At 37.2% G+C, this 72,089-nt stretch overlaps 1 protein-coding gene and 1 long non-coding RNA gene across 2 annotated transcripts; both read left to right on the top strand.

Annotated features, from left to right (window-relative positions):
* The first annotated feature begins 36,359 nt into the window (after nt 1–36,359).
* On the top strand, nt 36,360–43,054 carry LOC145767396 (uncharacterized). The gene is made up of 4 exons (XR_014288780.1): nt 36,360–36,493; nt 41,131–41,315; nt 42,238–42,366; nt 42,875–43,054. It is a non-coding gene; the product is annotated as an uncharacterized LOC145767396 (long non-coding RNA).
* Nucleotides 43,055–65,443: 22,389 nt separating this feature from the next.
* Nucleotides 65,444–66,302, top strand: LOC145766631 (uncharacterized protein F54H12.2-like). Its single transcript, XM_082578344.1, has 2 exons — nt 65,444–65,906; nt 66,061–66,302. The coding sequence occupies exons 1-2, from the start codon at nt 65,444–65,446 to the stop codon at nt 66,300–66,302; spliced, it is 705 nt and encodes a 234-aa protein (XP_082434470.1).
* The last annotated feature ends 5,787 nt before the right edge of the window (nt 66,303–72,089 follow it).

The raw sequence follows: 72,089 nt of genomic DNA, 5'->3' as shown, positions 1-72,089 counted from the left end.
CAAATATCTTGGCATATTTCTTGATGACAAACTGAGTTGGAATTATCACATTGAAGATCTATCTGGGAGATTGGCAAAAATATCTGGAATATTTTATAAAATTAGAAACTACACAAACAAACAAAGCATGTTAACACTGTACTATGCTCTTGCACGATCAATAATACAATATGGCATTTTATGTTGGGGTTCAAGCACACAAAAACTGCTCAAGAAAATTTCGACAATGCAAAATCGAATCATTCGCACAATAACCTTTAGCAACAGAAGAGCAAAACTTTCACTACTGTACCAAGATCTCGACATACTTCCCATCACTAACTTGCATCAATTAGAAATTTCTAAATTTGTCTTTAAATTTAAAAATATGCTATTGCCAAGCTATTTTGAACCTTACTTTAAGGAAATTACTGAAGTACATTGCCATGGCACTAGAGCTTCTCAAAAAAATAACTTTCACTTACGTAGTGTCAGCTCAAGAAAAGGCCAAGGCAGTTTGAAATTCTTAGGCCCAAAAATATGGAATGATTTACCTTTTGAAGTAGTAGGGGCTACGAGTGTAAAAACTTTCACAAAAAAATGTAAAATTTATTATATGAAAAAACTTTGTCTGTGACTGTTTTTATTGCCACAACATTGACGAGTGTTATCGCAAATTTTTCGGATTGAACATTGTTGATACTACGTAGACCTAGGTCTACTACTCACGAACTAGTGCTAAGTACTATTTATTAACGGCTGTCATCTTATTAACTGTATTCAAGTCGGCCTATAAACTGACTGATTTTGTTAAGGTTTAAAGTTATATACTATGATTAGGCCTACTTTTAGTGTTTCTGTTTCGTCTTTTATGCTAGCAGTTAGAAGTTGTTGTTTATGCATAGTTTTTTGTTTGTTTTTTTTCTCATAACTTACTACTTTTGTAGGGCATGATATTTTTTGATATTTGAATAAAATCACAGCAATTCACTTGACTGTCGCAGCAGTAAACAACTTTTTGTTTTCATTTTTTACGGAACTTAAGCTTATCCTATTTTAACGCATATCTTGGTTTCAACGTAATGCCGATGTTTGACATTTGTCACATTAAAAACACGGGAAGCAGCTGACTCGATGACTAATATAGTCTTTCGCTGCTTCCTGTCTGTTGTAGATTCTAGTTAGGGTGCTATTTTATTTGCATTGTCTATATTTTGTACCGTATACTTTTCTCGCAACAGACAAAATAAAAGGTTTCTCTCTCTCTCTCTCTCTCTCTGACAGCTAAAAATATCAGTGATAAGATCTCTTGCATTATGTCACAAATGATCTACAAGAAGCATCAATGACAAAGTGTCTACTAAGACAACAAAGTCTAAAAAATGTCTAAGAGTTTCTTTGTTGGTTGGCTAAAATTAATTCATGTCTTTTGGCAATATATTTGACTTCATCATCATCATCATAATCCATCGTCGACTTGTGAATAGATTTCACATGAGCAATTATGCATACCGGTAAGTGCACTTATGCAGTGGAATCACCGTAACTAGAAAACTAGACCTGATAGACAAAAACTTACTGCATTTTCGAAATCAGCGACTACAAATTTAGCTAAAAACAGTTGAAATATCTTCGACACCACAAATTTTACTTTTTGGCTAGTGTTATGAAAACTTTAAACGTATTTTCTGTCGCACATGGTACAACAGCCTCCCAGTAGCCTACCACATACTGCAAAGTGTATGTATTGCTATACTGACCATATTTGGCTTCATGTATATATGCATGTGAGTAACTTTTTTCACTTTTAAAAAACATTAAAACCAAGCTGATGGAAGTTTAAAACTTGCAACATAGTTAATATTTATTAACTACCGTATGCTTGCAAGAAACACAAGTCGCATTAACAGTAAAACACACGTTACTTTAAAGAAAGTACAGGCATTTATTTTTAAAAGCAATGTTAGTTATTGTAAAAAATATTATATGGCTCTCACAAAAATATCTTTATAAGTATGTCACTTTCACATTTTCTTAGCTTAGAAAGTGACTATGGTAACACTTCCCTACACTCAAACGTGCCACCAAGCGATCATTTTTTAAACACAAGTTTAATTTAATTTCTAGCGATGAAAACAAAACGTGTAGACCAGGCCTAATTTGATAGAACACTGCAGGCATGGACTCCATTAGAGGGGACTGGGGGGGTGATTACCCACTGTTGTAGTATTTGCAATAATATGCTGGAAGCACTGCTTGTTGCAATCAACGCGAGGAATGTCCGATTCTCCCGAAGCTACATTCTTGCGCTGACTGCAACGTGTTTATGTTAAGTTTAATCAGTTAGACTTAAGCACTGGTAGAGAGTACACGTTTAGTTCTTTTTCCTCAGTTTTCACAAATAAAAGATATCAAACATGGCGCTGCGAACAGGATAAAGATCCTTTTAAAAAAATAAAGTGAAATGGCTTACACGTTTAGAAAAAGAGGCGTATCTAGGCTAGACCTGGAAGTTGACAGAGGCGCTTCCTTCAACGCTTGGGAAGAAGAATGGAACGCTTATGTAGCAGTGTCTGGGTTAGCCGCCAAAGATAATTTTACAGTTTACAATGTAGCCTACTAAGACTTTCGTTCTCAAGAGAAACCGCCAACGTCGTTACCCAGTAAACATTTTTCCTTGGCCCAACGTTGGCTGACGGTTGTTCGGGTTGGCTGAGGGTAGTGTAGTTTTGCTAACTTTGCCAACTTTTGAAATATTTTAATTGAAGATACCTTCGAAGAATTGTTTAAGTTTGCTTCATCGTATTCTTTTTACAATTGTAATGGGACAATGAAAATGCAAAAAAACTTAGAATTAGGAAGTCGGTTTTTCCAATGTTGGTGTGCAGTTGTACAGAACGTTGGGCCAACGTCATTATTTGCGGGCGAACTACGGTAACCCCTCAATTTTTTTACGTTATTGCTGTCGCGGTACTCCCCTCCATGGAACCCAAATAATAATGTGTTTTGTGCATCACTGGGGAGACAGCTCGTAGTAGCACGTGATTGGTCCTCTTTTCCACAGTTCTGGAATGTGACGTTAGATTTAGTGATAGCGCAGTGTTTGTTTCTTCGTTATGAGAGATGCGCTCCTCTCTTGTAAGAAGCCATTTTTATTTCTGAAACTTGAAAAAGAAAGCTAGTTCGTTTTGGACGTCTGCTTAACGGTCGCTTATTACAGTCAAGCACTGGATATATGTTTAAATGCATAATCGATTTATTTCGGATCTTGTATCAAAGTAATGATTATATATTGGAGATACAACCCTCAACCTTTGGATGTACAGTAACGTGGAATAAACTACTGGACGCAGTGAACAGTGAATACGGTAATAAGTAGGCTACACAGTTATTGTTATACAGTTACACGGTCGCGTCGCCGAAGCGACTTCCATCACAGTTGCTTCGTAGACCGTGTAGCGCTTAGCAAAGGGCTAAGCTGGTGACCCCAACCCATCCATAAGCGGAAAGGCGACATTGGTGACCCCGACGTGATTGGATTTGGAACGTTGCAACAATTTTTTTATGTGACTTAACTTGGCCTAATTCAACCAACATGGAGTTTATTGTTATTGTAGTGTCACTTTTGGCTATTGTGACGTCATTTTTAACTACCTTACTGTATTTCGTAGTGCGTAGCATTAATACTAAGGCAAATAATAACGCCACAGAGGCTTTTCACACTGCTGCACAAAATATTATGAACTTGTCGGCAAACGTACCAGTATCAAAAAAACTTAAATTACCTGTGTTTACTCGTAGCAATGTGCAATTATGGTTATCATTGTGTGAATCTGCGTTCATGCAGCACCCTGACATGAGCTCACGTGATAAGTTCGATTGCATCGTACAAAAATTTGATCCTAAGCAATTGGCTGATATGACAGAAATTTTGGATAATTGTGTACATTGTGATTTACCGTATGAAAATTTTAAAACTTTGATCACTGCCGAGAATATGAAGTCTTCTACGGAGAGACTTCACGAGTTCTTACATGGTAACAAAGATCGAGGCCTTAAGCCGACCGAGCTCTTAAAGCGTTTACGTCAGTTAGTTGCTATAAACGGTCGTGTTCCTGAGAATTTTTTTCCTCTCCTTCGCATAGTTTTTCTTGACCGTCTTCCTCCTGGAGTGCGACAACTTTTAACCATCTGTAAGGGTGACGATCTTCAAACGCTCGCCGAACGAGCAGATGACATCATTGCTGCGGGAGAGCCATCTAATTCTGCTCCCACGCAAGATACCAATAAACACCCAGAAATTAACTTCCACTTGGAGAACCGCATTTCTTCACTCGCGGACCGCCTGGATGAGCTCCAAACCTCCATTACTGCTTCTTCTGACTCTCGTTCATGTACAACCTCGATGTCTACACTGAGCTCGCCTGCGAATGTTAGGCGCTCGGAGCCGAGTACCTCTACTCCGAAAATTACGGACTCCACCGACTTCAAACCCAAACCGAGGTCCAATGACTCAAGACGTGTTTTATGCTATTACCACCTCACATATGGTAATAAGGCACATCGCTGTGAAAAACCTTGCTCTTGGGTCCCAAGAGGCAAGTCAAAAAACGAATAACGCCGAGGGATGGACGAGTGGGCAGCCTCGGCTCCGCAGGACCTACGACACATTCCGCTCTTTTCATGATTCTTGACACTCTTACTGACATTAACTTTTGTGTTGATACACGATCGACCTTTTCGTTGTTGCCGCGTTGTTATACCGACGTTTCCGAACCGCAATCCAGTCTACGCGCAGCTAATCACACTGCGGTTAACATTTTTGGCGAAAGACCATTGACTTTGTCGCTTGGTTTTGACCGCACATTTGAGTGGACGTTCCGCGTTGCAGACGTAGATTTTCCCATTCTTGGACTGGATTTCTTACGCCATTTTTGTTTAACACCTGACGTTGTTAACGGCCGTCTCCTACAGACGACCCCAGCCGATCCCTGTGTATCGAGTACTGACTTTGCTCCTGATGCGGATTTGTCTACTCCACCTACTGATGCTTCTGAAGTTCAACTCTATTCTGATGCCTGTTCACCTTCTGCGAGCACGGCACAGATTCCTGCTGAACTAGCTTTCCTAGAGGAAGAGTTTCCTTCTGTTTTTGAGCTGGAGAACTTCAACCGTCCAGTTCGCCACACAACGGAACACTATATTCCTACCAATGGTCCACCTGTGTGCCAACGGGCACGACGACTATCTCCAGAAAAGCTGGAGGGTCTCCGCAAGGAACTGCAGACGGTCCTTGACTTGGACATTATAGAACCGGCGAACTCTCCATACGGTACACCAGTACACCTTGTACCCAAGCCAAATGGGCGGTACAGAATCACGGGTGATTTTTGCTTGCTCAACAAACAAACCACGAAAGACTCCTACCGCATACCCTATCTTCACGACTTTGTAGACCACCTCTCTGGATCCACTATCTTTTCCAGCCTGGATCTCGTGAAGAGCTACCACCAGATACCCATAGCAAAACAGGATCGTCACAAGACGACCCTTGTGACTCCAATGGGGAGTTACAACTTCAAACGTACAGCTATGGGTCTCTCGGGTGCCGCACAGACGTTTCAGCGCTTCATGGATGAAGTGCTGCGGGGTCTTCCCTATGTCTATTGTTACATTGACGACGTCCTCGTCCATTTTCGAGACTTAGAGGAGCACAAACGCCACCTATCTCAGGTGTTCAAACGTCTTGACCACTACGGTCTCATCCTCAACAAGGAAAAATGTTCCTTTGCGGTACCCGAACTGAAGTTCCTAGGACACCAGCTCGACTCGAGCGGCATACGGCCGCTTCCTGGCAAAGTCTCAGCTATCCTGAACTTTCCTCTACCCACCACCGTAAGACAATTACGATGTTTCCTGGATATGCTCAACTTCTACCGCATGCTCATACCACACTGTGCGGAAATCCTTCAACCTCTGTACACTCCCTTACCGCCTGGTAAGTCGTCAAAGAAACCTCTGATCTGGACTGACATCATGAAGCATGCTTTTGAGACTGCGAAACAGAGCCTCGCGAAAGTCACGTTACTCTCTCACCCCGTTCATGGTGCTCCCATCCAACTAGTCACAGACGCGTCAGATACTGCCGCTGGCGCTGTTGTTCAACAACTCATCGATGGCGAAGCCAAGCCGCTCATGTTTTTTTCTCGTTTCTTTAATACAGCTCAACAGAAGTATAGTGTCTTTGACAGGGAGCTTACAGCCATGTACCTCGCCGTCCGACATTTCTCCTACTTCCTTGAGTCACGTGATTTCACAATCTTTACAGATCACCGTCCGCTAGCTGCAGCTTTCAGCGCAACGATGGCGAAAGCCACAGCACGACAGTTACGTTACTTGGCCTACGTCAGTGAGTTCTCCACTGATGTTCGCTACTTAAAGGGTAGTGAAAACTTGGTCGCAGACTGTCTCAGTCGCGCTGCAGTCAATGCCATTTATGAAGATGGTATCAACTTCGACTTTTGTGACCTGGCCATTGCTCAACACGATGACACCTCCTTAGCTGACTTTCGTATGAGTCCTACCTCTCTTACGTTGGAAAAACGACTCCTACCTGAACACGGCATCTCCATCGAGGGGGATACCTCAACTGGACGCTTTAGAGTCCTATTGCCGACGACGTATCGCCAAACAGTTTTTGACAAACTGCACAACCTCAACCACGGAGGAATCAAATCAACACAACGCCTTATTGCTCAACGCTACGTTTGGCCGGACATGAAGGCTGACATTAAAGCTTGGGTTAAGACATGTGTCTCTTGTCAACGCGCCAAAATTCAACGGCACGTCTCGGCGCCTCTAACTCATTTTCCTACTCCTGACAAACGTTTTGCGAATGTCCATGTTGATATCGTTGGAGAACTACCTGAGTCCAGCGGATATTCGTATCTCCTCACCGTTATTGACCGCCACACGCGTTGGGTCGAAGCCCTACCGTTGACCAGCATTACTGCACGTGCATGTGCTGATGCCTTTCTCTGGGGTTGGGTATCACGCTTTGGCGCCCCTGTCACCATGGTCACTGACCGTGGTCGACAATTCACCTCTCTCCTGTGGAAAGAGCTATGCCAATACCTTGGGTGTGATCATCGTACAACTACTGCTTACCACCCTGCTTGCAACGGATTAGTTGAAAGGGTGCATCGCACACTCAAAACTGCCATCAGAGCTCAATCCAACCCAAACAACTGGTTCTCCCACCTCGGATTGGCACTCCTGGGCACTCGTGCAGTGATAAAGAAAGATCTTGGTTTTTTTTCTGCTGAAGCCACACTTGGCACCACCCTTCGTTTACCAGGTGATTTTTTTTGCAGACCCCGTTGTAGGTCCTGTCAATTCCCACTACGTGCGTCAGTTACGTGATTTTGTCAACAATTTTCCTTACATACGCCCGCGTCATGGCAAACGCTCTGTTTATATGGACGCTGACCTTGACACATGCTCACACGTTTTTATACGACATGATGCAGTGAAGGGACCGTTACGTCCACCTTACGACGGGCCTTACCGTGTAATCGATCGTTGTGAGAAGTACTTTACCGTTGACATCGCTGGTCGCACTGATACAGTTACCATTGACAGATTAAAACCTGCTTATATGGACACTTCCCCTGATGAGGATTTTTCAAGTCATGCCGAAACGTCACTGCCGTTTCGAGACGATACGTTCTTAACTTCTTTGACTTCTTCTATGCAGTACGTTCGTTCCCAGGATGATCCTAGGGTTTCCGATGAGCTCCCAGTCTCATCGACCGCTTCACACTACGTGACACGTACCGGCAGAGAAGTCAGGTTACCTACTCGTTTCCGGAAGTGATGAACCCTTGCCTTTACCGTACCTTTCTGCTGTACACAGTTCCTTTTTTTTTACGTTACCTTGAGTCTAGGGATTCTGTGTTCGTGTCCCTTCGTTTCTCTGGTGAGTCTTGAACATCTTTGAGTATGAGTGCGATTCAAAATTTTTGACTTACTTTAGATACCTTCCTTATGAAGGACTCTTACTGCCTTGTATATACTTTGTAGATATTCACCTCCAACACTGCTGTAGACTGGGTGACACAACTTTGAAAGATCAGAAGAAATTTAAGGACTGATTGGACAATTACGGACATTATGTCATCGCGAGCAGGGATACTCTGCATGTCGATCGCTCACGCGATACTGCGGCCGTTCCGCGGGATTTTTATCACATCCGGATTGCTACTCGGAATGACCGTCATGCTAGAAGAACAACGATCATTCTTCTCCGCCTGCTTCATGCCGTAACAACGACCATCAGCCGATTCACCCAGAACTACCCATAATTTTGTCATTTCGTTTTGTATTCTTGTCGTGTGTTCGCATAACTTCGTACCCACTTAGAGGGGGAGCTATGTCGCGGTACTCCCCTCCATGGAACCCAAATAATAATGTATAGCTTTGGTAGAGAGGTACTTTTTAAAAACCATAGACAGACAATCGATAACAACTTAATAACATTGAATTGCATAATTCAAAATTAATACAGAAATGAAACAGATACATAATTTCAAACGTTTTCGGCAAAACTTTCTGCCCTCTTCAGGAAAATATCTTAATTCATCTAAACAAAACAAAATTATTCGTGAAATGTTAATAATAAATGACTGAAATTCAATAAAATAATAATGTGTTTTGTGCATCACTGGGGAGACAGCTCGTAGTAGCACGTGATTGGTCCTCTTTTCCACAGTTCTGGAATGTGACGTTAGATTTAGTGATAGCGCAGTGTTTGTTTCTTCGTTATGAGAGATGCGCTCCTCTCTTGTAAGAAGCCATTTTTATTTCTGAAACTTGAAAAAGAAAGCTAGTTCGTTTTGGACGTCTGCTTAACGGTCGCTTATTACAGTCAAGCACTGGATATATGTTTAAATGCATAATCGATTTATTTCGGATCTTGTATCAAAGTAATGATTATATATTGGAGATACAACCCTCAACCTTTGGATGTACAGTAACGTGGAATAAACTACTGGACGCAGTGAACAGTGAATACGGTAATAAGTAGGCTACACAGTTATTGTTATACAGTTACACGGTCGCGTCGCCGAAGCGACTTCCATCACAGTTGCTTCGTAGACCGTGTAGCGCTTAGCAAAGGGCTAAGCTGGTGACCCCAACCCATCCATAAGCGGAAAGGCGACATTGCTATAAGTAAAAAAAAAATTTGAAATGTTTTTCTAAATCATGCATCACTATGAGGATCACTAATTCTGAAAAAAAAAACACTAATTTGCAAATTTAGCTGCAGTTTTTCAAGTTTGTTAGCAGCAGCTAATTTTTTTAGTGTTCTACTATGGCTCTATATAACTATACTCTGCCTTCTTAAAATTGATCAGGGCTGTAGTTTCATCTCGCAATTTTTACGTGCTCCGTTCATTTTTGTTTTCGAAGTTTTCATTTTATTTTCGAAAAAAATTATGACAACACTGAGCTGAATAATTGGACCACAGTTTCCCGTACCATGTGTTTCAGGCAAGCACTTTAAAAAAACCCATAAACATCTTATAACAACTAGACAGCGCATCTCGATTGAAGAAATTAAAAAAAGGCATTCGCCATTGTTACTGTCTCAAATTTGCGTGAAAGCTGCGCTGTTACAGCCAAGCCATACAACAAAATCTGTCATTTTTACACTGATTCAACGTCTACAGACGTTTGTTAAGACAGAATTTTTGTTAAGCGTTTTACGAACCAATTTAGCAGCTTGTATTTGCTTGCAGGTTTTCTTACCAATGCGGTAAAACCTAATTTTTAAATAACATTTGGACACAGTTTTGACTAGTGTAAAAATATGATTATTGGTAATGGTGCATTCAAACACATGATCCGAGAGATTAGTAAATATCTTGGAATAATATTTACTCCTTTTATCATCTGAATTGTATTTTCTTCGTTTTCTACATCCATATGCACAGCACGCCATATCTAAAGCATTGACAAACGCGAGTAATTGGTGCATTGTAAAAAATGGCGGACATCTGAACGCGCTTTTTCAAAATTCGCTAAAAAGAGATGACGATGCGCATGCGCAGTCAGAAACTACAATTGTCTGTGGCGTGAATCGTAAAAAAACGCTCGAAAACCCAAATGGAGTTGGACGACATTTGCATTTGCAGTTTTGTCTTGTTCGCTTACAGAATGAATGGAAGTTTATTTGTCAAGTTTTCTTCCGTAAATGAGTTCATAGCAAAGTAGTCACTTGCCTAATGTCCTTACCATGTTTAAATGCCCCAGTTGAATGACTTTTTAGTACGGATAGCTTGAAGAAAATTAAAACTGACTACAGGAACAGTTTAAAGTGAGCAAGTTTAGTTGGTTTGCTACACACCCAAGGTATGAAGTCAGCTGACAAACTGGGATTAAGGGATCGAGCTAAATTGTTGCAGTTGGCAAGGGCTCATGAAGAGTTCAGCTACAGATGCTGAAGCACATGAACTAATCAACTAATTACTAGTCGAATTAGCTCTCATGAATAAGTCGATAGTCGTGCACAGTTTATGTCATTTTTAGCATGTGATAAGCATTGGGAAATCTTCACTGTATCCCTGTAATGTTAAACATCACTGTAATTTAACATACCGTAGGCCTACTGCTTTTTGCTGTGAGACTTTGCCCACTAATACAACAAAGTTATGTAGAATGGTTTTTGCTAGTGTTGTTGTTTAAACCGCTTAAATCTTGCTTTTTGTTTCAGAACGTGAAACTGTTCGAATGTAATAATGATTTAGGGAACTTTGATGTAATCTAGGAATTTTTAGACGTAGCTTTGGGGACTTTCAGGTTTTCATTTATAAGAGCACTGCCCAAATGAATGATCATCATGAAACTCAGGTACGGTTTATTGCATTTAACTCAGATCTATTCTTCAGGGTAAACTATTTAATACTTTTTACGGCAATTACGTGACCTGTTTATTGGTTTTGAAGTAACATTTTTAGAAGTAGCCTACTCGATTTTTTCAAAAAGTGGTATCTTCACTTTCAAGTGGCATAAAAATGACTATTATGTCAACGAGAAGTGCTTTTATCAGGATTCGAGTGTTGCTACTATCACCGCATTATGTATATGCCACAAGTTTTTTGCAGATTGTTTTATGAAGTAGATTGCGCAGCATCGGATGCAACCTAATTAGTACCATGAACAATTCGTACCGTCAGTTCGTACCTTGAAAAGATCGAGAAAAAAATTTAAAAAAAGCCGAAGTCGCTGATCACAGTTTCTGCAAACATTTTAAAATTTTTCCGCAAACAAACAAAAACTCTTAGGATCATTTAAAGAAATTTTTAAATGTTTGCGGAAACTTTGATCAACCCTAATCTCGAACCCTTTTAAAATGTTTGCGGAAACTCTAATCAAGCGTAACCCTTTTAAAACGGTACCTCTAAATACCCATTGTCAGGCATTGTCGGGTATTGTCAGGCATAGTAGGCTTTTTGGGGGGTTGTGGAGCATTTTCAGGGGTTGCCAGGTATTGTGGAGTAGGCTAACTACCGTACTTTCAGGCATTGTTGGGAATTTCCAGGCATTGTCGATCATTATCAGTGGTTGACGGGTTGTCAGGCATTGTAGAGTAGCTACTTTCAGGCATTGTCGGTAATTTCAAGGCATTGTCTAGGATTTGTCTAATGCCTGACAATGGGTATTTAGAGGTAGGCTACCCCTTTTTAAATGTTTGCGGAAACTGCGAGTGCGATCGGCGACTTCAGCAAACTCTTAGGATCATTACCAGAAATTTTAAAATGTTTGCGGAAAAATGGAAACTGCGATCAGCAACTTCGGCTTTGTTCTATTTTTTTTCACTCGATCTTTTCAGTTTGTTTGTTTGCGGAAACACCCTAAACCTTAACCTTTTTAAAATGTTTGCGGAAACTGCGTTCAGCGACTTCGGCAAACTCTTAGAATCATTACCGGAAACTTTAAAATGTTTGCATTACCGGAAATTTTAAAATGTTTGCGAAAAAACGGAAACTGCAATCAGCAATGTTCTATTTTTTTCTCTCGATTTTTTCAGTTTGTTTGTTTGCGGATACCAATGCCTAGCTAATCGATATCTAATCCTTTTAAAATGTTTGCGGAAACTACGATCAGCGACTACAGCTTTTTTAATTTTTTCTCTTGATCTTTTCAAGGTAACTGACGGTACGAATTGTTCATTAGGGTGGAGTGAAAAATAAAAAAAATTGAATTTCAAAAAGTGGTCTTGATATATGGCGCCAAATATCAAATGAAATACTTCTATCATAATTTTGGGTTCTTGCACCCTCTAGTGGCCGTGCAATTTCACCAAACGAGCTGAAAATAGCTAATTTTGCCATATCTTGATAACTGCTTATACTAGAAAGTTAGTTTTTGGCTTAAATGCTGCAGAAGTAACATGTTTCTATTTTATTTCCAAAGAACATTCTCTTAAAAATGTACAGAAAAAAAGTTACAAGCAAATTACTGATTTTTTAAAGTAAAATCAAGCACTGATGCAGTGGGTGCGATGTCAAAAGTGTATAATGATTGATCTTATGACTGTGAAACATGCCCCATCAAGTAGAACTACTTTTAAAAACTTACTCAAACAAATGAAGTCCTCTTCTAGTATAAATACACTTGATCTTAGCAATCAAAGAATCAATAAAACAGTCTAGTTTCAAAGTGGACTTCGAGTAACCCACTATTTTTATGGCTGATTCACACTGTCACAGTTCGGCTTCAATGAGGCAGAATATAGTTTTGTTTTAGAAATTCTTAAATAAACTGAATTCATTGTGTGCATATTTAATTTGTATTTCAAATGTCATATTGGAGTCAAAACGCTTAGTATGAATCAGTCCTTCACATTCTTACAGACATGCTGTTGTATGGTTTGTATCACACAACTCCATATTGAAAACACAAAAATTTCAAAGCTGGTTTCAGCATCACACAGTATTAGTCTGCACAAACATTAAAATCATGTTTGGTATTGAAAAATTTCGTCAGCTTTCGGGACTTTAGTTTTTGTCTGACAGTGATGAGGCTATCTCTACGTTTTAATCCAAATACATGAGCAGATGCTTGATATCTTTGAGGTTTAAGTTGACAACTTGGTGAAAATATTTAGCCTTGATGTTAATAACTGGAATTTGGAACAATCTGATGTTGGTATCAATGTTGCTGTTTGGAGGTTTGGGTTCATTTACATACCCACCTTCAAAGTTGTCAATTGGAATGTGGTGTTGTGCGTTTGATTTACGCATATCTGTGATCTTGTTTATTGCAAGTCTTCGGAGGTTGCACTGCAGTTGGTTGGATAATTCAGCTAAAAACAAAAACGGAAATAATTGTAACGAACACTTCATAGGTGTCATGAAAACAGGGTGGGCAAAACATATTTTGTTAAAATAAAGCCCACCCTATTTCGACACCTATGTACGCTGGTAGCCTGGTACGCACCGCGACTGTTTGATGGGACTGCTTTCTATGCTGTTTTAACGATCTCGGCTTATGCATTTCAACATCCATCTGTTCTATTGCAGTTCAAACAACTGTGTCGTATAGGAGGAAAAAGCCTATACGACACGGTTAATCGATTGATGCCTCAGGTGATGTTAAACGAAGTCGCAAGTTACGTCTCGCGGACCGGGAAGGGGAAAATAAATTAAGTGGAGAGAAAAAGTTTTCTTTTGATTCCATGCAAAACTTAAAGAACATGGTCGTAGGTAAGTGTTTGTTTAAGTTTTGTATTCACCTTTTGTTGGTATGATATCGTCTCCAGAAAGAATACTTACTGTTCATGATTAATTTTCAATGAAATAACAACCTTGGATATATCATAAGTTTTGCAGCATCTGAAGTTTACCTTTTTCGTAATCTTTTTTGTCAATTTGCTGTTTACTATCCCTGATTAATGCCTCAGTCTAGATCTAGTTGAAAAACATCTGCTGTTTACTCGTGTGCAATAAAAAAGATGAGATTAGAAAGTTGATCTGGCCGATTTCGCAGGGAAGGGTGGCCTTCTCTGCGAAAAGGTCAGGAAGGCCGACCTTCCTGGGTTCGGCGGCTATGCTTATGGTGATGTCCTCGCTTTTATTTTCATTACAGCTCTCCTGATGATCGTGCCACGCACGTGAAACAGACTGTAGACTCTGTAGAGCAACGTTCTTAACCTTTTCTGACCCGTTACCCCACTTTAAGCAATTAAACATGTTGGGCATCTTAAATCTATTATTTGTCTATTACATCCCATAACCTTGTCCATTTGCCCTGCAAGCAGTTCAAGACGTTTATGTCAGAGAAAAAGTCGCACAAATAAGCAACCTTCGACAAGAACACGTTGTTCTGCATCTGCTCGTGAAGACTTCCAAACAGCAGCATAAAATTAATTCCATTCGTACCAATTTTATTAGTCTTTGGCAATCAATTGAATGGAATAGCCAAAGCCAAACCCAACAATGATTTAAGTTTGATTAAAAATTGGTAATAATTTGCACTGTCCTGCTCATTGCCCTTTGGAAGACCTCAAACTTCCCCAGATTGAGTAACTAATTACCCACAGGTTAAGAGCCGCTGGCCACTGCTGTAGATGATTGTGTAAAAATAAAAATCGATGTAACATTATTTGTTTACAAAACTGCTTTACTTATAGATGTTGTCCAGAGCAATACGAAATCATGCACTCTACAAGAAATCGACCACAAACTGGGCGACTGGTTTAAGACGTGGGAAGACCGCGATGGGGGCCGGCTTAAACGTCTTGCTACAAAAAGTACTGCGGGTATGTTCATTTGTTCTCTCCGTCACTGACAAATCGTTACTATTCTCTCAATAAGGGCAATAAAAGCATTTTTATTTACTTAACCAGCGATTAGTTTATTGCTGGAGCAGAACTTCAAGAAATATACACACATTTTAAGACTTGACTTCGAAGATCTATCAAACGATAACAATAATAATTTGCACTGGTTAGAGAAGGCAAACCGCATTAACACGATTAACGAATGTGCATTAATGTTAGAGGTTGATAAAACATAACGGTATAGGCTACCCATTCCCCACCCCATCGTATAGGCTACGAATTACAGAATTAAAACATACTGAGGAATGTTAGGATGTATTAAAAAAATGCTTGTTATTGTAACATAACCGGGTGTTGCATACACATATCCATGGGATATGTAGCAATTAGAGTCTGTTCTTTCACGGTGCTGTAAACACGACCTAATTTGCACTGTACAGTATATTTTCCTTCATCCCTGTTTTCTTTACAAATGTTGCATATTGTTTTATAGGTACGGTACTTGCGTTTGAGGCCGCCACAGATCACGTTGTTACATCCAGGCGCAGTCTTCTGATGAGGCATGAAGTACCTCAGTCCACTATGTTTTTAGACTTTTATGCATGTCTTGTCGTAGCTGTGAATTGTGCATGGGTGGTGCATTTTACCATTCGAATAAATGTATTTTTCAACAACTTTACGTTTGTTTACATCATTGAGTTAAATTTGCTCAGTATAAGAAGATGGTCATCGTATTGGCATATGGATCATCAGGACAGTGTCAACTTGAAATTGCAGGTTAAGTTTAACCAACGTTGCTCAACTACAACGATTAGTGCAAAATATGTATGGCCAACTGCGACGAAAAGTGCAAAGTGCGTTTGGCCAGCGTAGGTACCAACGATGAACTACGTTGGCAGTAGAGTTGGGATTACGTAGGCCCAAATATTTTGAAATAAGTCGGCTCAACTGCGACGAATGGTGCAAAATACGTTGGGCCATCGTAGGGTACCGACGATGAACTACGTTGGGTGTAGAGTTGGGATAACGTTGGCCCAAAGATTTTAAAGAAGTTGTCCCAACTGCGATGAATGGTGCAAAATACGTTGGGCCATCGTAGGGTACCAACGATGAACTACGTTGGGTGCAGAGTTGGGATAACGTTGGCCCAAACATTTTAAAGAAGTTGTCCCAACTGCGATGAATGGTGCAAAATACGTTGGGCCATCGTAGGGTACCAACGATGAACTACGTTGGGTGCAAAGTTGGGATAACGTTAGTAGTTGGAGAAGCATACTAGGACCCCCGAATGTATCACCGGATGTGGTATCACCACAGGTAAGGTATAGGTAGGGTATCACCGGATGTGGTATCACCACAGGTAGGGTATCACCGGAAGTGGTATTGACAAGTGCCGTCGCCTTACGGGTATTGACATCTTGTGGGTATTGACATATTATATAGGTATATTCGGCGCGTGACGTCACTCTATGAAAGTTTATTTTATTAAATGCGATAAACGATGATAGTTTTTGAAATATGTTTTCTGCAACAAGGACATGTACTAATTTTTTGTTCACAAGTTCGGCAACAACATAAATGCCCGCACGGTAAAAGTATAATATTGGTTCGTTTAGTGTTTGATCAATTGTTGTTACTGTAGCATCAATTATATTTTACACAAGTAGGTTACTACATGAGAGTAGAATATATATTTGGTAACAAGGTTCTTTAAATATAAATTTTATTTTGTCAAAAGTAATGAAGTCGTTTGGCTTTACACAGCTGGTGTAATGAATGTTGGTTGTTCGATACGAACGTTAAATTAATGCAAAAGGATGTTGATTCACTAAACAGAGGCTTGCCTATAGTAAGCAGTAGCCTATATGTGTCAGGATATGAGTAGCTTGGTTTGCATCCTGTAGCAGAATTGTTTAAACTAGCCTAGTAAGCAGAATGCAGGCATAATGAATTCATAGCCAGTTCACATTTTCCAGTTTTTGCTTGTGTTGTTCATTGCCAGAGTGTGTCAGAGGTTAAATGTAATAAGTTGTACCGAAACATGTCAGTAAAGTTTAAGATTGAGTCGGTTATGGACTAATTAAAGCTGAAACATACCCCCAAGTTGATTTTAATTAGATGTTGAATCTGATTGTAACGTTTTACAAAGCTTAATTACATTTTTTTAAACGCTTTAGCAAGGAAACAACCTATGTTTGCGGTTATTTAATGTTACAGGATACCTTTGTGTCATCGCTTCTGTTTCATGATACTGCGCATTGAATGTTTTAATCGCGTAATCGTTTTAATCTTGTAGGCGTTCATAATTGTCTACAATACAAGTCCTAAGCACACCTAAAGCATATGCTTGAAGATCATAAAGGTTTATTAACGTTATTTATATTTCTTGCTCAACCAACATAAAATATCAACCGCACAAATATTAGCTAATGTAGTGTTGCTGATTTAAACTGCAGATCTTTTGGTTCTAGGCATATAGAGCATCACGATTTAAATACCATATGCCAACGAATGTTTGTTTTTCTTCTCGTACAATACGTAGTGAGAACTGATCGCGTGTAAGTTAGCAAACTGTCTGTATGTATATGTTTTGTATATGTTCTGTATGTGTCTGTATGTTTTGTTAATTTTTTATCGGTTTGGTTGCAGCCATGTTTTTCGTGAAGCTGTTTGCTTGCAGGAATAGAGTTTTCATTATTGATTCTGGTAAGTAGGTCTACTGGTTCGATTCCAGGTCTTTCCGAATACTGTGTTTCATTCTTATGGGCAGTAGATCTTTCGAGTTTCATAACTTGTCATTGATCGGTGGGATCTTTTGGTAATTTTATTGGTATATGAGGTTTCACTGTTGTTTCGAATGTTTAGGTTGATTGAAGATTTCATTGTACTTTGATGAGTTTTTTGATCTGTGGATCGGTTTTAGTTCATTGTACGGTAAATGGTCAAAGGGTTGGTTAAAATTATTATAATCTATGACTTGTCCAAAAAAACCTTAATAAATACTGCATTTAATCATCTTGAACAATAATAAATACTGCATTTTTTCGTCTTTTTGGTTAATCTTCGTTTCGGTTAATGTTAGTTTCGGTAAACTTTTATTTCTTTAGGTCTACGTTTTGCTAAAACAGTGGTTTCAGTTAAACCTTTATAATAACGTTTGATACATGTTACTAACCTGGAGTAATAGCTTGGTCAAAACAACGTAACTTTAGGCTTATCATGCAGGAATAAATTTTACATTTTTATTTTAGATGATGCTAATACCAGCTAAACAATCAACATTTCTTTTAAACAACGAGAACACCCAAATGAACAGCTATAGAACAAATTGTTGCAACATATACTTCTACAATCTGAGGACTGGAAAAAAATCAACAAACCTAGCGCAATCTACATCACAAATTGTTACCTTAAGACAAGCATAAAAAAATACAAACTCCAGCAGAATGAGAGCACAAATTTTGCAACACGTAATGACACCTCCTGACAAAAACACACAAACAAATCTCCAAACACAGATTTTAATGTTACAAATTTTGCAACACGTAATGACACCTGCTGATAAAAACATACAAACAAATCTCCAAACACAGATTTTAACGTTACAAATTATGCAACAGAAACTTGTGATATTTTGTTATAGTTTTTTAAGCTTGTAAAAATAAAATTGCAATTTGTTGAAAATATTTTTTAAGTTTGTAAAAGAAAACTTAAGTTTGTCACTTAACATAATTTTTCATGTGTATGTTTTCATATGTTAAACTTTCAGATCATAATTTGTTAAAACTATTTTTTTTATGTTCAGTTTGTAAGTTATGGAACTTATGAGTTTGTAGTTTGTTAAAACTATTTTTTAAATTGTAAATTATGGAACTTAAACGTTTGTTAAAACTAATTTTCAGCTGTAAATTATGGAACATAAAGTTTGCACCTCGTTAGTTAATGTTTTTTTTTAATTTATCAATCATACAAACTGAAAGTTTGTAGCTTGTTAAAAATATTTTTGGTTGTTGGTTTGTGCAATTAAAAGTTTGTGATTTGTTAAAACTATTTTTCAGTTTAATAAAAGTTGAGTTTGTGATTAATTTTTCGTGCTTATGTTATTAGAATAAAACTTTTAGTTTACGATTTGTCAAAACTACTTTCTAGTTTGTAAAACAAAACTTGACTATTTTTTTTTATTTAAAATAATTTTTCGTGTGTATCTTATTAGAATAAAACTTTATGATTTATTAAAATTATTTTATTTTTTTTAGTTTTGTAAGTTGCAGAACTAACATTTTTAAAATTTCTTATTTTTTTCGTGCTAATGTTTTAAAAAAGTTTTAGTTTACAGTTTGTTGAAATAATTTTGTTTTCAGTTTTAAATTATGGAACTTAAAAGTTTGTAGTTTGTTAAAAGTATTTTTTAGTTGTTGGTGTTTGCAATGAAAAGTTTATGATTGATTAAAATTTTTTTTTTCAGTTTTGTAAGTTGCAGAACTAACATTTTTAATTTCTTAAATTTTCTTTTTTGTGCTAATGTTTTAAAAAGTTTTAGTGTACAGTTTGTTGAAATATTTTTTTTTATTTCTCTCAAGAATAATACATCCGCTTATTTATTCTTTTCTTTTTAAGATGAAGTATTTCCAGCAACCATAAGCTTACTCCCAGCCACCTTAAGCGTATTTCCAGCAACTTAAAGCACACTTATGATTTGCATACTCTTAAGTTGTTTTTATAATCTTAATCTAAAAATCATAAAACACTTTGGATGTGTCTCATGAGACTTTTAAATGACAACACTGTTTACTTAGGGTTTCACCTCCATTCGGTTCTGAAGGTTTTATTGTTGAGCTGTTGGATCCGTGATCGATCCCACGCTTACATTTGTAAAACGGATTAGTGTCTTGTTTATACTATGGTCACAAGTATTTTTTTTCACATTTTCAACCCCTGTTATTTTTGTTAAACACACGCATGGTTTACTTTGTAGATGATAAAATTTTATACCAGTAGCACTAGTTTTATGAAGCATATTACTTTAAGTGATTTATATTTTCTACCTGCTACAACTACAATTTAATTTCACATTCAGTCTTAGCGATTTAGAGATTACTTATGTATATTCTTCCTATTCCATAAGTACAATTCATCTGTAAAGATAATAATTACCTATAACTAACTGTTTTGAAATAACAACACATTATTTTTGAATCGTGGTAAGTTGCATTGCATAAATCAGTCTTAATGCTGTTTTATTAAAAACGTCTTTGGTAGGCTTCATATGCGTTGCATTTTACAAACTCCAGAACCACTCCACAAGATTATTTAAGAAACAGAAGAAGTCACGGAGTTGCATTGTTTTGATGAAATGCTTTGACGGGTAAAAATTTTGTAGTATTGACGTAAATTTACCATTCAAGGGTTGGTAGTTTATAAGTTTATAACACAAGATTCACTTTAGTTATAACTTAAGATTCACTTTAGCTGCCTTGTTGACTTGCATAAGTAACTAATCAATGTTGTTTTATGAACTTTCATAACAGGTTGCTGTTTCGTTAGGGTTCTTCAGTTTTATAACGCTCAGTGCTTAAACTGTTTTGTAATTATATCTTACCTAATATGTAACCTCTAACAAATATACCAAACTATTTTATCACATTGAAAGATGTTTTTCTAGTAACCCATTGTTTTATACGTTCTATATGCCTCTTACTTTATGTAATGATTTTTCCACATCTACTTATAACCTAATTTCAGTGAGGTAAGGTATATTTAAGCCAACAACTGTCTATGAGTATCAATCCACAACTAAATTTTTTCACTTCAATTCATTGCTGGGTGAAAGCACACAAGCAGATCTCGGAAACAAAAGATTATTTTATACCAGTCCTAATACATTGTCTTGTATTACATCCAATCTTCAAAATTTATCTGTTACACTGATTGATTTGTATAAAAACAAACCCATAGTTCCTTAATTCCAATCAAATTCGTCTAACGAAGTGGATCTTACAACTTAATCGCTTCCCTTAATTGGATGACACCCTTTAATAAACTGCTAGCATCTCCTGTTTGAAAATCTTAGGCACCTGCTATAGCACATAATTTCATGATCACGAGTTTTCACAGTTGAATTATGACTTTAAACGTCTTTGTTTTATCATAGTCAAAACATTTTTTAAATGAAATTGCAATAAACTGTTTTATGTTGTTTAAAACAGACGTAATATAACAATTTTTAGTTTGGTCATGCGTACTGAACACTAAGTTAAGGTGTTGATCTTAAGAACCAATCAACTAAAGTCCGCGTGGAATCGAAATCCCACATCTAGTATTTCGAGTTTTGGGTTAATGTTTAGCACTTAATTCTGTTTGTTTTGTTTCTTAACCTCATGAGTGTACACACGGTTGTGGTTTTTCTTAATCACAACAAGATTCACTTTTTTCACATAAAAAACATAGAAATCTAAAAATTTGCCAATAAGTCCCTTTTGTTTGCTCAGATTCCAACATAAATAGATGAAAAATCGCTTTACCTTTGATCTATTTTACTATTTTCTGACAAACAATCAGGTTTTAGCAACACTTTTGCAACAACTTATTAGGTTTTTACGTGTTTTCTAGCTACAATCTACTTATCACGAGTTTACTTATAATAAAAACGGTAAATCAAAAATAAAGAAAGTCAAGTTAGAATAATGTAACCTTCGTGATTTGCGATAATTTTGTGCCTGCAAAATGTCAATTTTGAAACTGAATCAAAGTTAAACACATATAACGAATAACATTTTACTTGTTTGTATACAAAAATACCAAAAAAGTATTAATTGTTTCCAACCATATAACGCCATCCATTCGTTTAGAATCGACATAACCCATTTTTTTAAAACAAGTCTGAACACGATTTATATGAAATTAGCGGTTTATTTTAAATCGATTACAATATCGTTTCAAATTGATTTTGTGGCAAAAATGTTTATTTATTTACATCATGTAAAAGTACGATTTTTTTTTTGTTATTGTTTGGTAAATTTTTGTTAATATCTCCGCCTCTTGTGTAACTTTAAGTGTTTTACAAGATCTAAACAAAAATCAAGCAGTCTGATGCATTTCATGGTAACTTTTGAACAGGTCTAAACCGGTTTTGATGAAAATATGCTTGAAAACACATAATGATGCTTTATTAAATGATCCACGTTTATCACCACGAGCCAAACCAGTTGCAATAATTTTGTTTCACAACATCAAAAAACTTTGTGTTCGTAGATTTTAACAATTGTTTGGTCTGTAATCGACTTTACCGGTTTGTTTACCATCAACTTACGTTTAAACATAAGAAAATTACTTGAACGTTCTACTTGGATACATAGTACCATAGCATTTACGCGTGATGGTTACTTTTAACAACTGCAAACCAATGACGCCAATTTATTCAACAGATCCATTAAGCAAAGATTTGTTTATCATTATCCGCAACTATTTCTATTGTCTTTTCACCATTGAATCAGTTCCTCAGACTTTCTATTGTTGTATGTTGTGTAATGTTTAATTCTTAAAAATATGTTATTTGAACAATTTTCCGCTTTTATGCTTATCCTCATCTCAAACAGATTGCTTGTGAAGACCGTATATTTTAATAGTTTCCATATTTTAGTAAAGATTTCCATGTTTCATTTAACTCTTTTATCTTGCTCCTACATCTAAACTTATTGTTTGGTTCCTCTTGAACTGTCTTTTGGTCACATGTTCCTGGTGCTTCATCTTTATTACCTTATCTCACTTAGAATACACTGGTTTGTGGTTAGTCTATGTAATACTGACATATACTCCTGGTACTAATTATTACTTCCAGACAGTAGATTCATCCTCTTTATCTTCACTTAATCTTACAGTACAACGGCTTTAATCTCTTCCAAACTCCTCTTCTTTAGTCTTTCTCTGATCTTATTGGCTCAAAACGTAATAAGTTTACCAACTAGTCTTTCTGTCTTTACATATCCATGGTATTTTACCACCACTCGTGTGTTTTTCAGATATAAATCCAAAGGTAAAGCTTTAATTTTGTGTAACATTTTCAAAATAACGTCAAACGATTTTTTAAGACATGTACAAAATATCATAAAATTGTGTTTGAACCTAGAAACAAACAGAAAAAAAATGTATATCTACGTAATACTTTTCACTAAACACAGATGCAAAATTGTTAAATCACTCAGTTTTGATGATCACTGTCTGTTACACAACAACAATCTATCTTTTGCTTGAGTAAACGTTTCTTTTCTTTTAGATAAGTCACAATATCTGTACACACCTTTCCACAGTGATTGTCTACCAAAGTGGTGCTCCTTCCACAACACTTGTTCGAAATATTTGTGGTGACGTACTTGCATTTAATATGATTATGATATGCTAACTGTAAGCTATCAAACAAAATCTAAGACACTGTAAAATATATACCAAAGAGTATTTGCAGAAAAACATATTATAACTAGATTTTCCTATAAAATTATATCTCTCTATTATATTTTTAATTATATATATATATCATATTAAACCTATTAAAAATTATATAGAATATGTTAAAGTAGTTTTCTATTATAGTATATTCTAGTTTTTTTTGACAAATGCTCTTTGGTATATATTTTACAGTGTCTTAGATTTTGTTTGATAGCTTACAGTTAGCATATCATAATCATATTAAATACAAGTACGTCACCACAAATATTTCGCACAAGTGTTGTGGAAGAAGCACCACTTTGGTAGACAATCACTGTGGAAAGGTGTGTACAGATATTGTGACTTATCTAAAAGAAAAGAAACGTTTACTCAAGCAAAAGATAGATTGTTGTTGTGTAACAGACAGTGATCATCAAAACTGAGTGATTTAACAATTTTGCATCTGTGTTTAGTGAAAAGTATTACGTAGATATACATTTTTTTTCTGTTTGTTTCTAGGTTCAAACACAATTTTATGATATTTTGTACATGTCTTAAAAAATCGTTTGACGTTATTTTGAAAATGTTACACAAAATTAAAGCTTTACCTTTGGATTTATATCTGAAAAACACACGAGTGGTGGTAAAATACCATGGATATGTAAAGACAGAAAGACTAGTTGGTAAACTTATTACGTTTTGAGCCAATAAGATCAGAGAAAGACTAAAGAAGAGGAGTTTGGAAGAGATTAAAGCCGTTGTACTGTAAGATTAAGTGAAGATAAAGAGGATGAATCTACTGTCTGGAAGTAATAATTAGTACCAGGAGTATATGTCAGTATTACATAGACTAACCACAAACCAGTGTATTCTAAGTGAGATAAGGTAATAAAGATGAAGCACCAGGAACATGTGACCAAAAGACAGTTCAAGAGGAACCAAACAATAAGTTTAGATGTAGGAGCAAGATAAAAGAGTTAAATGAAACATGGAAATCTTTACTAAAATATGGAAACTATTAAAATATACGGTCTTCACAAGCAATCTGTTTGAAATGAGGATAAGCATAAAAGCGGAAAATTGTTCAAATAACATATTTTTAAGAATTAAACATTACACAACATACAACAATAGAAAGTCTGAGGAACTGATTCAATGGTGAAAAGACAATAGAAATAGTTGCGGATAATGATAAACAAATCTTTGCTTAATGGATCTGTTGAATAAATTGGCGTCATTGGTTTGCAGTTGTTAAAAGTAACCATCACGCGTAAATGCTATGGTACTATGTATCCAAGTAGAACGTTCAAGTAATTTTCTTATGTTTAAACGTAAGTTGATGGTAAACAAACCGGTAAAGTCGATTACAGACCAAACAATTGTTAAAATCTACGAACACAAAGTTTTTTTGATGTTGTGAAACAAAATTATTGCAACTGGTTTGGCTCGTGGTGATAAACGTGGATCATTTAATAAAGCATCATCATGTGTTTTCAAGCATATTTTCATCAAAACCGGTTTAGACCTGTTCAACAGTTACCATGAAATGCATCAGACTGCTTGATTTTTGTTTAGATCTTGTAAAACACTTAAAGTTACACAAGAGGCGGAGATATTAACAAAAATTTACCAAACAATAACAAAAAAAAAATCGTACTTTTACATGATGTAAATAAATAAACATTTTTGCCACAAAATCAATTTGAAACGATATTGTAATCGATTTAAAATAAACCGCTAATTTCATATAAATCGTGTTCAGACTTGTTTTAAAAAAATGGGTTATGTCGATTCTAAACGAATGGATGGCGTTATATGGTTGGAAACAATTAATACTTTTTTGGTATTTTTGTATACAAACAAGTAAAATGTTATTCGTTATATGTGTTTAACTTTGATTCAGTTTCAAAATTGACATTTTGCAGGCACAAAATTATCGCAAATCACGAAGGTTACATTATTCTAACTTGACTTTCTTTATTTTTGATTTACCGTTTTTATTATAAGTAAACTCGTGATAAGTAGATTGTAGCTAGAAAACACGTAAAAACCTAATAAGTTGTTGCAAAAGTGTTGCTAAAACCTGATTGTTTGTCAGAAAATAGTAAAATAGATCAAAGGTAAAGCGATTTTTCATCTATTTATGTTGGAATCTGAGCAAACAAAAGGGACTTATTGGCAAATTTTTAGATTTCTATGTTTTTTATGTGAAAAAAGTGAATCTTGTTGTGATTAAGAAAAACCACAACCGTGTGTACACTCATGAGGTTAAGAAACAAAACAAACAGAATTAAGTGCTAAACATTAACCCAAAACTCGAAATACTAGATGTGGGATTTCGATTCCACGCGGACTTTAGTTGATTGGTTCTTAAGATCAACACCTTAACTTAGTGTTCAGTACGCATGACCAAACTAAAAATTGTTATATTACGTCTGTTTTAAACAACATAAAACAGTTTATTGCAATTTCATTTAAAAAATGTTTTGACTATGATAAAACAAAGACGTTTAAAGTCATAATTCAACTGTGAAAACTCGTGATCATGAAATTATGTGCTATAGCAGGTGCCTAAGCTTTTCAAACAGGAGATGCTAGCAGTTTATTAAAGGGTGTCATCCAATTAAGGGAAGCGATTAAGTTGTAAGATCCACTTCGTTAGACGAATTTGATAGGAATTAAGGAACTATGGGTTTGTTTTTATACAAATCAATCAGTGTAACAGATAAATTTTGAAGATTGGATGTAATACAAGACAATGTATTAGGACTGGTATAAAATAATCTTTTGTTTCCGAGATCTGCTTGTGTGCTTTCACCCAGCAATGAATTGAAGTGAAAAAATTTAGTTGTGAATTGATACTCATAGAAAGTTGTTGGCTTAAATATACCTTACCTCACTGAAATTAGGTTATAAGTAGATGTGGAAAAATCATTACATAAAGTAAGAGGCATATAGAACGTATAAAACAATGGGTTACTAGAAAAACATCTTTCAATGTGATAAAATAGTTTGGTATATTTGTTAGAGGTTACATATTAGGTAAGATATAATTACAAAACAGTTTAAGCACTGAGCGTTATAAAACTGAAGAACCCTAACGAAACAGCAACCTGTTATGAAAGTTCATAAAACAACATTGATTAGTTACTTATGCAAGTCAACAAGGCAGCTAAAGTGAATCTTAAGTTATAACTAAAGTGAATCTTGTGTTATAAACTTATAAACTACTAACCCTTGAATGGTAAATTTACGTCAAAACTACAAAATTTTTACCCGTCAAAGCATTTCATCAAAACAATGCAACTCCGTGACTTCTTCTGTTTCTTAAATAATCTTGTGGAGTGGTTCTGGAGTTTGTAAAATGCAACGCATATGAAGCCTACCAAAGACGTTTTTAATAAAACAGCATTAAGACTGATTTATGCAATGCAACTTACCACGATTCAAAAATAATGTGTTGTTATTTCAAAACAGTTAGTTATAGGTAATTATTATCTTTACAGATGAATTGTACTTATGGAATAGGAAGAATATACATAAGTAATCTCTAAATCGCTAAGACTGAATGTGAAATTAAATTGTAGTTGTAGCAGGTAGAAAATATAAATCACTTAAAGTAATATGCTTCATAAAACTAGTGCTACTGGTATAAAATTTTATCATCTACAAAGTAAACCATGCGTGTGTTTAACAAAAATAACAGGGGTTGAAAATGTGAAAAAAAATACTTGTGACCATAGTATAAACAAGACACTAATCCGTTTTACAAATGTAAGCGTGGGATCGATCACGGATCCAACAGCTCAACAATAAAACCTTCAGAACCGAATGGAGGTGAAACCCTAAGTAAACAGTGTTGTCATTTAAAAGTCTCATGAGACACATCCAAAGTGTTTTATGATTTTTAGATTAAGATTATAAAAACAACTTAAGAGTATGCAAATCATAAGTGTGCTTTAAGTTGCTGGAAATACGCTTAAGGTGGCTGGGAGTAAGCTTATGGTTGCTGGAAATACTTCATCTTAAAAAGAAAAGAATAAATAAGCGGATGTATTATTCTTGAGAGAAATAAAAAAAAATATTTCAACAAACTGTACACTAAAACTTTTTAAAACATTAGCACAAAAAAGAAAATTTAAGAAATTAAAAATGTTAGTTCTGCAACTTACAAAACTGAAAAAAAAAATTTTAATCAATCATAAACTTTTCATTGCAAACACCAACAACTAAAAAATACTTTTAACAAACTACAAACTTTTAAGTTCCATAATTTAAAACTGAAAACAAAATTATTTCAACAAACTGTAAACTAAAACTTTTTTAAAACATTAGCACGAAAAAAATAAGAAATTAAAAATGTTAGTTCTGCAACTTACAAAACTAAAAAAAATAAAATAATTTTAATAAATCATAAAGTTTTATTCTAATAAGATACACACGAAAAATTATTTTAAATAAAAAAAAATAGTCAAGTTTTGTTTTACAAACTAGAAAGTAGTTTTGACAAATCGTAAACTAAAAGTTTTATTCTAATAACATAAGCACGAAAAATTAATCACAAACTCAACTTTTATTAAACTGAAAAATAGTTTTAACAAATCACAAACTTTTAATTGCACAAACCAACAACCAAAAATATTTTTAACAAGCTACAAACTTTCAGTTTGTATGATTGATAAATTAAAAAAAAACATTAACTAACGAGGTGCAAACTTTATGTTCCATAATTTACAACTGAAAATTAGTTTTAACAAACGTTTAAGTTCCATAATTTACAACTTAAAAAATAGTTTTAACAAACTACAAACTCATAAGTTCCATAACTTACAAACTGAACATAAAAAAAATAGTTTTAACAAATTATGATCTGAAAGTTTAACATATGAAAACATACACATGAAAAATTATGTTAAGTGACAAACTTAAGTTTTCTTTTACAAACTTAAAATATATTTTCAACAAATTGCAATTTTATTTTTACAAGCTTAAAAAACTATAACAAAATATCACAAGTTTCTGTTGCATAATTTGTAACGTTAAAATCTGTGTTTGGAGATTTGTTTGTATGTTTTTATCAGCAGGTGTCATTACGTGTTGCAAAATTTGTAACATTAAAATCTGTGTTTGGAGATTTGTTTGTGTGTTTTTGTCAGCAGGTGTCATTACGTGTTGCAAAATTTGTGCTTTCATTCTGCTGGAGTTTGTATTTTTTTATGCTTGTCTTAAGGTAACAATTTGTGATGTAGATTGCGCTAGGTTTGTTGATTTTTTTCCAGTCCTCAGATTGTAGAAGTATATGTTGCAACAATTTGTTCTATAGCTGTTCATTTGGGTGTTCTCGTTGTTTAAAAGAAATGTTGATTGTTTAGCTGGTATTAGCATCATCTAAAATAAAAATGTAAAATTTATTCCTGCATGATAAGCCTAAAGTTACGTTGTTTTGACCAAGCTATTACTCCAGGTTAGTAACATGTATCAAACGTTATTATAAAGGTTTAACTGAAACTACTGTTTTAGCAAAACGTAGACCTAAAGAAATAAAAGTTTACCGAAACTAACATTAACCGAAACGAAGATTAACCAAAAAGATGAAAAAATGCAGTATTTATTATTGTTCAAGATGATTAAATGCAGTATTTATTAAGGTTTTTTAGGACAAGTCATAGATTATAATAATTTTAACCAACCCTTTGACCATTTACCGTACAATGAACTAAAACCGATCCACAGATCAAAAAACTCATCAAAGTACAACGAAATCTTCAATCAACCTAAACATTCGAAACAACAGTGAAACCTCATATACCAATAAAATTACCAAAAGATCCCACCGATCAATGACAAGTTATGAAACTCGAAAGATCTACTGCCCATAAGAATGAAACACAGTATTCGGAAAGACCTGGAATCGAACCAGTAGACCTACTTACCAGAATCAATAATGAAAACTCTATTCCTGCAAGCAAACAGCTTCACGAAAAACATGGCTGCAACCAAACCGATAAAAAATTAACAAAACATACAGACACATACAGAACATATACAAAACATATACATACAGACAGTTTGCTAACTTACACGCGATCAGTTCTCACTACGTATTGTACGAGAAGAAAAACAAACATTCGTTGGCATATGGTATTTAAATCGTGATGCTCTATATGCCTAGAACCAAAAGATCTGCAGTTTAAATCAGCAACACTACATTAGCTAATATTTGTGCGGTTGATATTTTATGTTGGTTGAGCAAGAAATATAAATAACGTTAATAAACCTTTATGATCTTCAAGCATATGCTTTAGGTGTGCTTAGGACTTGTATTGTAGACAATTATGAACGCCTACAAGATTAAAACGATTACGCGATTAAAACATTCAATGCGCAGTATCATGAAACAGAAGCGATGACACAAAGGTATCCTGTAACATTAAATAACCGCAAACATAGGTTGTTTCCTTGCTAAAGCGTTTAAAAAAATGTAATTAAGCTTTGTAAAACGTTACAATCAGATTCAACATCTAATTAAAATCAACTTGGGGGTATGTTTCAGCTTTAATTAGTCCATAACCGACTCAATCTTAAACTTTACTGACATGTTTCGGTACAACTTATTACATTTAACCTCTGACACACTCTGGCAATGAACAACACAAGCAAAAACTGGAAAATGTGAACTGGCTATGAATTCATTATGCCTGCATTCTGCTTACTAGGCTAGTTTAAACAATTCTGCTACAGGATGCAAACCAAGCTACTCATATCCTGACACATATAGGCTACTGCTTACTATAGGCAAGCCTCTGTTTAGTGAATCAACATCCTTTTGCATTAATTTAACGTTCGTATCGAACAACCAACATTCATTACACCAGCTGTGTAAAGCCAAACGACTTCATTACTTTTGACAAAATGAAATTTATATTTAAAGAACCTTGTTACCAAATATATATTCTACTCTCATGTAGTAACCTACTTGTGTAAAATATAATTGATGCTACAGTAACAACAATTGATCAAACACTAAACGAACCAATATTATACTTTTACCGTGCGGGCATTTATGTTGTTGCCGAACTTGTGAACAAAAAATTAGTACATGTCCTTGTTGCAGAAAACATATTTCAAAAACTATCATCGTTTATCGTATTTAATAAAATAAACTTTCATAGAGTGACGTCACGCGCCGAATATACCTATATAATATGTCAATACCCACAAGATGTCAATACCCGTAAGGCGACGGCACTTGTCAATACCACTTCCGGTGATACCCTACCTATACCCTACCTGTGGTGATACCACATCCGGTGATACCCTACCTATACCCTACCTGTGGTGATACCACATCCGGTGATACATTCGGGGGTCCTAGTATGCTTCTCCAACTACTAACGTTGGCCCAAACATTTTAAAGAAGTTGTCCCAACTGCGACGAATGGTGCAAGATACGTTGGGTCAACTTCGGCCACAACGTAGTGCCAACGGAGGAGCATTATTTTACCAACTGTCACACTACGTTGGGCCGAAGTACAATGTTTGCTGGGTAGCAACTTGGGGTTGAGAGAAGACGAAGAGAAAAGCCCTAGACGTATCATAGAACCATTGAAAGCCTATGTAAAGGGGTCTGTAAACGAAACTGTAGAGCGCAGAAATTTAAAAAAACGCCTGCAGGGACCGCAAGAGTCTTTCGATGACTATTTAGTATCGTTACGTGACTTAGTGAAAACCTGTAATTACTGCAATGAAGAATGCGCAAACAAAGCCTTGAGGGATCAAATCGTGGAAGGAACTCACGCTGAACAGACCGTCGAAGAGTTATTGAGAGAGAAGCCTTTAACATTGGTCAGATGCGTAGTAATTTGTCGAGCTCGCGAATCTTCCCGTCGGCAAAGAGCAGACCTTACAGTAAATCGAGTAAACCACGCTTCGGCCTTCAAGCGGAACAAAAGAAATTTTACTCAGACGGCTAAAGGGACAACGGCGAGTAAAGAAAGCTCAACTTGTAGCATGTGTGGCCGCCCGTGGCATGAAATTTTAAAAGACTGTCCAGCTCGCATTAAATCCTGTTTTAAGTGCGGCAAACTTAATCATTTCTCGGCTCAATGTAAGAACCACAACGCCAGATCTGGTAATAAATTGCAGTTAATCAGCACTAATAGTAATAAGGCTGATAAAGCACTAACATTGATGACGTTTCAAGAAACGACGCGTTCATTACGTGGAATCGGTAACGCACCACGAGTAAATTTGGAAGTTAGGTCACCTAATGGATCGGCGAAAATCATCGTGCTGCCGGACTCAGGAGCGGATATCTCGGCCGCCGATGAAACGACCTTACGTTTGCTCGGAGAAAACGTACGGAACATGGGCCGAGCCACGGCACCAAGAACTATATAGGGGAGAGTGGGGCTAGTCGGAAAGTTTTTTTTTAAAGTGAAATTTAAAACAATTGGTGCATAACCTGACAACTTGAAACGGCTTAAATTATCATCTATGATGTCCTCTATCATACAACCAAAAATAAGTAGGCCTATTGAATCAAGTCAGCTTTTAATGAAACTTTAAAATAAACAAACATACAATTGATTTTTTAACTAACCCCATCCCTGGGGTTAGTTGAAAAACGTCAGTTTAATGCCTACTAATGAACTGGATACTCTTTTTTCAACCAACAAACATTTACATGGGGTTGTAAGCAAATATGTTTACTTGCTTTAAAATTAAAATGCAATGAATTCTACATCTAATCATCGGAAAAACATTTTTTAATAAACGCATTGTTAAAACTTGTGTTGCCGCATATATAGCACTTTCCAAGTTATTCAAATTAAAATTTTACAATGTATGTCTGCTTAAAACAAGTACATTGGAACTTATACTACTTATTATCATACCACGACGATATACTCGTATCATACTACATAGTTATGTTGTTATTAAAACATTTTCCAACTAACCCCACCCACTATTTTCCAACTAGCCCCCTTAGCATATGACAAACTATTTTCCTAAAATATTCAAGCATGATGCATTAAACTAAAATTTGTTTATGTTTTAGTGTTGTAGAACAACTACAGCTGACACACACCAAAAAATGTCTTCCTATCTTTAAAGATATCGACGCATGAGATGTTTTTAAATACGCTAAAAAATTTACTTCGAAAGTAAGAAAACACAAAATTGTCAGCCAAACAAACATACCTTGACTCAACAAATCGAAACTAACATGGATTTTGTGTTTTTATAAACTACTTCACATGTTTGCAGTAAATATTCAAAAAAGTTATGGAGAGTTAAAAAATGATCATTTTTCAACTAACCCCGCCTTCCAACTAACCCCACTTTCCCCTACACAGTCGATGGATCAACACTGAAGGAAATTGGACAGCTCAAGGTACAGCTGACGCTGGGGGAGATAACTACTGAAGACATTTTACACATTTTTCCTTCTATTCCAGGCGGCATGTTAATCTCGTAGAGAACAGCTAAAACTTTACGAATTCTTCCATCGTTTTATCCTAAGCAGATTAATAGTGTATCACGGAAAGCAACGACGAGCACCACACTGGAAGACTTGGTCGAAAAATTTCTAACCGTCTTCGATGGAAAGATCCGGGTAATGAAAGGAGAAGAATTTCGCATCGACTTAATGGATCAAGCGCAACCATTTTGTGTGAGTACCCCTAGGGTGGTGCCTTATGCTTATAGAGATAAATTAAAAGAAGAGTTAGAGCTTTTGGAATCTCAAGGCATTATAAAGGCCGTGACGGAACCTACAGTATGGTGTGCACCTATCGTGGTCGCACCAAAAAAGAATTCGGATAATATTAGATTGTGCGTTGATTTCTCCAAGTTAAATAAATTTGTGCGACGTGAACGTTATACATCTTCCTCGCCGGCTGAAGCTGTAGCCGACATTGATGCAGAACAAGCACGTTTTTTCACAACATTTGATGCTTTAAAGGGTTACTACCAGTGTCCTTTAGAAAACAATAGCCAACTGCTAACAACCTTCATCACTCCATTTGGCCGGTACAAATTTCTACGTGCCCCATTTGGTATTTGCTCAATCTCTGAACATTACAATCAAAGAATGGATGAAGCTTTCTCTGGATTAGACAACTGTCGAAAGGTAGTAGATGACGTTATTATATTTGACTCTAAAGTAACCGATCACATCAATAGAGTAAGAAAATTTCTTCAAAGATGTGCAGAGCGAGGGATCTCTCTTCATAAGGATAAGTTCAAATTTTGTCAACAACGCATTAAGTTTGCTGGATTCGAACTATCCCAGAAAGGCTATAAAATTGATAGCTCCTTGTGTAATGCACTTAGTGACTTCTCAATACCTGCTAACGTCACTAACTTACGTTCGTTTTTTGGTCTCGCTAACCAGTTGTCTAGCAACAGCAAAACTGTAAGCAAGTACTTATTCCCTTTAAGGCCCTGCTTAGCAATAAAAACGAATTTATCTGGACTCCGGAATTTACTGTAAGTTTTAAACAAGCGAGAAAAGCGTTGTCTGAAATCCCTCTGGTCACAGCGGTAAACCATAATCTCTTCGTGGGAAAATTGTAACATAAAGTTCCCGGATCCGTTTGTCTGCATGTAGTGACCGAAAAAGAAACACTCCTCGAAACGTCTATTCAAAAAGTGTATTCCTGTAAAATTAGCCCGCGGCTATCGAAAATGTGACGCAACACCGTACGCCTCTAAAACTGTCACTACAGAACAGATTACTTGGATAAAAGACGGAGAATTTGTCCAGCTAGCAAGCACCAAATAAACCAGTTAAATGTGCGACCGACTTCCAACAAACAACTTCGAGAATGAATCAGAAAAAATTGTGATAACTCAAAGGCACGTCAGCAGTAGTGTAACGCAATATTTCATGTTTAAACAGGTTTCAACTGAAACAAGTTTAAACAGGTTTAAACAGGTTTGACACAAGTCTTACGAACGATGGTGCAATTTTGGCACATGTTTTAGGAATTTCCATGACGTAATATTCAGTAGACTTGAACGGTTTTCATATGACGTTTGATTAAGTGAACAATTGTCTGGAACATAGCGGCCCCTAGTTATGACAGTCTAACATGGCATAACTAAAAAAGAATTGACGACAATTGTGAGCCAATGAATAAAAACACATGGTACACAAATTGTTTGAATCACTCACGTTTAAGTTAATACGCAAATACAAAGGGCATGCAAAGAATGAACAGCAATAAGAATAAACACGACGATACATGAAATTGGTACCATACCCAGTAAACATTTTTCCTTGGCCCAACGTAGGCTGACGGTTGTTCGGGTTGGCTGAGGGTAGTGTAGTTTTGCCAACTTTTGAAATATTTTAATTGAAGATACCTTCGAAGAATTGTTTAAGTTTGCTTCATCGTATTCCTTTTACAATTGTAATGGGACAATGAAAATGCAAAAAAACTTAGAATTAGAAAGTTGGTTTTTCCAATGTTGGTGTGCAGTTGTACAGAACGTTGGGCCAACGTCATTATTTGCGGGCGAACTACGGTAACCCCTCAATTTTTTTACGTTATTGCTATAAGTAAAAAAAAAATTTGAAATGTTTTTCTAAATCATGCATCACTATGAGGATCACTAATTCTGAAAAAAAAACACTAATTTGCAAATTTAGCTGCAGTTTTTCAAGTATGTTAGCAGCAGCTAGTTTTTTTAGTGTTCTACTATGGCTCTATATAACTATACTCTGTCTTCTTAAAATTGATCAGGGCTGTAGTTTCATCTCGCAATTTTTACGTGCTCCGTTCATTTTTGTTTTCGAAGTTTTCATTTTATTTTCGAAAAAAATTATGACAACACTGAGCTGAATAATTGGACACAGTTTCCCGTACCATGTGTTTCAGGCAAGCACTTTAAAAAAACCATAAACATCTTATAACAACTAGACAGCGCATCTCGATTGAAGAAATTAAAAAAAGGCATTCGCCATTGTTACTGTCTCAAATTTGCGTGAAAGCTGCGCTGTTACAGCCAAGCCATACAACAAAATCTGTCATTTTTACACTGATTCAACGTCTACAGACGTTTGTTAAGACAGAATTTTTGTTAAGCGTTTTACGAACCAATTTAGCTTGTATTTGCTTGCAAGTTTTCTTACCAATTACCAATAAAACCTAATTTTTAAATAACATTTGTACACAGTTTTGACTAGTGTAAAAATATGATTATTGGTAATGGTGCATTCAAACACATGATCCGAGAGATTGGTAAATATCTTGGAATAATATTTACTCCTTTTATCATCTGAATTGTATTTTCTTCGTTTTCTACATCCATATGCACAGCACACCATATCTAAAGCATTGACAAACGCGAGTAATTGGTACATTGTAAAAAATGGCGGACATCTGAACGTGCTTTTTCAAAATTCGCTAAAAAGAGATGACGATGCGCATGCGCAGTCAGAAACTACAATTGTCTGTGACGTGAATCGTAAAAAACGCGCGAAAACCCAAATGGATGGAGTTGGACGCCATTTGCATTTGCAGTTTTGTCTTGTTCGCTTGCAGAATCAATGGAAGTTTATTTGTCAAGTTTTCTTCCGTATTTGAGTTCATAGCAAAGTAGTCACTTGCCTAATGTCCCTACCATGTTTAAATGCCCCAGTTGAATGACTTTTTAGTACGGATAGCTTGAAGAACATTAAAACTGACTACAGGAACAGTTTAAAGTCAGAAAGTTTAGTTGGTTTGCTACACACCCAAGGTATGAAGTCAGCTGACAAACTGGGATTAAGGGATCGAGCTAAATTGTTGCAGTTGGCAAGGGCTCATGAAGAGTTCAGCTACAGATGCTGAAGCACATGAACTAATCAACTAATTACTAGTCGACTTAGCTCTCATGAATAAGTCGATAGTCGTGCACAGTTTATGTCATTTTTAGCATGTGATAAGCATTGGGAAATCTTCACTGTATCCCTGTAATGTTAAACATCACTGTAATTTAACATACCGTAGGCCTACTGCTTTTTGCTGTGAGACTTTGCCCACTAATACAACAAAGTTATGTAGAATGGTTTTTGCTAGTGTTGTTGTTTAAACTGCTTAACTCTTGCTTTTTGTTTCAGAACGTAAAACTGTTTGAATGTAATAATGATTTAGGGAACTTTGATGTAATCTAGGAATTTTTAGACGTAGCTTTGGGGACTTTTAGGTTTTCATTTATGAGAGCACTGCCCAAATGAATGATCATCATGAAACTCAGGTAAGGTTTATTTCAGTTGACTCTAATCTATTCTTCAGGGTAAACTATTTAATACTTTTTACGGCAATTACGTGACCTGTTTATTGGTTTTGAAGTAACATTTTTAGAAGTAGCCTACTCGATTTTTTCAAAAAGTGGTATCTTCACTTTCAAGTGGCATAAAAATGAGTCAGTGGCTATTCGACCGGCGCCAGTCTTTGAATCTGAAACACTATTTGACCGTCATTACGTCATTATACAATCACTTTTTTCTTTTTTTCTTTCAAAGCAAAAGACGAGAAGCGTGTATGTATATAGGTTCTAAATCCGACTATTGTGTTCAACTCGTTACGTGGCGCGTGCGATACGTCGCCGACTCCTAGACTAGAAGGACTGAGTTCGATACTACCCGGAAGCGTTCTTTTTTATTTTTTCTTTTTTTTAATTAATTTTGACCCGAAGTGCATTTTTGTAAATTTTTAATTTGAGTTGCATTACATTTACATACCATTACCATTTTTTTAAAAGAAGCATTGTATATGACTAACTTGTTGAGAGCAAAAATGTAATGCTTCGTTCGGCAAACACGGGGTCACATCAATCAATCATTTTATTTTTCGTCATTAACGCGTCCGGGAAGAAAAAGATACTAACTACAAAAATCGATATAAACCTACCAGCACGTTAACGAACGGGAAAAGGTGGCAAAACCTTGAAAGGTTTAAAACGTGCCTGAATGAAAAATTATGTAGTAGGCTATCTATCAGTAGTTAGCACGGCCACAAACGGAAAATTACCCAGAGAAATTCTCAAATTCCAGCAAATTAAAAAAACTCTAACTTTATTTATTACTGACATTTGAAAAGACATAAAAAATTGGGCTGTAGGCAACTCAAATTAAAAATTGACTACAAAAATGCACTTCGTGTCAAAATTTAGTTTAAAAAAAAAAATAAAAAAGGAACGCTTCCGGGTAGTATCGAACTCAGTCCTTCTAGAGTAGGAGCCGGCGACGTATCGCACGCGCCACGTACCGAGTTGAACAAAATGGTTGGATTTAGAACTTATATGCGCGCTTCTCGTCTTTTGCTTTGAAAGAGAAAAAGAAAAAAAGTGACTGTATAGTGACGTCATGACCGGTCAAATAGTTTTTCAAATTCAAAGACCGGCGCCGGTCAAATAGCCACTGCCTAAAAATGACTATTATGTCAACGAGAAGTTTTTTATCAGGATTCGAATGTTGCTACTATCACCGCATTATGTATATACCACAAGTTTTTTGCAGATTGTTTTATGAAGTAGATTGCGCAGCATCGGATGCAACCTAATTAGTACCACCATGAACAATTCGTACCGTCAGTTCGTACCTTGAAAAGATCGAAAAAAAAATTAAAAAAAGCCCAAGTCGCTGATCACAGTTTCTGCAAATATTTTAAAATTTTTCCGCAAACAAACAAAAACTCTTAGGATCATTTAAAGAAATTTTTAAATGTTTGCGGAAACTTTGATCAACCCTAATCCCGAACCCTTTTAAAATGTTTGCGGAAACTCTAATCAAGCCTAACCCTTTTAAAACGGTAGGCCTACCTCTAAATACCCATTGTCAGGCATAATAGGCTTTTTGGGGGTTTGTGGAGCATTTTCAGGGGTTGTCAGGTATTGTGGAGTAGGCTAACTACTTTCAGGCATTGTTGGGAATTTCCAGGCATTGTCGATCATTATCAGTGGTTGACGGGTTTGTTAGGCATTATAGCATTTTCAGGGGTTGTCAGGCATTGTAGAGTAGCTACTTTCAGGCATTGTCGGTAATTTCAAGGCATTGTCTAGGATTTGTCTAATGCCTGACAATCAGGGTTGTCGGTATTTTACCCGACCCAAAAAAACCCGGGTGGGTTTTTTTGAAAAAACCCACTTAAAAAAACCCAAAAAAACCAGAGCATCATATTTGTCCGATTTTTAATAGAAAATTAAAACAATGAACAAAAACACTACAAGGCACTTAAAACAAACTTTAAATTAGGACTTAAGGATGTGACTGTGAAGTAAATTTCCAAGAATAAACTGAAAACGCAGTGGATATTGTACAGTACACAAAAATCAAGTAATGCCACTTTGTGTATACTAGCCTACACTAAAACTCATTTATGCAAGAAGGCCTTATAGTTAAACTGGTGAAAGTACTACTCTATTGTAGTCTGTATATATGATGTGAAATGCAATTTAGGAGGCTATTTACCAATTACAGACTCTGGATTCTAACGCATGGCTGTTTCAGAGCATTTGCATAAATGGCCATTGGCCACGCAATCGCTCTGAAACAGCCATGCGTTAGAATTTACTATATAATTTACATTAGTCATTACTATATATAATATATATAAATGATAAAAAATATTTAAACATGATGGCATAAATGCTCCTTGCCTTCAAATCTAAAGCAAATGATGCAATAATGTGATTTCTACCACGGTAGCAGCAACTTGATATAGAAATCAGTGGATGATGCAACATCCAACTTGATCTTGAAATTAATGGATGATGCAACATTCAAGCAACAACAGCCCTAGTGCATGATTTTATTGAGTTATGCAAGCATGTACTGTGAGTGAAAGGCACTTCATTCGTAAAAAGTAGTTTTGAGGTGAAATAAGCATGAATCTACCTTTTTTTACATCTTTTTTAAAAAAACCCAATAAAACCCAAAAAAACCCGGGTTTTTCTCAACCCTGCTGACAATGGGTATTTAGAGGTACCCCTTTTTAAATGTTTGCGGAAACTGCGAGTGCGATCGGCGACTTCAGCAAGCTCTTAGGATCATTACCAGAAATTTTAAAATGTTTGCGGAAACTGTGGAAAAATGGAAACTGCGATCAGCAACTTCGGCTTTGTTCTATTTTTTTTTCACTCGATCTTTTCAGTTTGTTTGTTTGCGGAAACACCCTAAACCTTAACCCTTTTAAAATGTTTGCGGAAACTGCGTTCAGCGATTTCGGCAAACTCTTAGAATCATTACCGGAAACTTTAAAATGTTTGCATTACCGGAAATTTTAAAATGTTTGCATTACCGGAAATTTTAAAATGTTTGCGGAAAAACGGAAACTACGATCAGCAATGTTCTATTTTTTTCTCTCGATCTTTTCAGTTTGTTTGTTTGCGGATACCGGTGCCTAGCTAATCGATATCTAATCCTTTTAAAATGTTTGCGGAAACTACGATCAGCGACTACAATCAGCGACTGCTTTTTTAATTTTTTCTCTTGATCTTTTCAAGGTAACTGAGGGTACGAATTGTTCATTAGGGTGGAGTGAAAAATAAAAAAAATTGAATTTCAAAAAGTGGTCTTGATATATGGCCCCAAATATCAAATGAAATACTTCTATCATAATTTTGGGTTCTTGTACCCTCTAGTGGCCGTGCAATTTCACCAAACGAGCTGAAAATAGCTAATTTTGCCATATCTTGATAACTGCTTATACTAGAAAGTTAGTTTTTGGCTTAAATGCTGCAGAAGTAACATGTTTCTATCTTATTTCCAAAGAACTTTCTCTTAAAAATGTACAGAAAAAAGTTACAAGCAAATTACTGATTTTTTAAAGTAAAATCAAGCACTGATGCAGTGGGTGCGATGTCAAAAGTGTATAATGATTGATCTTATGACTGTGAAACATACCCCATCAAGTAGAACTACTTTTAAAAACTTACTCAAACAAATGAAGTCCTCTTCTAGTATAAATACACTTGATCTTAGCAATCAAAGAATCAATAAAACAGTCTAGTTTCAAAGTGGACTTCGAGTAACCCACTATTTTTATGGCTGATTCACACTGTCACAGTTCGGCTTCAATGAGGCAGAATATAGTTTTGTTTTAGAAATTCTTAAATAAACTGAATTCATTGTGTGCATATTTAATTTGTATTTCAAATGTCATATTGGAGTCAAAACGCTTAGTGTGAATCAGTCCTTCACATTCTTACAGACATGCTGTTGTATGGTTTGTATCACACAACTCCATATTGAAAACACAAAAATTTCAAAGCTGGTTTCAGCATCACACAGTATTAGTCTGCACAAACATTAAAATCGTGTTTGGTATTGAAGAATTTCGTCAGCTTTCGGGACTTTAGTTTTTGTCTGATAGTGATGAGGCCATCTCTACGTTTTAATCCAAATACATGAGCAGATGCTTGATATCTTTGAGGTTTAAGTTGACAACTTGGTGAAAATATTTAGCCTTGATGTTAATAACTGGAATTTGGAACAATCTGATGTTGGTATCAATGTTACTGTTTGGAGGTTTGGGTTCATTTACATACCCACCTTCAAAGTTGTCAATTGGAATGTGGTATTGTGCGTTTGATTTACGCATATCTGTGATCTTGTTGTTTATTGCAAGTCTTCAGAGGTTACACTGCAGTTGGTTGGATAATTCAGCTAAAAACAAAAACGGAAATAATTGTAACGAACACTTCATAGGTGTCATGAAAACAGGGTGGGCAAAACATATTTTGTTAAAATAAAGCCCACCCGGCCCACCCTATTTCGACACCTATGTACGCTGGTAGCCTGGTACGCACCGCGACTGTTTGATGGGACTGCTTTCTATGCTGTTTTAATGATCTCGGCTTATGCATTTCAACATCCATCTGTTCTATTGCAGTTCAAACAACTGTGTCGTATCTAGGAGGAAAAAGCCTATACGACACGGTTAATCGATTGATGCCTCAGGTGATGTTAAACGAAGTCGCAAGTTACGTCTCGCGGACCGGGAAGGGGAAAATACATTAAGTGGAGAGAAAAAGTTTTCTTTTGATTCCATGCAAAACTTAAAGAACATGGTCGTAGGTAAGTGTTTGTTTAAGTTTTGTATTCACCTCTTGTTGGTATGATATCGTCTCCAGAAAGAATACTTACTGTTCATGATTAATTTTCAATGAAATAACAACCTTGGATATATCATAAGTTTTGCAGCATCTGAAGTTTACCTTTTTCGTAATCTTTTTTGTCAATTTGCTGTTTACTATCCCTGATTAATGCCTCAGTCTAGATCTAGTTGAAAAACACCTGCTGTTTACTCGTGTGCAGTAAAAAAGATGAGATTAGAAAGTTGATCTGGCCGATTTCGCAGGGAAGGGTGGCCTTCTCTGCGAAAAGGTCAGGAAGGCCGACCTTCCTGGGTTCGGCGGCTATGCTTATGGTGATGTCCTCGCTTTTATTTTTATTACAGCTCTCCTGATGATCGTGCCACGCACGTGAAACAGACTGTAGACTCTGTAGAGCAACGTTCTTAACCTTTTCTGACCCGTTACCCCACTTTAAGCAATTAAGCATGTTGGGCATCTTAAATCTATTATTTGTCTATTAAATCCCATAACCTTGTCCATTTGCCCTGCAAGCAGTTCAAGGCGTTTATGTCAGAGAAAAAGTCGCACAAATAAGCAACCTTCGACAAGAACACGTTGTTCTGCATCTTCTCGTGAAGACTTCCAAACAGCAGCATAAAATTAATTCCATTCGTACCAATTTTATTAGTCTTTGGCAATCAATTGAATGGAATAGCCAAAGCCAAACCCAACAATGATTTAAGTTTGATTAAAAATTGGTAATAATTTGCACTGTCCTGCTCATTGCCCTCTGGAAGACCTCAAACTTCCCCAGATTGAGTAATTACCCACAGGTTAAGAGCCGCTGGCCACTGCTGTAGATGATTGTGTAAAAATAAAAATCGATGTAACATTATTTGTTTACAAAACTGCTTTACTTATAGATGTTGTCCAGAGCAATACGAAATCATGCACTCTACAAGAAATCGACCACAAACTGGGCGACTGGTTTAAGACGTGGGAAGACCGCGATGGGGGCCGGCTTAAACGTCTTGCTACAAAAAGTACTGCGGGTATGTTCATTTGTTCTCTCCGTCACTGACAAATCGTTACTATTCTCTCAATAAGGGCAATAAAAGCATTTTTATTTACTTAACCAGCGATTAGTTTATTGCTGGAGCAGAACTTCAAGAAATATACACACATTTTAAGACTTGACTTCGAAGATCTATCAAACGATAACAATAAAATTTGCACTGGTTAGAGAAGGCAAACCGCATTAACACGATTAACGAATGTGCATTAATGTTAGAGGTTGATAGAACATAACGGTATACCCATTCCCCACCCCATCGTATAGGCTACGAATTACAGAATTAAAACATACTGAGGAATGTTAGGATGTATTAAAAAAATGCTTGTTATTGTAACATAACCGGTTGTTGCATACACATATCCATGGGATATGTAGCAATTAGAGTCTGTTCTTTCACGGTGCTGTAAACACGACCTAATTTGCACTGTACAGTATATTTTCTTTCATCCCTGCTTTCTTTACAAATGTTGCATATTGTTTTATAGGTACTTGCGTTTGAGCCGCCACAGATCACGTTGTTACATCCAGGCGCAGTCTTCTGATGAGGCATGAAGTACCTCAGTCCACTGTGTTTTTAGACTTTTATGCATGTCTTGTCGTAGCTGTGAATTGTGCATGGGTGGTGCATTTTACCATTCGAATAAATGTATTTTTCAACAACTTTACGTTTGTTTACATCATTGAGTTAAATTTGCTCAGTATAAGAAGATGGTCATCGTACTGGCATATTGGATCATCAGGACAGTGTCAACTTGAAATTGCAGGTTAAGTTTAACCAACGTTGCTCAACTACAACGATTAGTGCAAAATATGTATGGCCAACTGCGACGAAAAGTGCAAAGTGCGTTTGGCCAGCGTAGGTACCAACGATGAACTACGTTGGCAGTAGAGTTGGGATTACGTAGGCCCAAAGATTTTAAAATAAGTCGGCTCAACTGCGACGAATGGTGCAAAATACGTTGGGCCATTGTAGGGTACCAACGATGAACTACGTTGGGTGCAGAGTTGGGATAACGTTGGTCCAAACATTTTAAAGAAGTTGTCCCAACTGCGATGAATGGTGCAGAATACGTTGGGCCATCGTAGGGTACCAACGATGAACTACGTTGGGTGCAGAGTTGGGATAACGTTGGTCCAAACATTTTAAAGAAGTTGTCCCAACTGCGATGAATGGTGCAAAATACGTTGGGCCATCGTAGGGTACCAACGATGAACTACGTTGGGTGCAGAGTTGGGATAACGTTGGCCCAAACATTTTAAAGAAGTTGTCCCAACTGCGACGAATGGTGCAAGATACGTTGGGTCAACTTCGGCCACAACGTAGTGCCAACGGAGGAGCATTATTTTACCAACTGTCACACTACGTTGGGCCGAAGTACAATGTTTGCTGGGTAGGTAGTAGGTACACGCAAAAAATGACGCTATGTACAATGGTTGCGATAATAACCGACTGTTCTGGGCTCAGACAAGTGTCGGCCACCGCAGACAAAACCAGGCTCAAACCCTAACACTTAGGTGTTCTTTACGGGGGCGAGGCACGAAATATCCCTCAACACATAGTCTACTTTCACTTTCCCCGTACTCTCATCATAGTTGCAGACGGCATCTTTAGCTCTACGAACCACAGGCTTCCCTTTCCTAATTTGTGGAACTACCTCATGCACCCTCCCAAGTTGATACTTCCCACGTTTACCAATGTCCTGGAGAGAACCTACCACTACAAGTTGACCAGGCTCCAAATTCTCGGCCATTTTTAGCCATTTTTTTCGGCCCTGGAGACCTGGCAAGTAAAAATCGATCCATTTACTCCAAAACTGCTGAGAAAGTGACAAATTGAACCGATAATCCCTTCTTAATTGGTCACGATCATGTGGTTGCCCAACAGCACATTATGGGTCTAAGTATGGGGTCAAAAGTGAGGCAGGGGTGATGACAGTAAAATCCCTAGGGTCGTCACTCAAAGGTACCAAAGGGCGTTCGTTTACGATCTGAACGGCACTGCCTGTGTACGTAAGCAGTTCAATAAAATTGGGCTTACGACTTGAAGAGTCCAAAATGTGAAAAAATGCAATTTTAAATTGTTTAACCATTGCCTCCCAGGCGCCACCTTGCGCCGGAGCATACGGAGGTATAAATTCCCAGTTTATCTCTCTCTGTCTCAGGGCGTTGTGAAATTCAGCTGATTCTATCAACTCGGGTAACTTCTTAGATGCTGCCTGAAAGGTACTTCCATTATCGGAATAGATAGCATTAACCTGCCCACGTAAATCTGTAAACCTTGTAAAGGCAAGTAAAAAATCACTCAGCGACAATGACGTAACCACCTCAACATGAATAGCGCGAGATGCCATACGTGTGAACAAGAGTCCCCAAGCTTTTTTGTGACTTCTACCTTCAACAAAGGTTAAAGGTCCAAGATAGTCTAAGCCGCAATTAAAAAAGATTTCCTATGCGCAGTTGTGCGAGACAAAGGTAAATCAGACATGAGCTGCCTTATAGGCCGTGCTTTCTCAATCGCACATACACCACAATCATTAAGATACCTCTTCACGGAGGCATTATCATTAGCGATCCAAAACTTCTGTCGCGTAGACAACAAAGTGTGCTGTACTCCACAGTGCGCATTTCCATTATGATGCGACAGTACAACAAGCCTAGTAAAGGGGTGCTTCGAAGGCAAAACAATCGGATGCTTTGCTTCAAGAGAGATCTCGGGAGAATTACTTAAGCGCCCTTCAATGCGGATTACACCAGCGTCATCTACACAAGGTCTGTACTTTTTAAGTGAACGTAATTCTTTCAAGCGTTCCTTCTCACGTTGCGAAGCGCCAACACTACCTCGCTTTATCACTTCCTCAAGGGCATCCGGCGATTGTTTGGTCATTAAATGTACCACATCGCCATACACGCTCTTCTGAACAAACTTCACAGCCAACTCTGAAGCACTGTTAAGATAAGATGCATCCAGTTTTGGCTTCACAAAGCTACGCTTTCTCGTTTTACAGCACAAAAATTCAACAAAAGCAACCAAATAAGCGATTCTCTTTTTCATAACATACAAAGAAGGTGCGGCCTCAATCAATCTGTGAAGACCACCCTGTCCAACGTCAAGCGACTCCTCTTCGTCACGAAGATATAGGCTATGGACAGGTACTGGAGTGGCATTTTCTACAGATGGAATTTCCTCACACTGGTAGAGAAGACTAGAACCATTTAACCACAACTCTCGAAATTCTTTCTTTGTAATAAGATTTGGCCTTGTGCCAACATCAGCTGGGTTCATATCGGTAGGGCAAAAACGCCAATCCTGGGCTCCAGACAACAATAAAATATGCTCAACTCGACGCGTATTAAACTTATTCAAACGTAAATCAGGGTTTTTAACCCACTGCAACACAGTACGAGAATCACACCAAAAATACTTAAGGCAGTCGGGCATCTTCAATGCCTCGTAGGCCTGCTTCACGAGTCTTGCTGTATTCAAAGCGGCAACAAGCTCTTTCCTAGCTATCGGCTAAGAAAACTGATTTTTTACAACAATGGTAGATTTACCCAGAACGAAAGACACACTCGGATCTCCGTTAACCAGTCTACGTAAGTAAACAACAGAAGAGAAAGCTTGATTCGAAGCATCGCTAAACCCATGCCATTGATATGAAACAATATCATCCGGACTGCACACACCAGAGTTTGCAAAATACCATCTCGGTAACGAAAAATCCTTAAGCAGGTCGAAAGAGCGAAGCCACGACTCCCACTCTTTAACAAAGCTATCAGGGACCTCGGTGTCCCAATCAAACTTGTCTATCGCCAATTGCTGAAGTATAAGGCGTGCTTTTAGAAAAAATGGCGCTCCAAAGCCTAGCGGATCAAAATTTTGTCCAAGCTGACTGAGCATACTTCGGCGCGTGTGTTTAGCTAAGGGCTTTAAGGAACATGCGATACGCATCGCGTCAGACTCGGTTTGCTACACACAACCCAATGTCTTCGCTGATGGCAAAGTCATATTTTCAGTCTGAAAGTCAATGTCACGAATCAAAGGTGAAAGCATCTCATTATCCAAATTTGACAAGACAATCATAGCCTCCTTGTTAGCACTCCACTTACCAAGTTTAAACCCACGGCTATCAAACAAAGCAATTGATTCATGAGTGATTTTCTGAGCTTCCTCTAAGCTATCAGCCGAAAATATAAAATCATCCATGTACATATTATTTGCAATATTGCAGAGAGTCAATTCACCAGCACTGCTGGGATTCTGCTCGATCATTTTCTTTATAGCCAAGCAAGCGATATACGGGCTACTCTTTATTCCCCAAGGGTGTACACAAAAACGAAATGGTACCATCTTACCATTTTCAAGGTCATCATCTTCAAACCACAATATACGAAACAAATCCCTTTGCGACTCAGGTAACTTTATTTGAAAGAAGCATTTAGTCACATCAGCCATGAGACCAAATCTACCAAGCCGAAATCTAGCCAAGACATCTACCAGAGGGTTTAACAAGTCAGGACCCGAAAACATTACATCATTAACACAAGTTCCTCGAAATTTAGACTTGCCATCGTACACAATGCGCTTTTTTAATTGTGACGTAACAAAGTATGGTAAATACCATTCAAATCCCTTAACATTTCCTGCTTCACCAGTACGCTCAATATAGCCATTTGATTTAAGATCTTTCATGGTGTCAGTAAGGAAATCACGAAGTTCAGGTTGTTTTAAAGCCTTCTTCCTTAAAGCAGCAACTCTATCTGACGCCAACACAAAATTGTTAGGTAGATCAATATCTTCCTTCAACGGAACAGGTATCTCAAATCGAACATCTTTCAATTCAATATTCGGTTCAACAAGTTCTCTAGCCAAAATGTCATTGCGAGACAATTCACAGGTTTCATTTTGCAACGTCAAATCCTGAATGACTTTATTCAGGTCTGCTATTTCCATATCGCGAGACTCAATTTTACGCTGAAAGCCAGAGATGACATCCGACTCTGAAGACGTCTGCACTCTGCACACGTTAGCAACGCTTTCATCTAAGGGTGACTTACCACCACAAGCCAACCAACCGAGAGGAGTGAGTAAAGCATGCGGTTCACTACGATTTTCACCAACACGCTCTTCTTTTGCACCTATCAAATAAGCGTTGTCGTTGCCAATCAGCACATCTACAGTACTACAATCATTCAAATGAAACATATTCACGTCATGAAAATGACGGAAACCATTTAAATCTTGTTTATGCGGTAAAGTTTTAACATCGTCAGCCCAAGCTGGGTTAACCACCGAAGTTATATCACAAAACAGTTCATCTGTCTCTAACGACTGGATGTTGAGTTTAACAAGGTCAGCACAAGTAGCTTTCTGACCAGCCAGGGTATCCATTTTAAACGACGCTTTATCGTACGGTTTAAGATCAAGTTCACACACCAAATCACTCGAAACAAACGTCAACTGCGAACCAGGATCATGCTGACAATACACCAACTTCGATTTGCCAGTCATTGGATTTAAAACACGAGCAGCAGTAACGCGGTTAAAAGCTGCTTTAGCATTTCCAATCTTAACATTACGCACAGGAACTCTGGCACGAGCATCATCTTTCCCAACCGAATCCAGAGAATCACGTGACGTCACATAAAAATCATGCAGAAGAAAATAGTGTTTCCTATCGTTGTTAGGCCCACACTTACGACAGTTATTTGCATGAACGCAATCCCTAACCATATGCTGGCGCAAACAATTCAAGCATTTGCCAGCTTTCACAATGACATCTCTCCGATCTTTAGGTGTCAAGCGCAAAAATTTTTTACAATTAGACAAAAAATGATATTCAACTTGACCACGTGACGAACAACAAATGCATGCCGGCAGGTCTTTACGTCTAGCCTCACCACCACGGTGCTCTAACGACAGTCGAGTACTGCGAACTCCCTGACATCACATCATCATGGGGTTTTACGGACGTCTGCCTAACCGGACATGAAGGCAATTTTCCTTTGCCAAACTTTTTAAAATGCTGTGACTCACCAGAATCGCCCATTAGCATAATGCTAAAATCAGTCGACTTACGCGTTTCCTCTCGTACAACAAAATCGAACAAACTCTGAAAAGTAGGCTCATTAGTGCCACCATACTGATCACCTAAAAAGTCAAGATAACGCTGCTTAGCGTCAAACGGGAGTCGCTTAGCCAAATCCAGGGATATCCCTGGCCCAGGGATATCTAGAGAAGGGGATATGAAGGCTCGCAGCGATTGCCTTATTCTCATGACACTACCAGGGCGGTAGTTTGTAGCGCGTGAAACATGAAGTTCTTTTCAAAATTGCAGAAAGTTTTGTAGTGCAACTGGTACAGTTAGCTACCAAAGACAGTTAGTAAACGTCACATAGAGCATATTTAAAGAATACTTGTTTACAAAGACAGTTGAAAAGTTACCAGTAAGCTGTTTTTTTAAACAAAGCCTTTGCAGTAGGCTAGATGTAAAGCAAGTATATGGGTAGTTGAATTAACAAGCAACCATGAGCATGCTATGAATATCCAGGCCTGATGCTAATAGCGCAATGCAAGTTATCATAACAAGATTTATTAAACTACTATCGGTGCCAATTGTCATTTTACAATATACACAGATTATTTACGATAAATAACAGCCCTTCTATTGTCAGACGTAATAAAAGCCTTCGTATCCCCTTCTTTAGATATCCCTGGCCAAATCCAAAACAAAACGTCCTTCCAATTTGTCACGCTGACCATAAGCTTGCGCGTAAAGCAAACACTGCGATAAGTCATCTTTAAACTCTTTCAGATCACTGGAAGAGGTCGAAGTCAATTTGCTACCATAGCGATACTTTCTAATTTCTGGTTCTGCGAAAAAACCTCCACGAACCCCAAAACGCTGGGACAAGCGAGCTAACGACATTTCTATCCTGTCTTCCTCTGACAAGCCAGGGGTGTCAGAAACCAAATTAGCAATCGTTTGAACAGCTGTTCTAACACAAGCTGCTTGTAACAAAGTCAAACAAGTCCCCTTAAAGGGCGAAGCTGCCATTAAGGCCGTAACACGATTTTTAAAGAAAATAAATGGCATATTATTACCATCGTAACCAATCAAGGCCGCCTTATCGAAAAACGTCCTACTATTTTGGTATTCAAAAAAGCAATCCTGCTATTGAGAACTCGATTTAGCGGGAGAAGACAAGCTATATCCCTTAAGGGGCTGAGTGGGCTCAGTCACATGCACAGCCCGATCACGATCCTCACACACGTTAAAATCAGGAGACGCGATACGCCTCTCACAATCACCCAAATTACGTGTAGCTGGGCGATCAAAAACTAGCGGCGCAGAAAACTGTGAAGGGGGCAAAGCATTACTACTAATGGCGGCCCCGTGACCTGTACGCTCTGGGGGAGGATTTCGGTTGTAATTCGCAGGCCTTGGCTCTACAGCATTCGGAAGACCCTTAGCCGCGGCCCCGAGACCTCCTGAAACAGCTGGAAACCGTGTGGATTGCACTGGACCACTTACAGATTGAACAGGCGTCTGGAAAAGGTTAGGTAAATTAAACTGCGATTGATGTTCATTTCTGGAATGCCTAGAAGAGCTCTTATTAGAGCTACGCTGGGAGCCCGCCTCTGATCGATATTCAGCTAAAACTACCTCTTTTCGTTGTTCAGCCCTCAACTGAGCGCCTTTGAGTGCGAACTCAGCAGCTCTAACTTCGGCTCTCGCGGCGGCCTCAGCTGCTCTCGCTTCGGCCTCAGCTCTCGCGGCGGCCTCTGCTCGTACAGCCTCAGCAGCTCTCACGGCAGCCTCAGCTCGTATGGTCTCAGCTCTCGCGATGGCCTCAGCAGCTCTTGCTTCGGCCTCAGCTTGGATCTGGAGCTCCTCTCGTCTTAGCTGTAGGTTAATTTGTGCCACTATCCGAGACGAAGTCCTAGACATCCTAGTGCTTACATTTGAGGCGCTATCCTCAGGATGTATGTCAGCATCCAACATATCTGAGAACTCACTTTCTTTTTGTTCAAAGTTATTTTTTAACGAGTTAAATTCGGGATCTACCCTATCACGAAGTTCTGCCAAGATTGCAGAGTTAAAAATTTTAGTCAAAAGAGCATGGAAATGCCGTAATTCCTCTTCTAAAGTAGAGAACTTAGATCTAAAAATTAACAGTTCCTGCTTATCACTCAAAGAACCTAGGGCTACAGAAAGTTCCCCAATTTGAGTCAAAATATCCCGTCTAAGATGCCGGGCCTCTCGAACTGACTTAGCCTCATCGTTACTGGGTCCCTCCCCAGAATGGCCTGCCCGACTGCAAAGAACATCATCAGGCTTAAACTCAGTCGAGTCTACGGCGGTCGAGTCCCTGTCGCCACCGAGTGTAGACATATTAAATGTTGGGGCTAAATTTAACAATTAAAAAAATTAAGTTACACAAACACACAAAATTATTAGGCTACAGTAGTTATAAAAAACTTAACTGCCAAGACCGTAAAAATACAAAAAAGAATTTAAATGCACGATACCGTAGCTGTACAGGTATGAAGTCCTAAAGTCCACAAAACTTGCTTGGATTCTTCCACTTGAATCTACAAGCACAGATGGATTGTCTTTTAATCTTCTTTCTTGCCAATGAATGTCAAAGTTATTTTTCTTCAGTACCAAACTGAGAAGAAATGTTTTTACTTTTCTTTGCTTCTGTAAGAGTGTAGACTACCAACCAACAAATCTTCTTTTATTATTTCTTGTACTTCTAAGTAGTTCTTCTACACTAGCTGACAACAAACACGTCGTTTATTTTTATGCCTTCAAGTGCTTCTTGGCCTACCAGCTAACAAAAATTGTCTTTTATTTTTTTTTATGTGCTTCTAGTGCTTCTTGGCCTACCAGCTAACAAGAATTGTCTTTTATTTTTTTTTATGTGCTTCTAGTGCTTCTTGGCCTACCAGCTAACAAGAACTCGTCTTTTATTTTTTATGGTCACAGCGGTAAACCATAATCTCTTCGTGGGAAAATTGTAACATAAAGTTCCCGGATCCGTTTGTCTGCATGTAGTGACCGAAAAAGAAACACTCCTCGAAACGTCTATTCAAAAAGTTTATTCCTGTAAAATTAGCCCGCGGCTATCGAAAATGTGACGCAACACCGTACGCCTCTAAAACTGTCACTACAGAACAGATTACTTGGATAAAAGACGGAGAATTTGTCCAGCTAGCAAGCACCAAATAAACCAGATAAATGTGCGACCGACTTCCAACAAACAACTTCGAGAATGAATCAGAAAAAATTGTGATAACTCAAAGGCACGTCAGCAGTAGTGTAACGCAATATTTCATGTTTAAACAGGTTTCAACTGAAACAGGTTTAAACAGGTTTAAACAGGTTTGACACAAGTCTTACGAACGATGGTACAATTTTGGCACATGTTTTAGGAATTTCCATGACGTAATATTCAGTAGACTTGAACGGTTTTTATATGACGTTTGATTAGGTGAACAATTGTCTGGAACACCCTCTTCTTGCTTTTTACGACGTTAGCAAACCAACGCGATCACAGACTGGCAGCACTTGTGTAAGAAAAAAATACAAAAAGTTTTATAAACAAAAAGCAGCAGAACATTGCTTTTGGAATGTTGCAGGAATGCCCTTGTTGAATCCAGGCGCTGACGCTTTACATTATCTTCTTTTCGTTAAAAAAATTCACATCTTCATCCTTGCAATTTGAATGAACTTTCAGTTTTGATGGCCTCAATGAATGATGACTAACTGATGTACATACTGAATGAAATTTTCATCAAACTTAAAGCTTCAAGTATTGTCAATTCCTCCCCAAAATAATCCACAAAATAAAATGCTGCACGTACTAAAAAGCGGATCTGCAGAACTTCAACAAGGCTACCGCTTATACAGTAAAGATGGCTTAATTGTAACCACAAACTAGTCTCTTACATCATAAAGTGTGGTAAAAACTGAGTTGATGTAAAATTGTATGTTGCAATAATTAGAATGATGATTGCCACTTTGTAGCTAAAAACAGCAGCAACATTCATTGTAACTGAACAAACACAAAAGTGTAAAATTGACTATATAGTGACAAAAATGAAACAAAATGTTTCAATATATCTTTCAATTTTTTTATATATGTCTGTGGCCTACCTCAAAATGCTTCTATGGCCCACCAGTGAGCCATGGCCCACCTGTTGAGAACCGCTGGTTTAGATGAAATCGAGAATCCATGGTTACAGCGCATGAGGATGAAGGTCATGGAATACAACTTCACTGCTCACTGGCAAAAAGGTACATCGAATCAAGCCGCTGACGCCCTGTCTTGTAGCCCCGTGTCGGACCCTACACCAGATGATGAAATAGCAGAAAACGGTATTTATGCGGTAGGAAACAGATCACATGAGGTGTAGACTACAGGCATTGAACAAAACAATTAGAACACACACAAATAAAGTATGCTAAACTCGCTAAAGTGGACAACACTAGAAGGCGGAAGCGTGGAAATAAGCCGGGCGTGAAATGGCGTATTGTCCGCAGAATTAGCGGTTTAATGCCGATGTAGAAAACGCAGAAATACGATCTTGGCGTCCATATTGTTTAACATAGCGATAACTTCATCATGTAAGAATGAAATGTTGCAACATGGAAAAAGGCGGAAATGCGATTTTTAACAACAACTCACCACTGAACCTACTTTTATGTTGAAATATCATTGAAAGATATTGTTTAGAAGCAATTGTGAGGTCATTAAATAGTTTGACTGTTTTAATTCCACAGTTATTGGAGTAAATTTCGAAATTTAATGGAATTGAAATAGAAAAAAAGCGGAAATGCGATTTTTAGCCACAACTCAATACTGAACATTTTTTTATGTTGAAATATCATTGAAAGATATTATTCAGAAGTAATTGTGAGATCATTAAATACGATGACTTTTTTAATTTTAAAGTTATTTCGGCTTATTTCCGCATTTCCGCCTTTTAGTGTTGCCCCGCTAAAGTTACTAGGTTTTATTTCTCCATGATTCAACAAAGCAAACTCTCTACCAAAGCTTTAAAATAAAAAAAAAATTAAAAGGTAGAGTTTTATCTACATTAGTGTGTGTGGGGGGTAATGTTGCATTAGTCAGATCCTCACTCCAATTGGTGGTGGATGTTAACTTACATTAACTACACGTTTACACTCTACCAGTGCTTAAGTCGAACTGATTAAACTTAACATAAACACGTTGCAGTCAGCGCAAGAATGTAGCTTCGAGAGAATCGGACATTCCTCGCGCTGATTGCAACAAGCAGTGCTTCCAGCATATTATTGTAAATACTACAACACCTCCCCCTTAAGTTCAATGACACTAGAAAATACAACACCAAAATTAATACATTCCACCAGGCAGGTTAAGGCCAACTCAGATCTTCAATAAGTCGATTCGGTCTCTTAACCTGTCTGCGCGGTCGAGCAGGCAAGTCCACGTTGACACTGGCGGAAGGTCTGACATTGTCCGGCGGCTCGATGGGCCAGGGGATAGACGCAGATATTCTCCGTCGAATGAATCTGGGTTTCTAATAAACAATCGGCCGCTAGCAGTTTTAACAGTGTATTTCCGGTAGTCGTCCACAGCGACTATTTTCCCATAAATGTCCCACAGTCCGGTGTTCGAATTTTGTACTGCGACGTGAGTTCCGATCAGGAAGACGATGAACACGATTGTCGTAGTAGGCTTTGGTGTCTTCAATGGACATCTCTTTTCGCGTTTCAGCTTGTTGCATCTCGCTCTTCCATTTATGAGAGAAGGCCCGATGATGTACTGGAAGGGTGTCTTGAGTCGGTCGTCCGTACAGTTCCTGAGCAGGTGACAATCCGTCCTTCCTGCATGGCGTATTTTGATACTGCATCAAAGCTTTTGCTAGTTGATCTTTGTCGAGGTAGCGATGCGTCCATGAACGACGTATTAATTTTTTCATGCTCTTTACGGTTGCTTCAACTTTCCCATTAGATTGCGGATAGGTTGGAGTAGAAGTACGATGCCGCACTCCCAATTCATGAAGAAATTTGGTGAATTTCTCAGACTTGAATTGGGGTCCCTTGTCAGACCAAATAACATCTGGTATTGCAGTGCGAGTAAAATAATCACGTAAAGCTTTGATGACTACAATAGACGTAGTGTTATGCCTCATGAAATATATTGACGGCCAATCCGTAAAACAATCTACCATAATTAAAGATATGGTGTTGTCCATTAAATTCAGCTAAGTCAATCGCTAGTTCCTGAAAAGGGCGAATGGGTTGATTTCTCAACACCATTGGCTCTTTGCACAACGAGGGGAGGTCATCTTGACATTTTTGACACGATAAAATTACGGTTTCAATGTCATGGTCTATGCCGAGCCAATAAACGGCCAAACGAGCGAGTTCCCTGGTACGGGTATCGCCTTGGTGAGATTCGTCTAAATTAGCAAGTATTTCACTTCTAAGTTTTTTCGGGATGACTAATCGACCACCATACACAATAAAGTCATTGTCAACTGATAATTCATGTCGTATCTTCCAAAAGGGTTTTAACGTATTAGGCAATTGAGATTTATAATTGGGGAATCCATCAACGATGATGTGCTTTAGTTGGCGATAACATTGATTGCCTGGTGCCACTTCCTTGAGATTGACAAGCCTTAAATTTAAATCTATGCAAGCGTTGAGTTTTGCAAACCTGTGCATAGATTGGATACTGTTAGTAGTCTTATAAGTATGTTTAGAGTTGTAAATGTAGTGACGCTAACTAGTGACGCTAGATTGTGAGCACATTTTTCGGCCGATTTGAGCAGGTGGTTAATTTAAACCAGAAAGTTTCCTTGAATGTAGTGCGGCTAGATTGTGAGCACATTTTTTGTCTGATATCAAAGACAACTCATTTTTCGGCTGATGACGCTATATCAAAGTGAACGCATTTTTCGGCCGATTTGAGCAGGCGGTTAATTTAAACCAGAAAGTTTCCTTGAATGTCGTGACGCTAGATTGTGAGCACATTTTTCGACCGATTTGAGCGGGCAATAACGGTTGATTTGAATCAGGAAGTTGCAAAAGGAAGCATTCAAGACAGCTCAGTTTTCTACCGATTTGCTAAGCATTGAGGGTTGACGCCATATCAAAGTGAACGCATTTTTCTGCCGATTTGAGCGGGCAATAACGGTTGATTTGAACCAGGAAGTTGCAAAAGGAAGAGTTCTATAAAAAGCGAGTAGGGGAAAACGGGGCAAAACGGACATACGGGGCAAAACGGACACCCCGTTATTTTTATACTGAAAGGACTGATGGTTCCGTTTTGTTTTGCGCAACAGCTGGAATTAAGTCCAATAAATCGTGTGTAAATGTTTAGCAACAGTGCTGCCAGTTTTAAGCAACTGATAGTCCGATGCTCGTTTTGCATTGGTTTTTCAAAAAGAAGTACGTTAGGTTGAGTAAGTGTTCTGAGGAGATTTGTATACCGTTTAGATTTTTTTTTAATATGGTCAAACTAGCATTAATTCTGCGTGTGTGTAGCAAAAAAATATTGTTTTAAGTTTATTAGTAATGCCAGAAGAACCATTTTTTTTTTGCTGACTTCATTGGGGCAAAACGGACATGTGCTGCTTGGAGCAAAACGGAGACACTCAGCAGTTCTTGGTTTTTAGAATGCCGGTTTAAAACACGTGATATCTCATGTTTGATTGCATATTTTATCAATAAAGCTCGAAAATTTGCACATGTAATGCAATTATGCACATGCCATCATGGTGACCTTGTTTTTTTCTTATTGACAATTTTATTGTTTGGTAAATATGGTTCATAAAAATTAGCCGTCATTCGCGTTTCTTCTTTGCAGGTAAAAACAAATTTTAGTCAGAAAAGCATGCTAAGAGTGAGATTCATTTGCTAAGAACCAACTTTTTATACTAAAAACATAATAAAAACTAAAAACATCACACCCATGGCTGGGGCAAAACGGTAACCAAAGCAAAAAAAAAGAATCGCAAATAATTATTGATCTGAATAAATAATCAATGTACCTAACGCATTAAACGCAAAATATTGTAAACAGAAATTAAATTAAAGAACTTTAAAATAAACATGTCCGTTTTGCCCCGCCTTCCCCTAGATTTCATGCCGGCTGTATAGGTGCCTTGAAAGAAGTGAAGTATTTAAACACGAGCTTTAACTGCAGATTAGTCAGAGTTCTTAAAAAAATTTATGAGATTTATGTTTGAACTAGCACGAAGTTATGTCTGTAGGCTACTTTTTCGGTTGTGAACTGAACATTTTGTTTTCAGGTTGATAAGGGAAAGATAGAAAAATGTATAACTGTGAAATCTGTAATGCCCAATTCAAGTCTAGAAATGGAAAATATTAACATATGAAAAAACACAGAAACGTTCGTTTTGCTTGTAGGTTTTGTGCAAGGACGTTTTCGCAATGGGTGACAAGAAATCGGCATGAGCGGAGGTTTCACAAGTGAGTTTGAGTGTTCACGTCATTGTGAAATTGTTTAATTTTAGTTGTCTGACTGATTACAATTTCAGAGTGGCTGAAGGGAGTGAAAAGGAAAAGGTCCCCAGAGAGAATGAAATCGAGGAATTGATGAATCCAAACTTCTGGGGGTAAGAATTTTGCAATCAAATCTCATTTAAAAGTAAGAATGTAAATTAAAAGTGTTACAAAATGAACAAATTCAAAGCAACATTATTTCTAAACTATTTAGTTTGAAGGTAGTTAAAATGATTGTAAAGTTAAAATGTTAAAATGATTAAATTGTTAAAATTAGTTAAAATGATTGTAAAACAGGGATTGTTTTTTGAAACTTTACTTTCCTTTGTAGAGACATTGATTGGGAATGTTTGTTTGTTTGTTTGTTTATCTTTATCCTGCATTGCGGGAAAGCGGACTTGAGCGCTATGCATCGGTGTACGCCTTCCGACGTACACCTGACCCACGCTGCAGCCGACTGCAATGTCTGTTTCCGGTTGTCTACTATACTTATGACTTAAATTTGGTACTACCCATTACTCGAAATCGATCACTGGGTAGAGGCAATTATCGTAAAGTTTCTTGCCTAGAGAAACAACAGCAAGTGCGGGTGGCTGGAGTCGAACATGCAGGCTTTCGACTGTGAGCCCAACGCGCTAACCACTCGCCATTGCTGCCATCACAGCACGAAGTCGAACAAGACTTGAACAACCCTGATTTATGGGGGTAAGTTGAATGGAAACATATTATCTTTTACATAGCTATGGTCTCATTTGAACAAAAAAGTAACATATTACTGGTTAAATAATATTTCAAACGTTTGTTAAGAGAAAGACATTCAAACATTTTCTGTTTTATACGTTTGTGGTCTGATTATGTTGAAAAAGGATTAGTGTTTTAGTAGACATTGAAAAAACTTCTCTTTCACTGATTTTTGTGATGATTTTTTTTAACAAAATAGCAACACGTTGGTCAGAATTATAGTCAAAAATTTTTTTTAGAGATATACAATGGTTGCAGAATTTGGAAAATCGAAATGGTGCTGAACAACCTCCTGCAGAACAGGATATTCAGTGAGTTGCTATTAAATTTTAATCTGTCTAACAGTATGCTTAACTTGGTCTAGTTGTTAATTTTTGTTGTCAAACTTTTAAGCTACAGGTGGGTTTGTATTACAGACAGTTTTTGAGGCGACATTCAGGAAGCATCCATGCCAAACACATCACCCACCAAAGAGTGCAAGATCGGTTGAATTTTGCATAAAACAATAATGATTTGCTATCTCGAAGAGACGAATTCCGACGTGTCATATTTCAATCACAAAACTCTGCTTTTAAAATTAATTATAGTTTCGGGTTTATTTTACGTCACTGTGTTCATGGCGGTCTGAGGTTTTTTCACCCGTCCCACGGAGCGGGCAGTGTTCTACAAATTTCTCCTTTAATTTCAAACTCGCATGATTTCGATGATTTTCTAGAAAACGTAATACATCAAGATATTTTGGAATTTGCACGACTTCAACACCCTGATTCAAGTTGGACTGTTGTTAATGTCACCAATGTTTGCTTTTATGTTAACAAGTTACCAAATCATCCCATTGGTCATTCGCTAACATTACCTGATTTTATTTTAAATAATTGTGGTTTAAATGCACTTATAAAAAGTAAACAAAGTAATCAAACTTATACTGATCACTTGTGTCTGTTTCGTTGCTTGGCCTTGCAAGCTGGTTGTTTACCTCATAACTTAGAAAAAGTAGCAAAAGAAAAGTTTCATGTTTACTGTTCGAAATTTAATGTTGATCCGATTCAATTTTCAGGTGTGTCATTGTTTGATTTAGATAAAATCGAAAAATTGTTTCAAATCAATATTTCCGTATACAAGTTAGAAAAAAAAGAACAAATTGTTGCTTCTTTAGTTCAACGAAGTGCCAATCGCTTTTCTGAAACTATGTATTTAAACTTGTACGATAGCCATTTTAGTTATATTTGCAATTTATCGCTATATTCCAAAACATTTGTGTGCCCAAAGTGTCAAAAAATTTGGGCCCAGGGGTTCACATATAACAGACATACGAAAACATGCGACAGGAATGTCAAAAACAAATTTGTAGGTGGGGTGTACAACATTCCTAAAACCATTTTTGAGCGTTTGGAGGATGTTAATATAATTGTTCCTAAAAATCAACGTTATTTCCCTATAGGGCTACGTATGATTACGAGTGCCTTTTTTCAAAAGAGCAAGTACCAAGCAATTCTGACACGATTCATTGGGATGGGGAACATAAAGCTTGTTCTGTGAGTTTGTGCAGTAGCCTAAAGTGTGTGGGTTTGAAAATCCTGTGTGTTTTGTGGATGAAGGTGATGTGAAGGATCTTGTGAGAAAAAAGTTAGACTATTTAGGTGAAATTTCAGCTGCTGCATATCAGATTCTTCTTGAAAAATTTAACTATGTGTTTGAAGAACTTGAAAATCAATGCTCATCTGATGAAAAAGACCCAAAAAACAAACCTTTCAAAGAATTAACATCACGTTTTCACTCGTACTTAAAATAACTTCCAGTTATTGGGTTCAATAGTGGGCGTTATGACTTAAATTTGGTGAAGAGAGAATTTTTTAGCCATATCCAGAAAGACATTGAGTTTGTCGTAAAGAGAAACAACAATTACATGTGCATTAAAACGGAAAATTTTTAATTTCTTGACATAATGAATTATATTGCGTCTAGATTTTCTTATGACAAATTTATTAAAGCTTATGGAGTGGAGCAAACCAAGTTTTTTTTTTCCCTTACGAGTGGTTAACAGACTTGTCACAGTTAAATCAGACGTTTCTTCCAGAGCACAAATGTTTTTACAGTCACCCGAAAGGTTGTAATATATCGGATGAAGACTATTCACTGTGTCAAAAAACTTGGAAGGAAAAAGGAATGAAAACTATGAAAGATTTTTTAGTGTATTATAATAATTTAGATGTTGTTCCGTTTTTAATTGCCATTGAAAAGTGCTTTCAATTTTATAAATCAAAATCTTTAGATCTCTTTAAAGATGGAATTTCTGTTCCTGGGTTAACTCTCAAGTATCTATTTTCTACTCTCGAGCGTGGTGTCAATTTTTCATTAATAGACGAAAAGAACAAAGATCTCCATGAACTGTTAAAGAGTAATATTGTTGGTGGTCCTTCTATTATTTTTCATCGCTATCACGAGAAAGGTGTCACGCGACTTCGAGAGCATGAATTCGGTGACAATGCTAAATTATGTCAAAGTGTTCTTGGTCTGGATGCGAACGCGCTTTACTTGGGATCGATAGCCCAACCAGCTCTCACAGGTCGATTCATCCGCTATAAGGAGGCTGAGAATTTTAAACCCATTTGTTCTCACAAATATGGCTACCTAGCCATGGAATAGTTGGAATTTGTTTCTTTTCAAGAAGATTGCCATATTCAACATGATTTTAATGGTGGAGAAATCAGAGTTGGAAAACTCTTTGTAGATGGATTCTGTAAAGAATCTCAAACCGTGTACCAATTCCAAGGATGCTTTTGGCATGGACACTCGTGTCGGCTTAACATCGATCATTCTACTGGGTTAATGAAGGACACAAATTCTTGTAATGGACTTTCGATGGAACAACTCAGGGAAAATACAGAAAAAAATTGTAAAACAATGAAAACTATTAATACTACAAAAAGTGCTCAATGCCAAGCAAAAAGGCAAAGCAGAGCGAATTAAATCAAATATAGTTATTACTATCTGAAGCCTTTACAATTGTTTTACCTAACGGATCATCAGAAGGTCATCAATAGAATCTATTCTATTTGAATAAGACCTTCTGATGATCCGTTAGGTGAAACAATTTGTAAAGGCTTCAGATAGTAATAACTATATTTGAAAAAAATTGTAAATATTTGCAGGATCTAGGTTATCGTGTGGTGCAAATGTATGAATGTGAGTGGCTTGAGCAAAAAAAAGTGTACAGTGTAAAACAATTTTTGAAAACTCTGAATGTGCTTAAACCGATGTACAATATGACTCAGGACATATTTCTTTCTTCCATTTTAGATGGGAAATTATTCGGTCTTGTTTTATGTGATATTGAAACTCCTGACAATCTAAAAAAACATTTTTCTGAATTTTGCCCTATTTTTAAAAACGTTGAAGTGTCCAGGGAAGACATAGGAGAATACATGCAGGAGTTTGCAGAAAAAAATCAAATAATTTTATCCAAACCAAGACGCATGCTCATTTCAAGTTATTTTGGTTCGAAAATTTTGTTGATCACACCCTTGGTAAAATGGTATTTAGAACATGGCCTTGTTGTTAAAAAAAATCTACAAAATCATTTAATACCAACCAAACAAATGCTTTCAAAAATTTGCAGACCAGGTATCCGATGCAACGCGAAAAGGTGATTCTAATCCTCACAAGAAAATCTTGGATGATACATTTAAATTGTGGGGAAACTCGGCTTATGGTAAAACAATCACCAACAAACAAAAACATAAGAAAATTAAGTTTTGTGATAGTGACACAGTGGCAAAAGAAATTAATAAACCGTTTTTTCACCATTTAAACCCTGTCCATGAAAATCTGTTTGAAGTAGAAAGTTTTAAAAAATCCATTAAGTTTGACCTCCCCCTCCAAATTGGATTTTTTGTCTACGGTTATGCTAAACTCAGAATGGTAAAGTTTTATTATAATTTTTTAGATAAATTTGTTGATCGGAGTGATTTTCAGTGTCTCGAAATGGACACTGACTCGTTGTATTTCGCTTTATCTGCTTCATCATTGGAACAAGTCGTGAAGCCCGAAAAACGTTTTGAGTTTTTTAGTTGTTATCATCTTTGGTTTCCATCTATTGCCTGTCCTGTACATCGCGCAGATTTCGTTTCAATGAAGTGTAATGGCAGTGAATTTGTTCTCCAGGAGGGTTGTATTGCCCAACAAAAATTTGACAACCGTACTCCTGGTTTGTTTAAGGAAGAATGGGCCGGTACAGGTTTTGTGGGCTTGTGTTCTAAAACATATTATTGCTTTGGTGCTGTGGACAAGCAAGTTTCTAAAGGTTTGAGTACTACAAAAAACAAATTTGACAAAAATTCCTATCTAAATGTATTGAGTACACATGAAAGTGGCCAAGGGGTTAATGTTTCCTTTCGTGTCAGAGACAACAAAATTTACACGTATCATCAAACTAAAAAAGGATTGGCGTATTTTTATGCGAAACGTGTCGTTTGTTCTGATGATGTCACTACTTTACCGTTATCTACATAATTTGTGTATGTTTCTTTGTGTATGTGCTTTACGACTTATTTTTTTTTACTGTGTTTTAAGTTTTTTGCTGTGTTTTTTACTGGAAATCTTGTTGTTTAATAAAACTTATGTGCTGACTGACAAAAGAAACAAGACAGTACAGTTTCAATCATATTTTATTGACAAATCGTGCAAAACAATCACAGAATAGAATCTAATTTAATACGTTTTTGAGGTCGAAAAGCACTTGGTGATTGATTCTTTAGGTCTAGGACTTTTAAATATTTGAGGATTTCTTGCAATTGGTGTTGGTCTTCTGGAGTTGGCAAGGGATAGGCTTCATGATAAACCTTCACATTCACTTTACCATCGATAATATAAGAGAGATAGGCAGCTGGCGCGTAAACTTTCCTACTGGTAAAATTCAAATCAATTTGTTGAGGTAGGAGCTCCTCTTTCACACGCTGGATATGCTGGCTATGAGGACAATAATTTGAATCTTCTTCTTTGCTCCACTATAAAATTTGTAAGATATTTTTCGTGGAAGGGAAAGCAACAAACGGTTGTTTCACAATTAGCTTTTTCGCGACTTTCTATAGTTGTTCAGGATGAAACGCTTTTCTTCCAACGCGAACAGATAATGAAGCTCGTCTTAAGTGAGGATTAAATCCAATTTCGTGCTTCACATTGAAAGTCTCGGCGATGTCAACAACTTTTGCTGTAGCACGTTTAAGTTTTGATTCGTTAGCTAAATCTTGTTCCGCCTCATAGAATGGTTCCCGCACATACGGTTGTGGTACATAGATTGGTGAGATTTGCTTCTCCATTTTTTTTTCAAACTATCACGTGAAAAAACTCCACCCTTTTTATACTGTAAAAAAAAAAAAAAAAGGCTTTCCTTTTTTTTTCTAATAAAGAGAAATGTTGTGTTTTTTGAATAAGTACCATACATTAATCATGGATACTCAGCAACTGGCAAGGGTTTTACAGACCGACACATATGCAAGGACAGTTTTTAAAGGAGTTTTCGCGAGAGATCAATTGGTGAAAGTTGACTTTGAAAACCCTAGCTTATGTGTTATCAATCTTGACATTTCCGATCAACCTGGCTCACATTGGGTAGGGATTTTCATTGATGAAAACCACAAAGCGATCTATTTTGACCCTTTAGGACTCCATCCAATGTATCGAGAAATCTTTCTCTTCCTCCGAATAAACGCGACCTCAACCAAGTTTAATGAACAGACAGTGCAAGGTTTAATGACGACATCTTGTGATCATCACGTTTTGCTGTTCGGTATGCTATCTGCAAGAGGGTATAAGTTGAAAGAGATCTTGAAAATTTACTCTGATGATTTATCAAAGAACGATGAACTGGCAAAAAAGTTTATCACTTCACGGTTCAATCGTATTTTATAAGCAAACGCCCGACTATTCATCCTTCAGAAAGAAAATGAGTCCTGACGAGAGTGAAGGTCCAGCCTCTGAGGGGTCTTGGGGTCTGTTTGGGCAAAAAGTTCCACGCAACGAAATTGTGTTCATTTGTCAAGTTATCATTGTGTATGCTGTCATCATAGCAAGTATTTATAATCTCTCGACTGGTGTTGAACAGAAAGATCTTTGAATTTCCCTGCTCAGCTCCTGCTTAGGTTATTTATTACCGAATCCAGTCATCAAGTAAACATGTATATTACTCCCCCTCCAAATGCCTCCATGAATGAATTTCCAGACAACACACTCGCAAATTTCAAAGTAAAGCTTCCCCATCAAGTGAGATTGGAGGGGGGATGGGAGATGGGGTTATCAGAAATCCACTTCCCAATCAACTTTAACAACATCTCAGCAAAATCCTGTATTATCGTGGTAAATTGCATGGGTCAAATGCTTCATCTCTCTTTCCCTGATGGACACTGATGTGATTCACCTAAAAAGCTTGTTTCGATTTTGAATTCGTTAAGCCAACAGCTCTATCGGAAAACAATTGAGGGAGGTGTTTCGAGTGATGATATTGATGCTCTTTGCGTTAAACCAGCTCATGTGTTTCAAGCGCATTATGATAATTTTACAAGAAAACTTACATTTAAAATCATGGAAAGAGCCACCCTCATTTTCTCTCCGCGTTTGCGTACAATACTCGGCATCGCTGAAGAAGATTTTCTCTTACCTGGCAAACACACACTCAAAAATCCTGTAAACCTCAAGTCGGGTTTTTATTCAATGTATGTTTATTGTGATTTGCTTAAACCAAGCATGGTTGGAGATGTTTATGCCCGCTTCTGCGTGTGATTCCACTCGATCGAAAATGGGGAGAGTATGTATCAAAACAATATGAAAAAGCGCAGTACTATCCATTACCACACAAGAGCTTTGGTACCATAGAATTGGATTTAAGAACAGACACTGGAGAAAAGATGCCATTCCTTCCAGGACGTGTTGTCGTGATTGTTCATCTCAGAAAACAACATCATGCCTCAGTCTGATTCAGTATCTTATGAAAAATATTTTATTGATCAAGCGGGAAACGGTCTCCCGGTGTTTCATGGAGCAGAATTTCAGCGAAGTCATGGTCTTGCGATTATATTTTCTTCAGCTGCAAAAATGGTGATGCCCTTCCTCAAAAAGACAGGAAAAGCCATTGCCCATCAAGCAATCCGTTCCGGCTCAGAGTTTCTAGGAGATGTTTTAGAAGGAAAAAATGCAAAGCAGGCAGTGGTGAAAAGAAGTAGGGAGGCTGGCTCTAGCCTTCTTCACTCCATGATGAATCACACAAGTAAAAAACGCAAGCAACCCGCAAAGGCATTCAAATCAAAGAAAGCAAAGAGGAAAGCAAGAGATATATTTTCTTAAATGGCGTTGGTTCATCTTTTGTCTTGTGAGTGCTTGAAGTCAGAATTGAATCTTTTCAGTGTGAATCCGACGCAAACCAGCGTTGAAGATGGAAAATGGATAGAATTTCAATCATTGAACAACATATCTGAACGCGACTCTATTGAATTTACCGTGAATTCTTCTGGAAACACTTATGTTGATTTGTCTAATTCCATGCTTTTTGTGAAAGCACAAATTGTTAAAGGAGATGGGACCAATATAACCGCACAGGCGGCTGTGGCTAGTACAAATTATTGGATGCATTCGATGTTTTCTCAAGTGGATCATTATCTCAATGATAAACTCAATACAGCTTCAGACAACACTTATCCCTATAGATCTTATCTCGAGACATTACTCAGCTTTGGACCAGCTGCCAAAGACTCTCAACTCTCTGCATCAATGTAGAGTAAAGATACCCCATCACACATGTCGGATCTTGATCAGCACAATACTGTTTTCACAAAAAGAAAAGGCTTGACTGCAACTAGCCATCAAGTCGGAATGCTGGGAAAACTTCATTTGGACGTTTTCTTTCAAAACCGATATTTGCTGAGTGGTGTTAATATGAAATTACGTCTCATTCGTTCCAAGCATGCTTTCAATTTGATGGCAGCTGCTACTACCGAGTTTAAAACTGTCATAAAAGAAGTATCTCTCTTTATTCGACAAGTGAATTTAAGCCCAGCTGTCATCACAGGGCACACAAAAGCATTGCAAGTTTCAAATGCAAAATATCCTATTCGTCGTGTTGTTACTAAAACGTTTAGTATTCCACGTGGAGATATGAGTTCAACGCATGAGAATATTTTCATGGGTCAGATGCCGAAACGTGTTGTTATTGGGTTTGTTAAAAATACGGCTTACAACGGTGCATACAATCAAAACCCATGTAATTTTGAACATTTCAATATCAATTTTTTATCGTTGTATTTGAATGGAGAACAGATTCCTTCAAAGCCCCTAACTCCCAAATTCTCTGACCCACCACAGTATGTTCGTTCGTACAGCACCCTTTTCACTGGAACAGAATCTTTTTTTTACAGATTTGGGCAATTGCATTGACTACGCCAGTTATGCTGAGGGCTATACTCTATTTGCTTTTGATTTAAGCCCAGATTTGAGTGATGATGGTCACTTTGATCTTGTGAGGCACGGTACACTGCGTTTGGATGTTAAGTTCGCTGACGCCCTTGCTCATTCTATCAATGTTATTGTATATGTTGAGTTTGATAATGTATTGGAGGTTGATAAAAATCGAAATGTGATGTTTGATTATTCCGCTTGATAAAGAGTTGAAAAAAAAATAAAATAAAAAAGGAAAGAAAAAAAGTGGTGGTCTATAAAAAAGCCAATAATTGCAAAGAAACATAAAATCATGACGAGCACCGGTGAAACCGACAATCGAGGGATATTTGCGTGTCAAAAACCCAGCTATCCGTCTATGCGACATGTAGGAGATCGCTTGCAAACATTTTATAGAGGTGGAAGAGCTTGGTTCAGTCATGGCGTTAGCCCTTCTTGTCTCTCTCTCGCAGAAGCTAGTTTATATTACACTGGAGATCACGATAGAACAAAATGTTGGTATTGCGCTGGGGGATTGCAGAATTGGGTTGTGACTGATAACCCTTCGGGGGAGCATGCAAAGCACTTTCCTTTATGCGAGTGCGTGCTATGCTGTAAAGGTCCTGAATATGTTTATCGAGTGGTTTCTCAAACTCCTTCTCTAGAGCGATTGCGGATTCGAAACCCACACATGTCTCATCTAACACGAAGAATCATGAATTTGATTCACATGGATACTCCGGCTGGGGAGGTTTTGATGAGAGGACAAGTCATACCACAACAGAGAATCACAGGACTTTCGAATTCCCGAGAACAAAGTCCGAGAGAAGAGATTGAAGAAGTTCATGACAGAGGAGAGTGTAGTGTCTGTTTGACTGCTCATGTTGATACGTTATTTTTACCATGTGCTCATTTATGCTGTTGTACGGCATGTGGTTCTGCTTTAACAACGTGTCCTATTTGCAGACAAGATATTGATCGCAAAATAAAAGTCTTTCGAATGTGATTTATATTGTGTTGCAATGAGGTATTTTGACAGTTACAGTAATGGATTCGCGCTGGAAGCACCTCTTCAGTTGCTTAATAGCAGGTCCAAGTAGGTCTGGAAAATCCTTCTTTACAAACAAATTTATTAAACAATCATCTCATTTAGTCAATCCTCCCCCAGACAGAGTGATATGGTGCTTTTCAGAATGGCAACCGTTATACGAGACTATAACCAAGGTGGAGTTTGTTGAGGGGCTTCCGGATCTGTCCGGACTTGATACTTCTAAGAGAACACTACTCATCATTGATGATTTGATGGGAAACCACGATGAAGCGATTTCTGATATTTTTACTAAAAAGTCTCACCATAAAAATTTAAGCGTGATCCACATTGTGCAAAACTTATTTCATAAAGGAAAGGGTCATAGGACTGTGAGCTTAAATGCTTATTACTTAGTTCTTTTCAAAAACCCACGCGATGTCACACAGATTCGACATTTAGCAAGCCAGATGTACCCTTCAAAGTCGAAAATCATGGTTGAAGCGTTTCGTGATGCAACAGCTCCACCACACAGATATTTACTTGTTGACCTCAAGCAAGACACACCGGAAAAATTACGATTAAGAACGTCTATATTTTCTGGGGAGCAACAAACTGTTTATGTTCCAAAGTGATAAAAAGAGCTGAGTGAACACTTTTCGATTCATTTTCTCATGATGTCAGCGAGGATTAGATGTCACGCTAGAACGTTTCACATTCTTACAAACGCGAAACCCAGTCTACGAAAGGCAATCATCAAAAGCGCGGACAAAGACTTGGTTAATACTTTTTGCGAGTGCGCTCTCAATATTTTAAAAGGGAACGTGACTCTCACACCAACCCAGAAGCAAAAACTCTATCGTCATAGAAACAGCTTGAGAACTCTTGCAAGCAAACGCACTGCACTTTCTAAAAAAAGGAAAATTTTACAAAACGGTGGTTTTCTCGGAAGTTTAGTTGCACCATTAATTGGGGCTGTCATTCCTGTTATAACAAGCCTTTTCACAAGGAAGTGATGATGCATGCGAAAAAGATGGTTTTGGTGGATCACCGAATTTTGAACAACCCTGCCTCCAATCCCACCTCAAAAATGCTTTCGAATTTAGACGAGGAAATGAATACCATCTTAAGCGGTGGTTCACCAGACAACGAAAAAGCGAAATTATATCAGCAAGTTTTGCAACGTTACTTAACCTACCAAGAAAAGAAAAATCAACCAATCCGGATTCGAGTTGAAGAAGAATTACCAAAACCTAACCATACATCCACCCCAGCAATTGAGTTGAAAATATTAGATAGCGTCCCAAATTCAAAACGAAAATCAGCTCAAGATCTTCTTCAATTAATAAAAAACTCTGGCACCATAAGCTGGAATGAGTTGGGTGAGGTGAAAATAAACGATAAAGTGCTCTCTGGTTCGAATGTACAAGATTTAATCAATGATGTATTGAGAAAAAGAAAACATTTTGAACCGATAGGTTGGAAAGAATTTGGAAACGCTTTAAAGCAGATCAACACTCCACAAACGTTAGTTGGAAATAAAGAACGGTGGGACTACATGCACCCTTCTGTTCCAAGCAGCTCTCTCGGACGAGAACAAAAGCAAACCAAACCTAAAACAACACCTAGTCGATCAAGAAGAAAAAATACCAAACAGAAATCGAAACTATTCGTTTGGTCGCCATATTAAAATATGTCTTTATAGGAAATTTATTACAACCCCCGTAATCCTGGGAGTTTAGGTGGCGTCAGTGCTTTGCAAAAAAGCTCAAAAAAACCTATAAAGAAAGTGAAAGAATGGTTAATGGGACAAGACACCTACACATTGCATAAACCAATCAAGAGAAAATTCAAGAGAAGGCAAGTGATTGTTGGAAGCATCAACCAACAGTTTCAAGCAGACCTGTGTGATTTATCAAAGCTGAAAAAATACAATAGAGATTATAAATACTTGTTGAAATGTATTGATGTGCTTTCAAAACACGCCTTTGCTGTCCCTTTGAAAGATAAAACTGGAAAGAGCCTAGTAGAAGCTTTTTCTCACATCATCCAAGATCGAAAATGCGATAGTCTGCAAACCGATGAAGGAAAAGAGTTCACCAATCGCCTATTTCAAGCTTTTCTAAAAGAGAACAACATACATTTTTTCACAACAAGAAATGAGACTAAAGCTAGCATTGTAGAAAGATTCAACAGAACGTTGAAAACAAAGATGTGGCGATACTTTAAGGCGAAAAATACGCTAACCTACATCGATGTCTTGATTGATTTATTGTGGAGCTACAATCACAGTTATCATCGCTCGATCAAAAGGGCTCCTGCCTCGGTGAATAAGAAAAATCAGGAAGAAGTTTGGCAGGTTCTATATGGAAAGCAACGACTCCTTAAACGTTCCGAATTTCAGGTTGGAGATACAGTTCGCATCAGCAAAGTGAAGCAACTGTTTGAGAAAGGTTATATGCCTAACTTTACTGAAGAAATTTTTACCGTTTCAAAACGATTCATTGGAAGCCCTACTCTTTACAAACTAAAAGACTACAACAACGAAGAACTTCAAGGTCGATTTTACCCTCAAGAACTTCAAAAAATCATAAAGAATGATGATGAGTATCTAATTGAAGCTATTGTTGGAGAACGAAAGCGAGGAAGGAATAAACAAGTACAAGTTAGATGGTTAGGTTATCCACCTGCATTCAACACTTGGATCAACGAAAAATATTTAATTGCTGTGTAACTTCCCTTACAATTTCTTCGCTTGTGCAATCCAATAAAACAAACTGTTTACAATTTGTGTGTGGTATATTTCGATAATGCAGAACACATCGACGACAGATGCTATAATATTTATTTAAACGATTTATGAATGCTCCAAAATTCATCACTAAACAAATCGATAGGTGATTGAGGTGGTGTTTCATCCTCCTTAAATGAGTTAAAAATGTCACAGAGACATTGGGCGTCACAGCCTCGATGTTCACATCTTCTGATATCCCACTCATCTGTAGGATGATTTGAATAGAGGTCGAATGGATCCCCAATAGGATGATCTTGGCTCCATACCCAAGAAAGATCAAATTCTTCAATTACTTTCCTTAAAAAAAAAATAATAATAATAATAAAAAAAAATATGGAAATACCCAACAAATCTTTCTCATTGTAGGAATCGTATACAAAACAAATCTTTTTCGTTGTAGGAATCATATACAAACTAGTAAGACAAAGTTAATTTTAATTTTCTACAAGGTGAATTAGACATGGGCTAAAAATAGTGAGTCAAACATACAGCAGGCTTACCTCCAGTCTTCTTCAAGTCTCTCTATTTGCGAGTCTGAATGAAAGAAATCCACCAAATAACTCTCTTCTAACACTTGAAGATCTGAGAGAGCTTCCTCGCTCTGTTCACTATTTAATAAATATTTCATCATAAACACAAGCTTAGTCTTTTAACTTACATTATTTTAACATTTAATTCAGCTTTAAAATGATTACAAATTCCAATGTCATGTTTTTAAATATAATTTCTCCTATTTTTCAAAAAAAAAAAAACGTGTTAAGACACAAAAACACAGGCTCACAAAAGTTAAAATAAACCTACCTCTTTCTGTTCTGTGACAATTTCTCCGCAACCTCGTATATCTCTCCATCAGAAACATCCCCCCTGCAAATCATTTTCATTACACTCCTGAGGTATGCTTAGTCTTTTAACTTACATTATTTTAACATTTAATTCAATTTTAAAATTTTTGTTTAAGTATTTTGTATTTAGAAAAACCTACAAGCTTATCATACCAGAGGGAGGTTCTCTCCTCTAAAAGAAATAACAAAATTTTTTTTTTTTTTTGCATAGGTTCAAGAAAATAAATGACACTAAAGCAAACTTTACCATATGAAACACTCTCTACAAAGAAAAATAAATTAAAATACATATCTACCAAATATCTGGTTCCTGGATTGTTTCTCCCGCATCGGGTGGCGAAGGGCGGTGTTTTATTCTTGAATGCTCCTGAAGACCTTTCTTTTGTTTATACGTTCGGCCGCAAGTCGGACATTGGTGCACAGTTGGGAGGTGTTTATGGTTGATCTTCTCCTCTCGACTGAAATAAAAAATAAAAATAAACAAACAAAAAACAATCAACCCACATAATCATAAACCATATCAAATGTAAACACACAACCCACCTCTCAAGAGAAACATTACATCTCCGACACACTCCACACGTTTTTTCGTGTCTTTTCACTCCCCAATTGGATCATAGTTGTTTTTCACAGAACCGACATCTCTTACATGCATGGTTGTGCTGGTCTTTGCTTTTAACACTATCAACGAAACAAAAACAAAAAACTTATCACCTACCCACAATTTTATTTTCATGAAAAGACTTGAAACTGACCAAAATTTCATGGAAAATAAATAATCATACACACACACCCTACTCCCAACAAACATCAAAACAAGGAAAATAAATACCTTCCAAACATTACCCCACAGATTTGACAGAAAAGACACGATAACTCCACATGAGAATGGAGAGAACTCTCTTCTTTAAATGTCTTATGACACCTCTCACACTCATAATCTCGCGAGCATTCATCTAAAAATTTAACGAAATGAATGTTTTAGAAACCCACTGACCCAGGTAGCAACAGTCGACGTGCAGCTGGCGTCATTAGGGCGGCGAGCGCTCACATTGGCGACATCGAAAATCGTTGGCAGTAGGCTAGCGCTTGAATGGCGAATATCGTCATGAATTTTTTTCTTTAATGTCATCATACCGTTTTAGTTGCGCTTGATTGAAGTCACGTGCCATTTCAAACAAGCGGTTGATTTGAGTAATTGAGTTGAAGCCTGTTTGTCCTTTGTCTCATTGTCAGTGGTGCCACTTCTGGTCTTTTTCACCAGGTCTAGTGATTTTGGATTGCATCTAGTGTTCTAGTGTTTTTTTTTTTAGCGATTTAGCTTTATGTTGGTGTACATAAGTTTGG

This window comes from Aplidium turbinatum, chromosome 3 (genome assembly GCF_918807975.1).
Source record: "Aplidium turbinatum chromosome 3, kaAplTurb1.1, whole genome shotgun sequence".
NCBI classification, from domain to species: domain Eukaryota; kingdom Metazoa; phylum Chordata; class Ascidiacea; order Aplousobranchia; family Polyclinidae; genus Aplidium; species Aplidium turbinatum.
The sequence above is the reverse complement of the archived record's forward strand: the minus strand, read 5'-3'. Positions and strand labels throughout refer to the sequence as shown.

Excerpts from the sequence above, each read along its gene's own strand:
- LOC145766631 (XM_082578344.1), top strand. The coding sequence starts at position 65,444 with ATGTCGGATCTTGATCAGCACAATACTGTTTTCACAAAAAGAAAAGGC. Across the intron at positions 65,907-66,060 it reads TGCATACAATCAAAACCCAT|ATTTGGGCAATTGCATTGAC; the intron begins GTAATTTTGAAC and ends TTTTTTTTACAG.